Here is a 72089-nt window from a genome sequence, read left to right on the forward strand (position 1 = left end):
ATAGAGAAAACCCACAACGCAATTTTGTTGAGCCTTGGTGATAAGGTTCTTCGACAAGTATTAAAGGAGACAACGACATCAGGGTTATGGATGAAACTTGAAAGTTTGTACATGACCAAATCGCTGGTAAATCGACTCTACCTGAAGCAAGCTTTGTATTCATTCAAGATGATTGAAGAAAAAGTGTTGGCTGAGCAGTTGGATATGTTCAAGAAGTTGTTTCTATATCTTGAAAATATTAATATGAAGATCGATGATGAAGATCAAGCGTTGTTGCTGTTGTGCGTTTTTCTTAGAACACATGCTCACTCCAAAGAAACTCTCTTGTATGGAAGGGAGTCCATGACCTTTGAGGAAGTTCAATCAGCCTTGTACTATTAAGAACTTTAACGAGCAAAAGGAGTATAAACCTTCGACAGTTAGTGAAGGTTTAGCCGTTAAGGGAAAATTCTGCGAAAGGATAGTAAGTTTGACAAGAAGAAAGGCAAAAGTCAACAGAAGTCTTACAGTGGCGAAGCATCTGGTATTCGATGCTATCACTGTAAGAACGATGGTCATACAAGAAAAGTGTTCCATGAATGCCTGAAAGATCATTGAGGTAAGGATAATGGCAACGCATCCATTGTTCAATGTGATTTCGAATCATCTGATGTTCTTGTGGTTTCGAGCAGTGACTCTAGTAAGGAGTGGATTAAGGATTCAGGTTGCACTTGGCACATGACTCCAAACAAAGACTTGTTCGAGGAATTATGTGATCAAGATGGTGGATCTGTATTGCTAGAAAACAACAAAGCTTGCTAGATTGTAGGTGTTGGGTCTGTGAGATTCAAGATTCATGATGAGTCAATAAAGTTGTTGACTGAAGTCAGGTATGTACTTAATTTGAAGAGAAATCTGATTTCTCTATGTTAATTCGACAAGAAATGATATGTTTTCCAAGGAGAGAAAAGTATCCTAAGAGTCATGAAAGGGTCGAAGGAAGTCTTGAGAGGCGTGAAGAAACAAGGCTTGTATACCCTTGAGGCTGAAGTTGTAAGTGGTTCGACAAATGTTGCATCCATGAAATCTTTGTTGAAGAGAGAAATTTGGCACATGATGTTGGGCCATGTCAATGAAAGGAGTCTGATCAAATTGAGAAAAAAAATCTATTTGGTGGAGACAAAGTCGAAAAGCTGAAGTTTTGGGAACCATGTGTACTTGGAAAATCTTGTAGAATAAAGTTCAACAAAGGCAAACAAATAACACATGGATCCCTTGATTACATCCATGTTGATCTTTGGGGGCCTGCAAGGTGTCCATCACATTCAGGAGCAAAGTATTTTCTGTCCATAGTAGGTGATTATCCCAGAAAATTATGGATATTCATCCTGAAGACTAAGGATGAAACTTTTGAGAATTTCAAAAGTTGGAAGACTCTGGTCAAAAATCAGACTAGAAGAAAGGTCAAGAGGTTGAGAACCAATAATGGCCATGAATTTTGCAATAAGACGTTCAGAATCTTTTGTGCTGCCTCTGGTATTGTAAGGCACAAAACTATTGCATGTACTCTACAGCAAAATGGTTTGGCTGAAAGGTTTAATCGAACTATTCTGGAGAGAGTTAAAAGCATGTTGACTAGTGCTGGGTTAAAGAAGGTGTTTTGGACTGAGGCTGTTTCGACATCAACATATATGATAAACGAATGTCCTTTGATTGCGTTAGATATGAAGACACTTGAAGAATTTTGGTCCGGACATCCACCAGATCTCGACAAACTGAGAGTATTTGGCTGTGTAGCTTATGCTCACATTAGGTAAGTCTAGGTCAAACCTATAACTCTGAAATGCATGTTTATGAGATACCCTTAGGGAGTCAAAGCTTCTAGACTATGGTGCCTAGAGCCAGGTCACATGAGAAGTATCACCAGTCGAGATGTAGTTTTCAATGAAGCTAAAATGGATTTTAAGAAAATTGATGATGTTGGTCGAAGTGCATAAATATCTAACGAAGAGCTGGAAGGTAGAGATTCTTGTTAAGGTGGAGCATGTTGATACTGAATTACATATCCCAAATGAAGTCGAAGAAGAAGCAAAAGATGCTGAGGAAGTTGAGGAAACTGTCGATGACCACCTATTGTCAAAAGATAGGTCGAGAAGATTCATCAAGCCACCTCAGAGACTTGGGTATGTAGATCTTATAGCGTATGCCTATCTCTAATAGTGAGTTGCTAGACGAAGACCTAGAGGCTATAAGGAATTTATGAGGAGTCGAAATAAGACAGAATGGATGAAGGCCATGAATGATGAGATGAAATCTCTTCATGATAATCACACTTGGGAACTAATGAGAAACCTGCTGGAGCAAGGTTAGTCAGTTGTAAATGGATTTTCAAATTTAAGGAGGGAATCAAAGGAGTGGCGTCGAAAAGATACAAGGCAAGGTTGGTCGCAAGGGGTTTCACTCATAAAGAAGATGTCGACTTCAATGATTTGTTTTCTCCTGTTGCAAAGCATAGGTCCATTTGAATGTTTCTTTCCATGGTGGCACAATTTGATCTTGAACTGGAACAAATGGATGTGAAGACTCCGTTCTTGTATGGTGATCTAGATGAAACAATCCTGATGAGGAAACCTGAAGGGTATGTCGAAAAGGGAAAGGGAGATTAAGTGTGCAAGATTAAAAGATCTTTATATGGACTGAAACAATCTTCTTAGCAGTGGGATAGGGGATTTGACAAGTTCATGGCACGCATAAGTTTCGTTAGAAGTCAGTTCGACCACTTTGTTTACTTCCGATTTTGACTTGGTAATTCATTTGTTATTTTGTTGCTTCATGTGGATGATATTATCATAGCAAGCAACAATGTCTAAGATGTGATGAGGGTAAAGGCTGAACTCAATAAGGAGTTTGATATGAAGGATCTGGGAGCTGCATACAAGATTCTTGGGATTAACATTCGAATATATAGAAAGCAGTCGAAATTATGCTTATCTCAAGAGGCATACCTATGAAATATTCTTGACAAGTTCGGTATGTCGAATTCAAAGCATGTTGTGACTCTAACAAATCCTTAATTCAAGCTGAGTATAGATTAGTGTCCCAGTACTAATGTCAAAAGAGCTTATATGAATAGCATTCCATATTGTAATATAGTAGGTTCTTTGATGTATGTTATGGTATGTACTAGACCTGGCATAGCATATGCAGTAAGTCTTGTAAGCAGGTACATGGTGAATCCTATAAAGGCTTACTGGAAAGCATTTAAGTGGGTTCTAAGGTACATAAATGGGTCTCGAAATAGAGTTCTAATTTATGGTGGAGCCTTGGGTGAAGATAGTAAAGCAGTAATCGAAGGATATATCGACTCTAACTATAAAGGTTGTATGGATTCTAGAAAATCTATTTTTGGATATGTTTTCACTATGTTTGACACAACAATTAGTTGGAAAGCAACACTTCAGGAGGTTGTTGCTTTGTCAACCACTGAAGTTGTGAAATAAGCATTGTGGCTTGAAGGTTTTGCTAAGGAGCTAAAACTTCAAGGTCAAGGTATCATTGTTAAATGTGATAGTCAAAGTGTTATACATCTGTCGAAGAACTCAGTATATCATGAGCGAACCAAGCAAATCGATGTGAGGTTGTATTTTATCAGAGGAGTAATCGAGCATGGAGAAGTCCAAGTGCTGAAGGTTTCGACAAATCACAATGTTGTTGATATGATAACCAAGATATTGTCGAGTTTCAAGTTTTTCCACTGTATGCAGTTGATAAAGTTGTATGAAAAAAGCTAGATTGTTCTTCGATGTTATAGAGTCTGTTCCAAGGTGGAGATTTGTGAGAACTGGATCGAACTCTACTGGGTTGAAGAGTAACTTCTAGTTCGACATGATTTATGCATGTCGTTGAAGTATGTTCACATGCTGGTGTTAAAGACCGACATGTTGTAGTCCAAGTGTGTTCTATTATGTGGGGGTCGAAATGCTAGGGTTGTTAGTATTTCGAACTGGGCTTGTTTGTTATGTCCGATTGTTTAAGTTAGCTTGTACCCTAAGTTAGCTTGTAATGGGTATTTGTGAAAATGCCCATTAGTTTAGTATGTTAGGTTTATTATAAATAGCATACTAGTCACTCATCATTCCATATTGTAAATCCTAATTTAAGGTGAGAGGATTATTTATTATTCTTGTAACACTTGTAATCATGATGGAAAGAGAAAGTAAAGAATAGTAGTTATAATCAATTCCTTTGTGTTCTTCTTGCTTCCCATTGTATTCCCTATTATACTGTATTCTTAGCAATGGTTTTGATAACAAAAGTGTATAAATATAACTTCTTCAATAGCTTTCTTAAGGGCCGAAGCTTCTGCTTTAAGAATTGAGAGAGTACCAATACCCCAAATTAGTCTATAATAAAAAGTATATTCTTATATATATTCTCTAGTAAAATTATTGACTAATTATAAAATCAATAGTGGAAGAAAGTTAAGTCCACCATAAAGAAAACTTTGGCATATCTTTGTTGGGCATGCCCTATCTGTCACCATATAAATTGTCAAACTCTATTAATTTTGTTATTCAAGATTCCAAAGTCGTCATACATTTCATCATCATATTTATCTATATTAATTAACTCTTCATTATTAACTTATTATATTTCGAATATACTCTTTATATGTGCTTTATGTTAGAACTAGTAGCCACCAAACTCAACTAATTATATTACATCATATGTATTTGTTCATCTTTGTTGGTTTTTCAAAATGAGTTCAATAAGCAAATCTCCTTCGGATAACAACATGATAAATTTTGAGTCCTCAGAAGAGAGTAGTTGGACTAAATACTTTGAGGATTTCTTTAACAATGATCATAACAATATTGATGGTGATGAAAAACAATTAAGTGATCACAGTGCACAAGGTGGCATGAAGTATGTTAAAAGCTTGAGTTTGAAGAAGAGGAAGAAAATCAAAACTAGTTTGGTTGATCATGATTTGGAAGATACTGCAAGTTCTCCTATCAATAGCCCCAAGGTATGAATTTTTGTTTATGGTGAAGGTGTATATGAATTAAATTAAATTTTAATGGGTTAAAGTTTAGTTATATTTATTGTAGTTCATTTAATTCGATTTTATAATAAACATTTTAGGCTTTATATATGAATCAGATATTCAAGGCAAAAGAGAAGGAAGAAATAGACCAATTTTATGAGGTTAGTTTGATCGATTCAATTAGCACTGATGATTTATTTTTTAGTAGTTTTATTGTTTGGCTGGTTGATCTATTGGGGTGAGATGATGATTGGTGTCCTACTTTTCTCACTTGGTGTTAGTTCCTTCTTAAACTTTTAAGGCCATACCTAGGAATTTAAATTTAATTACTACTCAATTCATTTGTTGCTAGGGTTTCTATTTAATCACCATGTATATAATTATCCATCTAATACTCTTTAATAATCAAGATAAAAAACTGGATCGAGAGTGTGTTCCTCTAAAAATGACAGTGGAATTGGTCTCTTTGGATTAGTGGTCGCAAGATCAAATATCAAAATAAATAAATAAACACGTTAATTACTAATATTGATTGGTGTCTATGCTATGAGTATTGTATTTTTATTGATTTTGTTGACGGTGAGATTGGTTCCCTTGAATTAGTCTTTTGTAAGGCCGAATACCAAAATTAAAAAAAAAAAAAAAAAAAAAAAAACTCTTTAATAACCAATATTGATTGGTGTTTATGTTAAGAGTATTATATATTTGTTAATTTTGTAAAATTGATTCAATTTAAAAATGAGATGGTTGTAAACTCTACATTTAAATATATTTATGTAAATGTATCAAAGTAGTAAGTCATTCGCTACATTGAACGAGAGTACAAGTCAAGTTCTAAGAGCATAATTATCGGTTATCTTTCAAGGTTCCTACATAGTTTTTTAGAGAACTTTGTCAGAGTTTAATGGATAATTGAATGGGAAAGCCGTTCTTGAGTTTGCAAACGTTATTGCAGTAAACCACGGTTCTCCAACTATTTGCTTCCTTTTCTTTAAATTTTTGTATTAAAAATATTCAAATTAATACAAATGAGTGGTATATTGTGGGGTTTAGTGAGACCCATTTTAAAACTTTTGAAGAGTTATTTGGATATTTGAGAAATGTAGTTGAGTTATTTAAATAATTAGAAGAATGAAATAATATAAAATATTGAGTAGGACCCATTTAAAGAACTCAAAAGGGTATTATGGATGATGATGCTCTAAGTGGTCATGTTCATAGGTAGAAAAATCGTCATCCTTCGAGGAAGGACATAGGCCTTATATTCTCGTCCAAAGAGCTATGTATGAGGATTAGATTTTCACATATCACCAACCCTTAAAGACATCTAGCTTCACATATTGCATGCATGGTCTCTACTATTATACTCTCTATAAGTACAATTGATGCCCACTGTGGGGCTTTAGTAAAAATGACTTAGGGCATTCTCTCTTAAGAAATTTTGATAGTTTGATTATCATTTTACAATGGTGAGGGCTACCTAAAGTAATGGTGATCCAGATGGCATAACAAAAATGCAGGTCGTTATGGAACAAATCTTTCGGAAGGTGTACTATATTGAGGCCAACCCTTATCCCCTAGTCCCAAAGTGGAAGGTGATATAGAGAAAGATCCTAATAAATTGTGTAAATATCATAAGATCAATGGTTAACACACAAACAAATTTCGTCAACAAAAAAAGAGATATAAGGTGCATCGTCTGGCTATGGATGATGATCTCAACCTTCAAGGCACTACAGGCCCATAAGTCTTCGGCCAAGTGGATAGAAAGAAGCATGAGAGACACGTGGATGAACCAACACGCCACATTCTCAACACCAACGTCAGAGGTTTCGCCGAAGGAGGTAATTCAAGTTCATCTCGTATGCATGTGGTAGGTCTTCTCCGAATCCCAAATCTACATCAATGTCAAAGGTTAACTTTTTACACAAAGGATGTTGCTGGGATATTGGTCCAAGAAGATGATTGCATGGTCGTCAATGTGACATTTTTTGGGTTATCGTAGATCATGGAAGCTTTGTTGTTGTCCTATATACGGATGCCTTTGAAATATTATAGCTCGACTCAAAACATTTACAACAATTTAAGGGTTCCATGGTAGATTTCTCAGGAAAATAGGTACAAGTCCAAGGACATATCTTCATTAGAATTATTTTTTGGACTGGGTGAGAGGGACCAAATCCATAAGGATCAGATATTTAGTTGTAGATGCCTCATCATCCTACAACATCATCATTGGTCATCCAACCATCAACAAATTAGAAGCCTCTGTGTCAAACTTATAACTAACCTTGAAGTATCCCATGGACGATAGGTGTATAGGCGTCATAAAAGGAGACAATGAATTGGCTAGGAGGTGTTACCAAGACAACCTTAGAATAAAAAAAGGTGGTGGTGATCGCATGCAAAACACTAAAGTCATACCCTTAAAGCGTGAATTTCATGTATTTGAACACCATATAAGAGTATTCGAAAGACACATTAGTCCATACTAAAGATCTGAAAGAAGTCTAGAGCGACAATGAGATGAAATTAAGGTATGGTTCCAAGAAAAATGAAAAATGTGATGTAAAACTTAAGAAATTAGTGGCTCTGATCAGAGTCGGGAGACTATTTATTGACTAGGAAGGTTCATATAATATGTGTGCGAAGCTGTCACATGGTGCTTGCGAATTGGAAGAGCTCAACGGTGAGGCCATCCATAGGTTTTGAAACTGAACGAGTTTGAAACACTATTATAGCTAATATTTTTTTATTTTAAGTTAGTAATGCAATGATGTAAATCACCATGACTCCATTTATTGTTCTTATGGTTTAAAAAATCAATAAAGTAGTAGGGTGTTACTCTTTCCCCTGCAAAAGCAGAGGCTTTTAATAATGCACCTTATTTTCTAAGCTTGTCATCTCCTACAATTCAATAGAAGGCTACACATGAATATCATTGCATTCTCTAGGGGATTATTGCATCCTCTTGGGTATTATTGCACCCTCCAAGGTATCATTGTGCCCTCCGGGGTATCATTGCATCCTCTGGAGTATTGTTTCGACCTTTGGGCTAACATTATGCCTCTGGAGTATCATTGCATCCTTTAGTGTATTCACTGCATCCTCTGAGGTATCATTTGTCCTTTCAGAATATCATCTCACCTTTCAAGATACTGTATCACCCTCAGTGAGCCTTAACTTCACGCGAGAAGTTATTGGCCCAAAAACTCACCCAAGTTAAATCTTACCTTCAACGTACATTGAATTTTCAAAATAATTTATATGAGCAGACATTCGCCATCGCCAAAAGTAATACCTCTAAAAAAGGAAAAACAAGGAAACATTTAACACAAGATAAAAAGATCAAATTCCATAAACATTAAAGCCCTAAGAAGGGCAAGATTACCAAATTCAATATCTAAGAATGGCCAGATAACAAAAGTCATTTAAAATAATCAAAAAACATCAATTACAAACTAACAATAGTGATTAGTTCTCTGGCACAAGGGAGGCATTATCCTCACCCTTACTGGGCCTAGTCTTGACTTAAACAAGCCTCGACTCTTTTTTTAGATTGGGGCTAATATGAAGTAGGCACGATTTCCTTCCAGAAGATGGGGGAACCTATCCCATAATGATATCCTCCTCTTCATTTTCCTATACAAGTTTTTCATATTTGATAACCTTCAAAAGCTATGGCTCGCTTTAATTGAGATCTATATGCAAAAAATAAAACTTGCGCCTTCGCCTTCTCAAAGTCCAATAATGTCTTCTTATGAAAAAAACTCTCATTCGTCTTACTCAGAAAGGTCTTCCATTTTTCCCACATTCTTCTCCTTCAGACCATACTCTTCAAATATAGCTATTCATAAAAGAGCTTTCATCAACATATAAGTTCCTATAGTTTGAAAAATATTCCTTGAGCTAATTTTCCTTTCCCTGTGTAGGTCATTTGACGCATCAATGTGATTGTATATGAACCTGGTGTTGTCAAAGCCTTCATCCCATAAAGAGGACATCTTTTGAATTTTAGGAGAAGTCGTAGAAGTCGCTCCTTGGGAGGATTCTGCTATACTATTATCAAAGGAAACTCCTTTTTCCAAGTCTATAGGAGCGCCCGCCTCCAAATGGATATGAGTCTTCCTTGAGTTGATTTTGTTCCTTATCTCTAGGAGAAGTAACGTTGTTTGTGGGAGGAGGTCTCACAACTGAGAAAGGTGTAGCCTGAATGATTTTTCTTTTGTTCAAGGGTTTCCTCTTCTTCAGAATACGATTCAGCAAACCAAATGAGACATTTTCTTTTCTAACAATGACATGTGAGCCATCTTCTTTGCACAAAAAATCAAAGGTTAACAGGAAAATAAATAAGTAGAATCAAAGGCAATACAAACAAAACACTCTTACGTAAATAAGCACCAATCACTAGTTTAAAAGTCAACAATCTCCTTCTTCACTTCACTGAGTTTAACTTAGTCTAAACCTAGTACCGACATAGGTTATCACGAATAATAAAGAGGAAATTGACGTGGCTCGTCCTCCTATAATATAACATCAGAATAATTGATGTTACCTGCACTGGAACAAACTTACCCTTCAAATCCTTGTAATTCAAAGATTAGAGGGTGAGTTGCCCTATCTAAAAAGGATCTTAGAGAAACTCAACTAACCTTATCAACCTTATCTGTCCCATAAAAACAAAAAAGAAAATGCCCACAATAGGCGCGATCTCGAGGGCGTCATAGAGGATCTTGAAAATCCTCATGAAGGCCCGACTCTTAGGATGGAGTTACGAGGAGGCGATGTTGATCGCCTTCAAGATGTCAGCCTTAAAGATGGAGAATTGAATTTTTACTCCCAAGTCGGTTAAAACACCCATATACAGACAGATATACTAACCCTTAACCCATTGAGGATATCAAATTTAATCATTTATAATTATTATTTGTATCATAATATTTTTATTGAAATAAAAACTATTATAACATAAATCATGTTTTATAAAATTTGTTATTAATCTAAAATAGTTTAATATAATATATCGATATGGTACTGCAAAAGTAACGTTTTATAAATTTTAATCAAATAGGTTAATTTTAATGAATCACATTAACATATCAAATGATTTTAAATTAATTTAAATTTTAAATTAATTTAAATTTTAAATTAATTTAAATTTTATTTGACATTAAAAAAACAATTTTCTTTAATTTTTTTTTTTTTTTTTTACTTATAGACTGAAATAGAGCAAAGCTCCTTTATTGCAGCGGCCATATAGATTGTGAAGAGATTTAATGTTGGTAAATATTTTTCAACTAACAAGTTGTCATTTTAATGTGTTTTATTTTTGCAGGAGAAAAGAAATAACCAAGGGGAAAAAGATGAGAGGAAAGAAGTTGAATTTAATGAAAGGGATACTAATAATAACCATTCAGAACTGAATAAAAAAGGCTTATGTTTAGTTCCTATGTCTATGGTAATCAACTATATATCTTGATTATATAAGCTTCATCACACCTGTGTTGCGCTTTGTATTTGTATTTGTATTGTATATACATAACAATAAGAATGAGTTGAAAAAGTAAAATAACACTAGAATTTGCGCATCCAGGGAATCGAACCCTGGTCAGTACCGTGGGAGGGTACTATGATACCACTACACCAGATGCGCTTGTTGGAAAGCTGCGATATTTTCTTATAAATCTATTAAGCATCTAATAAAAGTGAACAATGACTTGGGCGTGTTATATAAATCTATTATAATAATGTTTTGTTTATTGATAAAGAAAAGCATGATAAAACTTGCAATTTCGATTACTGGATCCATTCTTAACTATAAAATTCAACTTTTTATTTTAATATATGGTGCTTTTAAAAAATTATGTATTAATATTTTATTTTTAAAATACATTTATTTTATTTAGAGATGGAAAACATAATTTATTTATCTCTTAAATATCACTAGTTGTATGGACTAATTATAAAATGTAATGCATTTTATACAAATTTATTAGTATTATTATTACTTTTTAATATTTGTAAATTTTGTAAGTGAATCTTATAATAAGAGAAGATAAATGAATATATTGGACGATGAATGTTTAACCGGAAAATGTAAACTCAATGTTGTAAATAGAGGTATGAAAACTAGATTCATTATGTGAAATGAATGCACCATGGGCCAGATTTTACATGGTTGAACTTAGTTAATGAATGGATCAAGTTATATATATTGGAAAAAATTTATGAGAATTTCTTTATTGACTCCCTATGGGGTGACCCCAGCGAAAACTCCAATTTGCCCTTGCTTCGGAGATATATCTCCGAAGTATTTTTTTTCTAAATTTTTTCAGACTGCGATCTCCAAAAAATTGGTGTTTTCGGAGATGCATTTCCGAAATGGATGAAATTTCAAAAAAAATACGTTGTTTTTAACAGTCAGCTATTATTTCCGAAGTACATTTTCGAAATAATGTGTTCATATACCATTTTCTCTCCTTCACTATTTCATCATTTTTCTCCAAAACAAACTCAAACCCTCTCCAAAACTTCCATCAATATCAATCCATTTTTCGTCTCAAAATCAAGTTTCAAACCGTTGATCACGTTAAAGGGAGCATAGAAAGCTACAATTTGAGATAAACATCTCTCATTTCATCCCCTATTTCACTACATTGTTGCTGATTTTTGTGATGAAAACTGCGATTGTTCGGAAGTTCATTTCCGAAATAAGTTACCTAACAAATTTCGGAAATGTACTTCTGAAATAATGCCTGGCAGTAAAAAAACTGTTTTGGTCATTTTTGCTAATTTTTGCATATGTTAGGTATGGTGCATCCGGACAACATTGTCGCCGATGACGTAGTAGTTCCGGAAGATGTCAACGTTAATAACGATCTGGTTAACGGTGTTAAATCCATGATCGATGCGGTGGATGTACGACAATAATTTACAAATGATGGGAGCTTCGCTTGTCGTGAACAATTGCTTGATTGGGTTCGTAGTGAAGCTAATAAACTTGGATTTGGAATTGTTATTTTAAGGTCCGACAATGGAAATAGTAGACAGAAAGCTTTTTTCGTTTTGGATTGCGAGAGGGGTGGGAGGTATGTACCAACAAACCAATTATTAAAACACGAAGGCACGGGATCAAGAAAGTGTGGGTGTCCGTTTAAGTTGCGCGTGACTAGGAGGGTTGATGATTTGTGGCGTTTAAGCGTCATTTGTGGAATTCATAATCATGCCTTGGATGCCAAGCTACACGGGCATCCAACGGCGTGTCGGTTGTCCCGCGAAGAGAAGAATGTTATTTCGGATTTATCGATTATCAAAGTGGCGCCGAGAAACATACTTGCCGATTTGAAGCGAAAAAAACCGGATAACGTTTCAAATATCAAGCAAGTATACAATGAACGAAACAATCTTAAAGTCTTGAAAATGGGCCATCGGTCGGAAATGCAACAACTTTTGAAACTATTAGGCGATAACCAATACGTGTCAAGCTTTCGAACGTGCGAGGACAAAGTTACGGTGCGTGACATTTTTTGGACTCATCCCGAAAGTATCAAATTGTTCAACACATTTCCAACCGTTCTTGTGAAGGATTCGACGTACAAGACCAACAAGTATAGGCTTCCGCTTCTAGAGATTGTCGGTTTGACCTCGATGGATAAGACATTTTCGGTCGGATTTGCTTTTATGGAATGTGAAAAAGAAGATAAATTTACATTGGCTTTGGAAATATGAAAGTCTTTGTTGGTTGATCAAAAGAATATGCCAAGTGTCTTTGTTACCGACCGAGACAATGCTTTGATGAATGCGGTCGATACCGTCTTCCCAACATTGACCGCATTATTTTGCCGGTATCACATAACGTGCTATGTGAGAAGTAAGCTCAAACCCGCGGTTGGCACGAACGATAGGTCGGATGAAAACGGTAAAGTCATCAAAGCCGGTGTTGTGGTGGATAGGATTATGGCCGCATGGAGAGAGGTTTTAGATGCATATTCCGAAGAGATGTATACCGAGAAATTGGTACACTTTAGGTCTTTGTGCGTTTCTATTAAGACTTTTTTTCATTATGTCGAATCCACTATCCTTGACAAAGTAAAGGAAAAAGTTGTTTGTGCTTGGACGGATCGAGTAAGACATCTTGGTTGCACTACAACTAACCGAGTTGAATCCGCACATGCGGCGTTGAAGAGATGGTTGGGTGATAGCAATGGGGATTTGTGTCGGGGATGGGACACCGTGAACCAAATGCTCGAAAATCAACACAATGAAATTCAATCATCTTTCGGTCGGAGCAAGACGGTTATGGAACACCAGTTTAAGGGCCAAAATCTATTCTCACAATTGATTTACAACATATCCCGTGCGGGATTGAATTTTATGTTTCATGAAGCGAAGCGGGCGGAGACAACGGGTCCGGATAGTTCTAAATGTGGGTGCACAATTAGAAAAACATACGGGCTTCCATGTGCTTGTATACTTTCTAAAAAGATGAAGTTGAATACACCGATATGCATGGATGAGGTAATCGACCATTGGAAGAAGCTCCGTTTTGATGATTTCGAGCCGCCGAAAGAAAATGATTCCAAAATCACCATCTCCGACGAGTTGGAAGCGATAATAGATAAGTTTGCTAAAGTGGATGACACAATGAAAATGCATATAAAAGAACAATTGCGAAAAATTGCATTTCCGGAGACCACAGATTTGAAACCGCCATCTCAACCGGTTAAAACGAAAGGTGTGCCGAAAAAACCGAAAAATACCCAAGAAGACACATCAACCAAACGATCTCCTTCCTACTTTGAACATGTTATGCATTGATCCCGGATTCACCAACACCAAAGTCCAAGTGTAGTGGTAATAAAGGAGCGCGTATTTCGAAGCCGCCTTGCACACCTCCGATCAAAAAATTTCCCATGATCTACATTGATGAGATGCCGCTTTTTATGCACAAATATATTGATAACATATTTGATGTTGGAGGCGACGAAAATTGTGGATATCGGGCCGTTGCGGGTTTGCTCAGAAAAGGAGAAGAAAATCACACTCTTATTCGACTGGCACTTATTTCGGAGTTGACTTCGCATAGGGACATCTACGCCCGACTCTATGAAAATCAAGAAAACTTTGAGAAACTTCATGATTCACTTGTTCCATCACTAAGCGGTATTGCCCCGGTTTCGAAGTGGATGTCATTCCCCGATATGGGCCATCTCATAGCAAGTGCGTACGATCGAGTATGTGTCGATTTGATGAGATTTGGATTATGTGAGACATTCTTTCCACTTCATAGCCGACGCCTTTAGACGCTTCGAGCCGCATCATATGTATCGGGTATCTAAGATCGCGCCACTTCGTGCAAGTTTTTTTGAGACCGGGGTGTCATATACCGGCTACTTCTTGTCAGTGGACGGCACATCATACAAATGAGGCAGAGACTTGGCCAGATCCTTTCGTTGAAAGAATGGCGGAGTTTGAAGAAATGATGAAGCAAAAGCGTGAGGAAAATAGAGATGCGATCGAAGAACATACTGATTTTAGATCTAAGCGCCACCGATTGGTTCAGCGAATTTTAGTTTTAACCGGACCGTTTTTTTTTGTAATGACCGGTGCGTGTCATTTTTTGTATGTATTGTCGTTTACCATGTAAAATCAAACTGATTCAATACATATATAATATAAGTATGTTTAATGTTGTCATTGTTTATGTTGTGTCTATTTTGTATGTAATTGTTATTGTTATCTCAAAACAGAATCCAATGCACAAAATATGATTTTTCACCTCTGTTTCTGCATAATTCGGAAGTTCATTTCCGAAATATACATGTTTTTGGACTTATTTCGGAAGTTCATTTCCGAAACATCCATTGAATGTAAGATAAGGTATGTTGGGCCATTATTACTCCAATAAGTCTATAAATACAACACAATCTTTTTCATCCTCATCACACCACAAAACACCAATGACACAAACCTACCCCCACCTAGCATTTGTCTACTTCACTAGTGGCTACTCAATGTCGTTCCAATTCCGCTTCTCGCGCGACACGCCGTTCGCGGAATTGATAATGTCGCTCAACACGCTATTGTAATATCCGGAAAATCGGAAGGTTGTCAAGCTTGAGTATCGCTCGCCATTGCTTAACGACGACGGAGACGTTGAATTCACCCCATTCAAGGTCAAGAACGACGAAGATTTAGCGGTTTTGTGGATAACTTTCGACCGATTTTCTTCGAAGGGTCCGATCGAGTTGGATGCGAAACTTCAAAGATCGGGGGCCGACGTTATCAAAATGTCGACTCATCCTCACCTACCCGTGTTTAACAATATGTAACTTTAATTTTATGTAATGTGATCGATGTAATCTTCATCCTTTAAATAAACCGAATCGTTGTTGTTTGTTATTTTTCTTCTGTATCAGACCTTATTTCGGAAGTATATTTCTGAATTCTTCTAAGGGGTGGGGGTGAATTCGGAGATGCACTTCCGAATTCACCTATTTTCTAGAAAAAAAAAATATTTCAGATTTACATTTCCGAAATCAGTTTTTTTCATCAAAAAAAACATATTTTTGGAAGTGCATTTCCGAAACCACCTTTTTTCTCATAAAAAAAGTGACTTCAGAAATGTATTTCCGAAGTAAGGGGAATTTTGGGGTTTTCGCCAGGGGTGACCAAGAAGATAGGGAGGTAGATAAAGAAATTCTCATTTTTATTCCACCCTATGGTCTTAAGAAAGATCCTCTACAACTTCGTTTTTGCCTCTCTAAAAACCGGAAGTAAGTATATTTTCGGTCCGCACCACATATGTCACAAATAGGTCAAATGTGGTCTAGACCCTCAAAATGTAAAAAATCATATCGGAGATATATCCACGGCTTGGAACCGGAAATATAGCCCCGGTTAGTAGATCGGGAATTTCTGCCACCTCGTCAATTTATATATAACCGGGAGTATACTTCTGATATCATGACAACTATATATAGCTTAAAATAGTAACCAACATGGTCACCTTTTGATCACTCTATTTCTTCACTTTCCATTGAACCTCTCAAAAATCCTTCCATACTCAATCCATTTTTTTACTATAAATATTCATTTTTGTGGTTCATCATATCAAAAGGAGCTCAAGGAAGTGAAATTTAAGATAAAGTTTATTCTATTCAATTCTCATTCCATACATTATGCTGTTTTTGAAATTTAAAAACAGGTCCCACGAAAATCAGGGGAATATTTCTGGTTTACAGTTGAACTAAGTCGGAGGTACATTTCCGGTTTTTGCCTGTGTTTATTTTCCCAATAGAACTGATAATTATGTTGTCTATTACATTAGGTATGGTGCATCCCGATAACATTCCCAAACCTAATGTATGTCAAGTTGTTTCACCACTCTTATCATCTATCATAACAAAGGTGGTAGATATTCGCAAGCATTTTAAAAATGGAGAAGAGTTTGAATTACGTGACGACACGTTGCATTGGATTAGTACAGAGGCTACGAAACTAGGATTTGGTATTGTGATTGGAAGGTTCAATAATGGTACGGTTAGAAGAAATACATTTGTGACTTTGACATGCGAAAGAAGTGGGAAATATATTCTTCGTATCCAAAAATTGAAACGCGACGACACCGGTTCAAGAAAATGTGGATGCCAATTTAGGTTACGTGGTTATCTTTTGGCAAATGGCAAATGGAGATTCAATGTGATATGTTGTTTACACAACCATGATCCAAGTTAAAAGTTGGTCGGTCATCCAATTGCATGTCGGCTTCTTTTGGATGAGAAGACATGTGTTTCTGACATGACTTTGAAATTAGTACCGCCCAAAAACATACTTGCAACCTTGAAGCGCAAAAGACCCGTAAATATATCAAATATCAAGTAAGTTTACAATAGGCGCTATCGATCCAAATTAGCGCTTAGGGGGGATCGAACCGAGATGCAACACCTCATGAAACTTCTAGATGAAAACAATTATGTTTGTAGGCACCGATGAGGTGATGATGGGGTTACATTAAGATATATTTATTGGATTCATCCCGACTCTATTAAATTGTTCAATACGTTTCCCATCGTGCTCATATTTGATTCAACGTATAAGACCAATAAGTACAAACTTCCATTGTTGGAAATTGTTGGTGTCACTTTGACTGAGAAAGCGTATTTTGTTTGTTTTGCATTTCTAGAGTGCGAAAAAGAGGACAACTTTGCATGGGCTTTGGAGGTTTGTAGGTCAATGATGAAGGATCAAGAAGATATGTCGTAAGTCATTGTTACAGATCGAGATACAACATTAATGAATTCGGTTGCAACTGTATTTCCTACTTCTTACGCTTTACTTTGTAAGTATCATACTACTAAAAATGTGAGAAGTAGGGTTAAACCCACGGTGGGGACAAAATAGATTGCAGGTGAAGATGGAAAAATCATCAAGGCGGGCGTTATTGTGGAGAAAATTATGGTTGCATGAAATGTGATAGTAAATGCATCTGCAAAAGAACTATACACTGATGTTGTTTTACAATTCATGAATGTTTGCGTGAAATATCCTGATCTAGTGAAATATGTCGAAAGCACAATCCTTGATCAAGTAAAGGAGAAGTCTGTTTGTGCTTGGACCGATGAGGTTATGCATCTCAAAAATACAACAACAAATCGAGTTGAGTCTGCTCATGCTTTCCAGAAGAATTGGTTGGGAAATAGCAAGGGTGGTTTGATTACGGGTTGGGATAATGTGAACTAGATGATACTAAACCAACATAGCGAGATACAAACATCATTGGTTGTAGTATCACAGTGTTGGAACATAGGTTCAAAGACATCACCTTATATTCTGAGTTGGTGGGTAATTTGTTTCGGGCAGCTCTAAATTATATTTTTCACATAGTCAAATGTGCTTCTAATGTTGGTTCCGACGGCTCAAAGTGTGATTGTACAATTGTGAAAACATATGGTCTCCCTTGTGCTTGTGTCATATCTGAGAAGATGAAAGTTGATTGTCCGATATGTATGGATGAGATCTCTAGTCATTGGAAGAGAGTCACTGTAATACGGTGAACTGACTTTTTATCGATCGAAATGTCGCGGTAAGCAAGAGTCGCCACCGACTTTTATTTTATCCAACAAATTCAGAAAGGCAAAAAGAAACAGAAAAAAAAAACCTTTTAAAGAAATCTAAGTTCGGGGGGTAATTTATGCAAAGGGAAGGTGTAAGGCACCCTTTGCATCCATGGTTTTCCATGGGCTCTTAATTGCTTTGCTTGCTCGTTTGTTTAGAAAATGTAGATGAAAGAGATAGGGACTTTAGCTCGTAAATGAGCGTAGCCCTTTTGAAAAATTATGAGAAAGAATATAATGAAAGTTTGAGCATTGCAAGGCAATTAGGGGCAATTACCTTAAACTCAGATGATAGGTCTCTTTTTAGCCTTTCAGAATGAAAGGGTCTATCCTTGCCATAAGAGGGCAGGAAGCCTTTCGTTTGGAGGTTGATGGGTCGTCGAAGCATCCTTTGCCATAAGACTGTCCCATGCCATAGAAGGGCAGGTAGTCTAAGGCAAGGATCAGAATAAGCCATTTTTCGTTAGGCAACCAGAAGATACCTCAGCCTTTTTCCGTAGGCAACTTCCGAGGGTCGAGGTCATATTGTGTATCGAAGGCAGCATCATTTAGGGTCGTATGACCTTTAATTATCGAGGCAGCATGGCTGAGGTATCCTCAAATTCGAGGGACATAGCTTATTCTGCAAAAACACAAAGGCAACAGGCAATAGGCAACAAGGCAACAGAGAGGTTACCCCAAAAGGGTGCGTGTGTGCAACAATCACGTGGTTAATTCAATATATTATCTTGTAAATTAGTGATTCTAGGTTAATTACAATCTTGCACTCCCTAAATTACTAACCACGCAAATATAACAAAATACGGGGGCGGGAAATTGTAACCAGCGGATCCCTTAATCAGGGTTTGACATAAGTAATAATAAAACAGGAAAACAAGGTTTAGGGTTACCAAACTTGTAGCTTTGGCGATCGACAAACCCTTTTTGCATTTGACCTGATATGGTTGGTGTCGGAGGTTGCCTCGGAGGTAAACCCTGAAAAAAAAAGGCAAAGGCAAAATAGAAAGAAAATTGAGTGTATGCGGAGTTCATTATATTTAGAGGCAAACCCTAAAAAATGGATAAAATAACAAATATTTAAATAAGTGTGAAATCGGAACTTAGCTTCATAATGGGCGTGGCACGTAGCCGGAAGGCACTTGGAAAGTAATCCTGAAAGGCAAGGCACAGAAAGAAAATATTCAGTGTAGGGCATGATCTTCGTAAACCCTGATTAGGTACGAATTTAAATAAGAAAATACCAACAATTTAATTAATTATTGGTCTCGCGACCTAATTAATTAAATCGGGATAAGAGAATAAAATCAGGTAATAAAATATTTTTATGAAATTTTTGGAACTTAAATACAATAAATATGAGTTTTTAAATATTTTAATAGTTAGATATAATTTAAACAAGAAAAATAAAGCAATATATAATTAAAAATAAATATTAAATATATAAATAAAATATTAAGAAAATAAAATATAAATAATATAATAAATAAAACAAATATAATAAAGGAAAAGATACATAAAAATAAAATAAATAAAATAAATATTAATCATATATAAAAAGTTTTTATAAAATAAATATAATTTTTGTAAGTAAAAGAGAAAAAAACAAATAAATAAAAACATATATTCATATATAAATATAAATAATTTAAAAAAGGAATTTGTATAATTAAATATAAAAAAAATTGAGGGACTTAGCGTATAATCGTGTGTGGCGCGGCAGCGAGGGCGTACGGTGGACTGGCAGGTTGCGTGCGTTGGATTGAGAAAGCCAGAGATCTGATGGTTGTGATGGCTAGGGTGCACGATACGCGAGTGGACTGAGAAGCAGCAACTCTGCTTCTTTAAAAAAACAAAACGCGCGCGCAGGAGGTCCATTAGGACGCCGCCACCTCATCGTCTCTTCCACAAAATTTCTGCAATATGGCTTTTACACCGCTTGTTGCAGACGAGCTGTAGAAAGCTTCATCTTTTACACCTGCAAAACTCACAAACCCCCCAAAGCGACGCAAAAATTTGTCGCGACTACATTATTTGCATCGTCCAGTGTCCCTGAACGTAGTATTGGCCTTAGTTTTGGCTAATTTTGGCTTAAACGAAAAGCCCTAAATTGGAACTCGAAAACCTAACAATGGCGAAACTCTCATAACAGCATATAAACACGATTAGCTTTCCAGATTCAATCAATACATCATAACCAATAAATATATGCAATCAAAACATGCGAATGATGCGTAAAACGTTGTAATCGAAGAAAAATAAAATCGGCCAAACCGTGAGAGATTGGAGAAGATCTTGAACGTGTGATTCGATGTGAATGATCTGGATAGCTTCAGAATTATCCAGGGAACGTATTGGGATGCTTGAAACTCTTTGAAACGCCTCCAATTCCTAAAACCAATTTGAGTTTTTTCTTGAACTTGGGAGCTCGGGTATGGCCTTTCACTTGCAAAAAATTCCTCCCTTAGGGTTTGTCAAGCTTGTATATATATAGTAGAATGATTAGGGTTGATAATTATGAAGAAAATCTTTATGAATCAATTTTTGATTTGGAGCTTGATTGAAATATTTCTAACTACGGCCAAACTCAATCTTTTTTCACCATTTAGCTCTTGCATGAATTTTGTAGTGATTAATGAATATTTTGATGATTAATAATGATTGAAATTAGGAGAAAAATCAAATCTTTGATTTTTCCTTGAATTTTTTGATTTATGTTAATTTTAAATGAATAAAAAATTCATATAAAATTAAATAAATGTTAAAAATTCGTGGTAATTGAACTTGGGGCCTTGGGTGACTTGTGGATCAAGCTTGGATCATAATAACTTGGGCCTCTTTGTAAAAATCTTCAAACTCTTTCACATTTTTCCCTCCAAAATAGCTCAACTTTGACAAGGCCTATCTCTCTCAATTTTTGAGGTATGGAAGTGTTCTAGAACCTTTTAGAAACCTTAGAGAGTCCTCTATCCAATGTCTTTGGTCTCATATCAAAATTATTTTCCATGCTCATTTTATGTCCTTTTGAAAAAAGTGTCATCTTGTTGATTTTTGAAAAGGACCTATAATGTATGAAGCCATATCTCTTAGATTATTGACCTATGAGCTTTGATTCTTGGACCATTGGATAGAGGAATGAATTCCCTTCAAAATGAGCTTTGGTGGGAATTTTTCTGATGAAGTATGAATATTTGGTGAATTTTCAAAGTTTGGTTGACTTTTTTTTAGTTTATGCCCAAAATAGTAACTTTTGACTTTTGACTTTTCTGATCTTTCCTTGCATCATCATGATCAACCCTTGATCAAATGATGATTTTAGGGTTAAGAGGATGTTGCTGACCAAATATCTTGAATTTTGACTGTGTATTGACTTGAAATGACCATTTTGCCCTTGAGAGTCGATTGTTGCCCTAATCAAGATTTGAGGGACTCAACTTTCTCTGATTGGCTTGGAACTTTACATGGAGATTCTTTGGGATGTTTGTGACCCTATGGATCCACCTTGAGCCATTGATTCAGTGATTTTCCTTTGAAAGAACCAAACCCTAGTTCAGAACTTTGTATAGGAGAATTTGTATAGGAGCTTTGCATATGGATTTGAAACTTGAATAGGAGAAATAGTGTGGGCAAATTTTGGGGTATGACAGTCACTTTTGAAGATGACGGTAAAATGAAATACGAATGATCAAGTATTTCCATCTTGACTGAACGGGAAGCGATACAAGAAAGATTTTTGAAAGTCGATGATGCCACCAAACTCCACATCAAAGAGCAATTAAGGAAGATTTTGTTCCCGGAGACCATAGACTTGAACCATTTCAACCGGTAAAAACTAAAGGGGCACCTAAGAAGGTGAAACCTACACCGGGCGACAATTCAACTACGAGGAGTCCATCATATTTTAAACATGTTGACAAAGTTTTATCGATTCACCTACTCTGAAATATCATAAAAGTGCTTTCAGAGGCCCCCGTATTTACAAACCACCTACAACACCGACTCCACCAAAAATATCATTCATCGATCATATGCCAGTTTTTATGCATAGATACATTAAACGGATCGTCAATATGGGGGTGACAGTAACTGTGGTTTTCGAGCTGTTTCCCGTTTTCTCAAGAAAGGGGAAGAGAATTACATTATTGTCCGACACACCCTGATTAAAAAATTGAGGGGCAATAGAGATTTTTACACACATGTGTTCGGGAGTAAAGAGAAAGTTTACGAAATATATAACTCTCTTGTACCAAGCATGAGTGGATTCGCACCGGAGGATAAGTGGATGCGCTTCCCTAATATGGGTCATCTAATAGCAAATGCGTATGAGAGGGTGCGTATTAATCTTACGAGATACAGTTTCTCAAAGAATTGTTTCCCTCTGCGCACTTCTCCAACACCAAACCCTAACGATCGAATCATATGTGTTGGGTGGGTTTCGAATCCGCGGCATTTTGTTCAAGTGTATTTGAAATTGGGATGCCCTATACCACCTACATCACCGAATTGGGCGATTCATGTCACAATCCCATCCGAGACTTGGCTAGACCAATTCATTGAAAGGATGCAAGACTACAACAAGTTGAACAAAATTGAAATAGAAAGAAATAGAGAAAAGCCAAAAGGGGTGCCTCCGGTGGATTTGGCCGACGATAACTTTTTCGGCTCATTTACGTAGTTAGGTCTCATTTTATTGTAAATTTCATCTTGTTCATGTATTATGCTGTGGAAATATATCCATTTTGTAGTTTGGCCAACATACAATATTTCAATACATGAATTTTATTTCCTAATGTTGTTGTTTTTGTTCTGTTTCTGTTTTATCAGCTTCAGGGAACTAATCGGAAATATATTTTTGGTTTAAAACTGTAGTTGCACCCCATTTGTAGAGTTTGAGAGTTTTGGAAGAAAATATTCAGGACGTGAAGTTTGGCGAAAGAGGCAAGAGAAAAGAAAGAAAACCTAAGAGAGAAAGCTTGAAGAGGAGAACCATTGGAGCTTTGTGAGAGTTGCTTTTGATGCTCAATTTGAGGTAGGGATTGGTTCACTTATGAGTGTTTTATTTACATAGAGGACGTAAAGGGGTCCTTACCTTTTTATTCTTCCCTTTCCTTGCTCTACTGGTGGAGCTTGAGGTTCGAGATGGGTGTGCAAACCTCTATAACCAGGTGTATTTGATTGATGTTATTTAATATGTTATGATACTGAATTTGTTGTTATGTTGTAGCATGTTGAATTTGTTTATAGGATTGTGCATCTTATTGATTAAATCTGAGTCTAATCGATGATAATGGATATGTTGTGATGAGGATGAATTGATAATAATAATAATATGCAGGAAATTAGTCATGAATTATGAGAAATCTTGTGAGTTTGATGAGAAATTTGGTGATGTGTAGAATCTGTCATAATTTTTATTTTGATGTTGAATCATTAGTGTGAAAATGTTTGGCCATGTTAGAATAGGTTGGGGGTAGGATTTAGAAGGGTGAGAGGTTGGAGAAGGTGGGATAAAACGTGTGATTTCTGAAAAACATTCTAGACAACAATCGATTGGCCCCCCTGGAATAATAAATTGGTTCACTTAATTGAGGGAAAAATATTTTACAGCAAGCTCTGACCAATTGATTGGTCCACCAGCACCAAATGATAGCATCAATTAATTGGTCCACCAGCAACAATCGATTGTTTCAATACAACATTTATTAGTTTTCTCATTTTCGCCACAACTTGAGTTTCATAACTCCGATTGAGACATACTTTGAAGCGTTGGAAAGCCAACACTTAGTACTACCTCATGGTGGTTCCGTAAGAGCTTAAATGTGTAATTATGGTTAATTATGATGAAAAAGATTATTTTTTATGATGATATTCTAATGATTGATGTGCTTATATGTTTAATTTGGAAATGTAATTGATGTGTGATGTGGCCTTATGGTTTGCAATATTATGCTGGTGTATTTGGATCAGAGATGGAACCAGTATTAAGTTTATGCTGGAGAAGATTGAGATGAACCTAATATGATGTTTAATTGACATTCATGCAGCATATACATTGGTGTTATGTGAGTCATGGTCTATTGTTGTGATCATGATGTGTCCAATCTAGAGATGTGATCTAGATGTGATGTGTCTAGATATGTGACCAGTGAGTAGTGGGGTCTAGAGGTATAACCTGATGAGTGGACGACCTCAATAACATAACTCTGAAATTCTAAAGTTTTAGTACCACATGCATTGAAGTTGAGTCGAGAAGTGCATTACATGCATACTCCACATTGCATGATTGATTGTCGTGCGATTGAGTGACTTGTTTATTGAGAATACATGTGATATCTATCCTTACTATATTATGCACCGCTGCCATATTTTAAATTGTATTCTCACCCCCTGTTTGTTGTTGTGTGGCTAATTATGTTGTTGTTGCAGATACCCAGGTACATGAACCTTAGTGTTATGCATGTTATAGGATGGATGGCTATCTTTGCTTCTTTATTTCTGCGTTTATATAGTTATGCAAATAATGCTTTAACAGTGTAACAATGAGACGAAATTTGTTATGTCTATCTTTGCAAATTGTTTTATATATACTTTTCAATTTTGTTAAAGTTGAACTCCTTTTGAAACCATGAGATGTGTTAATTGTGCTGCAATATTTAGTAAGTTGAAAATGATATTTTATTGAAGAAGTATGTGTGACCTTAACAATGATATTTTAATGCATGATAATTCGTTTATTTCTTTAAAATTATAAGTCGGGGATTTAGGGTGTTACACAATACTTTTAAATATTGTTATAAAAATCGGACCGAACCAGCCAGTCGAACTAGGAACGAGAGGGGTCTCTAGTCTGGTTTGATTGTTGGGCCGAGTATGTTATTGAACCAATGAAAACCTGCTAGAACCGGCCAAAACCGATAAAAATCGACGAGTTAAATGCTTTTTTTTTCTCTGACAAAATGACACAGTTTTGATTATTTTTGAAAATAAAATAAAATATAAATAGACTTTGTTCGAAACTTATTTGAAACAACTTTCCTTTTTTTGCAATTAGATCTTGTTCAAAATTTGTCTAAATTTGTATTTTGTATTATTTTGTTGTTTGTAAGGATTAAGTTTAAAATTTAAATTTAAAGAATGAACATGTGAAATTATGAAATTTTAAAATTTTGTAGGTGTCGTGATATTTTTAAGAGACCAAGTTATCCGATTTAATTCAATTTAATCATATAATTCACTTATTGACTCAGTAATTTGACTAATAAATCAATAACTCAGTACCCTCATTTTATTAGCAGGTTTTTAAAACATTGCTTCTAAAAACATGAAAAATTTAAAAAAAATTAGATAGTTAATAGTACTACTACATAAGAAAACGTGTAAATCTAAATTATTAAACAGACCCAATCTAATAAATAAATACTCCATAATTAATAAGAAATAGATTATATATAAATAAATTAAATACTATGTTTATGCATAAATGGAAAGAGAAAACATGAGTGCGTATCTGTCTGCATCCTCACGCAAAAGCTAACTAACACTTGAACAAAAAGCTCATTCTTCTCTTCTCCTCCGATCCATCAAAAACATTCACATTCACCACTCAAATCTCAATCCCTGAGATTTGAGTTTTCTTCCTCTCTCTCACATTCTTCATCTTCATTTTCATTTCCTCGTCAAAATCTCACTCTCTCGCAACCATGATTACTGCAGGCAGAATCAAATCCGTCGATTTCTACAGGTCACAATCGAATCTCATTCTCCTCACCATCATCATTGTTATTTTCCCCTTTTTCTTTTGCATTTGTGCATTTCGTGTTTTCTGGATCTTTTTGTGTTTGCATGCGAATCTTCAGTTGCAATGCCGTTATTTCCGTTATTTTGATCAGAAAAACGATGTTTCCAATTTCGTTACGTTGATTTGGATCATGATTTGGCGTAAGGGTTTTTGTATTTATGGTTAAGCCCTATGATATAATGATTCGCATTGAAGGAAAATTAGCGATTTGGTTTTTGATACTACTGATTCTACACTGTCATGAACCTTATCTGTGCTGCTATTTTTATTTAAGAAAATGCTTGTTATATTGTGATGTGATAGCTCATTTTATATTGAGTGTCCAAAGTGTTATACTCACAGCTGGTTAAATTTAGAACTGCTCAAGTAAATGTGGTATGAATAATGTTAACAAGTACTTTTCAACATATTGTATTTATTGGTTAAAACTTATATGGGTCCCACTAGATTCATATAAATTCATATGGAACCTGTATGATTTGGTGGGAGGGACCCAATGAATATCCTATCATTTGTACTTTTTTCCTATTTCTAAATTCAGCTGAATCTGGGAAAATATAGATTAAAAAAGAGAACATGTTTGAGACTGAAACGCAAGATATGCTTGGTTAGATTGAAAGATACATTTAATTTGTAAAAGGAAAGGTTGTGAACTTTGTAGCACCGACACATCTGAAAAAAAAGTGTTAGTGTCGGTGTCCGAAACCAACACGACTCTTGTGGTTACTTTTAATTTTTTATTCAAATTATTACTCGTAACGACATGTCAGTGTCTGTGTCGTATTGTTTCATAGATTGTAAATGCATAAATATAATTTAAAAGTCTTTAACATTTGTCTTCTGTCAACAGAAAAATCCCAAGAGATTTAACTGAGGCATCATTATCTGGAGCAGGGTTATCAATAGTAGCAGCTCTCACCATGGTGTTTTTATTTGGAATGGTCAGTAGCTTTTACAACTTCTGTTTTAACATATGCATGATTTGCCTTGGATTGATATATACTCTATGCCTGAATTTAGTTTTGCCAAGTATCATATTGATATATATCATGCAAACTTGTTGCAGGAACTTAGTGAGTATTTATCTGTCAGCACCTCTACATCCGTGATCATTGACAAGAGTTCTGATGGGGACTTTTTACGTATTGATTTCAATTTCAGGTAGAAGATTTTGATCTTTATTTGAATATGATTTTTCTTTAAGGGTATGTTTGGGAGAGAGGGATTTTGAGAAAAATGAAAGAATGGATAACATGCTAAGTATTTTATTTCAAGTAAATACTGTATTGTATAACTTTTGAGTTTTTTAGAACGAAACCTAATATCTTAAGTCCATATTCATTTTTATAAATACTTTGTATTCCTCTTGGTTCAAAAATAAAAATCTTACCCTTCCTTTCTTTTCCCTCCAAGACACAACCTAAGGCATCTGCATTTTGTTGTATATATACAATTTATTCTTCATGTTTTCTTAAAATGAGCTTGGCAGAATGCAAAGAACTTGGGCTAGATAATATTGTAAGCTGTGATTATTATTGTAAAGAATGCATAACTCTAATAGAGAATTTATAATGGGCACCTGCTTAGGTGTTTGGTAAGTTGTTCACGAAAATCTTGGTTAATATGTTGAATAAAATGGTTATAAGACTTCTTTTTTGACAGAAATTATTATCATCAAGGAAGTGGTTAAAACTTAACTGTTTAGTATTAATGATGTTAATATGGATATCGTCTTTCTTCCTTTCAAGATTATTTTAACTGAGGGTGGATGGGATGTTAAAACACTAAAAACCCTGATTTTTGTTTTCTCTATTGTGATGATTCATGAAGCGGCATGCAGCCCAGGATTGACAGGGCGATAATTTTGTTTCTCATATTTCAATATTTGATGATTATTTTCTAAGAGTTTCAATTCCTTGATCAATTCATGTAGCTACTGTAGATAGCTGTAGTATTTCTTTGAGTACGTGCGATCAATTTTGGGTATTGTAAGCTCTCATTTTTTGTCAGTTGTTTCTTGCTGATGGCTTCAGTTTATCTTGTTTGCAGTTTTCCTGCACTTTCATGTGAGTTTGCATCGGTCGATGTGAGTGATGTACTGGGAACAGTAAGTATCTATTATTCCATTTGTTTGTAGTTTTTCTGATTTAAGAATTTTGCTCACTTAGGATTTTTAAATAGTTGAATGAGTTATTTTCCTCCTTGCATTCGTTGCAATGCAGATAACCTCTTGAAAATACTGTATATTTGTTCTTCTGGAAAAAAAAGTTATTGTTTTATTCAGCTACCTACTTCTAACCTTTGGAGCAATTATTCATTAATGGACTTTAAAAGTTCTATATGCACATTCGCGATTCTTGCGATAACTTTCCTGTAAAGCTTGAGGCCATAGCATAGAATTATTCAAAGTGCTTGATATGGATACCGTGCTTCAATCATGTACTATTCTTTATATCAAAAAATGACAAAATCTCCCTCTTCTCATGTATTTTATGATTTCCTAGCCTACGCTATAATATCTTCTTATCTTTGATTCTTTGATATTCTATTATTTTGCTACTTGTCCCTTAATTTGTGACTTCTTGATTTCAGAGCAGGCTGAATCTGACAAAAACAGTTCGCAAATTTTCTATTGATTCAAATTTAACACCCACCACTGGGTCTGAATTTCATTCTAGCCCAGCTGCTAATGTCATTAAGCATGATGAAAAAGTGGATGAAGAATCTGTTGAAGGTGCTTTTGTATTCACATCAGAAAATTTTGATAAATATGCTCATCAGTAAGTGGGTCAATCATGTAGTTCATTTCATTCATTTAATTTTTAGAATTTAGTTATGTGAGAGTTGAAGAGTTCTTTTCCTCTCGTCTCTCCACTTGTATAGTAGTTGCACATTGTTTACACTTTTTTTGTACACTGGCAGATTTCCAATTACAGCTGTAAATTTTTATGCTCCTTGGTGTTACTGGAGTCAACGCCTGGTAAGTATTTCATCTCCATATCTCTCTTCCTCCTCAATTTAACAAATATGATGGTTCCTAATATCTTTGTTGTTGTCCAATTACATTTACTTCTATTTTTCTACAATCAATAATTTCTTATTCCTTTTGGGAATTTGATGAGATTATGTATGATTTTAATGACTTGTAGCAAATAGTTGTCTTGGATGCCTAAAGTATGATTTAGACAATACTAGCTAATTTTATTGTATAGTTTTAATAGAAGAAAAAGTAAATTTGAAAGATAAGAGAAACAAAAAGTATATGATGAATTATTAGATCCTATGATTAGAACTTCTGTAATTTTTTTAAAAGATATGAGGACCCTACAATGACTTAATGAAAACTTTTGCAAATTTATGATTTGAACTAACAGAGTTTGTGGTAGTATCTCCAAATATGATGTTTTCTCTAATATCATGGCATTTAACTTCATAATTTGCTTCTGCACTTGACCTAGCAACATTATTTTACTCCTTTTTTATGGAAATAAGGTTTCTTCTAATGAATATACAATGCTCGAAGGTGGATTTCATATGTAATGGTTTAAGGTGTTTGTGCATACATTACTCTTTTATCTGTTTCCTTTCACTCTCTTCTGTATAATAGTTGAAGGTGGTTGTTTATATATCATTCTTTTATCTCCTTCCTTTCAGAAACCTTCATGGGAGAAGGCAGCTAAAATATTAAGAGAGAGGTACTCTACATTTTTTTTGTGTTTTTCTTTTTTCCAAGGAACCGCAATTGGAAATTCTACCTTTTTATCTCTTTCGTAAACTTAGTAACTAACTTGGCATCACTTTACTAACTCAGTGTATTGTTTGTACAATTGCATTTTTATTTAGATATGATCCGGAAATGGATGGTCGAATACTTTTGGGGAAGGTAGATTGCACTCAAGAAGGAGACTTGTGCCGGAGGTGCCTTTTTCTTATGTTTTTTGAATAATTCACTTTTTTGCTTGCAAAATTTGCGACAATAGCCAGAAATTTATGATCATTCTTCATTGCAACACTTGAAAAATTTGTAATTCTAGTATATGCCAAATTCTCAGTTGTTAAATCTTTCTCTATTAGCTTTTTAATCCACTTGCAGAGGGATTTTGATTTCGCAGAAATTTAGTTTATTCTAATTACTCCTATATTTCTTTTTTATTTTCAAACAAGGTAATATGATTTTAACCTCGAAATCACTCCTTCCTCCTTCACCTCTTACAAACAAAGTATTGGTCTTAGTAATTTTTCTTTCATACACCAAATACTTCATAAGAAAGACATCAATTGAAACAGCTGAAATTACTTATTTGAATTTTACCAGAAATTGGATATACTAGAAATGCATGTTGTTTTATCCTTTAGCTTTGGAAGATACCCATTCTTTTGACCATACTATGTGATGCATTATTTCATTGCATATATGAGTTACTTCCGGGAAGTTTCAACCATTTCTAAATTATGTGTTGTCACAAATAGATGTCATGATTTGATATATGTTTAGCTTACTGTAAAGATGGAGATTAGCTTTAATAGTTAGTTGAGCATTATTGGAAGTGCATCTTCTTCATTGTAACTTGATATTTTCTGTCATCACTGGCTAACTTTGTTATTTTTCTCTTATCATTTCCCATCCGTGCCTCTTATTTCACTAATATTTTCTTGTGTCTTGTTGTCGATATCCAGGCATCACATACAAGGGTATCCATCCATTCGTATCTTTCGTAAAGGAAGTGATGTCAGGTAACAATGGAAAATCTTTTTTATATAGGAAAGAATCACTACAGACTCATCTGCTTTTCCTTTTTGGATACTGTGTGCTTTCTTATTTTCTTAAATATATTACATTTTCCCATGAAAATGATATAAGTTCCTTTTTATATTCAAAAAATTATTGAAATGATCAATTTTTCAAAATCGTGTTTAGAATGGGAGTGATGATCAAATGCCAATAGTAGTGACAGAGACAGTGGGATGATGTCAGGACGCAAGTACTATAGCTAGATCAGCTTAATATTGAACGAAAGACGTGGGATGTAAATTACTCTAATCTATGTAATGTAATAGTAATGAAAGGTGACTTTGGGTTATTTTGTTACGATTCCTCCATGGACTTGCCAGTGAATCAATTTGATAGGCAACGACAATTCTATTTCAATATGTAGTTCACCTTTGTATTTATTTGTATAAATTCTATATGATTAATATCTTTAGAGTTGCATCCTGAATATTTTATCACTTCGGTCTTAAATTTGGTTTCTAAAGTTCTGGATCTCTGAATATATCTAGTTTTTATTTTTCAGAAGTGACCATGGACATCATGAACATGAGTCATATTATGGAGATCGCGATACAGATACCCTTGTTAAGGTACAAGTCATGTTTAATTTACATTAGCCTGTTTTGAATCAACTTTGCTTTGAAGTGTGTATACTTTGTGTAATTGAACATCACTATTTATCATTAGAGTGCAACCTTCCTTATATGAAGTGTCTCTACTGCAGACAATGGAGACTGTAGTGGCATCTCTCCCTTCACAGAAGCTTGCTTTGGAGGATAAATTAAATGTTACAGAGAATGCAAAAAGACCAGCACCATCGGCTGGGGGATGTAGAATTGAAGGATATGTACGTGTCAAGAAGGTAAAACTCCTTTGTGCTTCCTAGTTTTTGAATGTGAGCATGAACCAAAATTCTTTACACTGATCTTGTTTTAAATTTCTCTTTTGCCTTTTAATAGAGGTTTTAGTTTTTTTAATATTATAACAGTAGAAATAAATGATATAAGGCATATGACATCCTATTTTTTCCTCTGTATTTTGAATATTGTGCTAAATAGTAAGCTGTTTTATACTCTGCAGGTTCCAGGAAGCTTGTTCGTATCAGCAAGATCTGATAGCCATTCCTTTGATGCTTCTCAAATGAACATGTCACATGTCATACACCATTTATCTTTTGGAAGGAAATTGTCACCTAGGGTTATGAATGATGTCAAGCGCTTGATACCTTATGTTGGTAACAGCCATGACAGACTGAATGGTCTGTCATTCATCAATACACATGATTTAGGAGCAAATGTTACTGTAAGTTAATATTTTGCATAAAAGTCTCATAATTTAGTAATTTTCTTTGATTGAGCATGTCACTTTTTACGGTTGGCATCAGGAATATTTTTTGTTAATGGCAGGTTTTATTGACCTGCATCTACAAGAGTGAGATGTAATAGATAGCATCAATGTACAGGGCCAGTTGATGTTTTATTTATTTTTGGAGGCTATAATAGACCTCAAAATCCTTCTTCCAAATGGATACCGCATTCCAGTGTTAATTAATTTGGAAATAATTGTGATACATTAGAGTCCCTTCTACAGTAACCAGAGCTTAGAAATCAAAAGCTTTGCTCCCTATGCATGTGGAAGTTAGATCACTAAAAGACCTCCCTTAACCTTCAGACTTCAATCTTGAAACTTTTCAACCTATAGTTGCACTATTTAAAATATGCAAGCTTTTTGGATCTAAATATGTTTTGGTTGGCACTATTTAGGTGTTAGTATTCTCTGAGATAACTTAACTTATCACTTCTACGAATTCAGATTGGGCCCAACTCAACCTTACAAAATCGGTTTCTAAGGTGAGAGTTACCAAAACTTTATAAACACTACAGAGGCCATATCTCTAGGCAATGTAGGACTAAATCTACCCTTTCACATCCAACACAAGGAAGGTGTTGGAACTTGCAATAAATACAACCCAAATGCCACAGTTAGGCTACCCAATTGCCCCCAATAAGTCAGCCAGGGGCAGACTGCAAAAAACGCAGAATTTCCAACATCACAAATACAATATCTGTTATCATTTAATGGCTTTGACCATAGTTATGCTTTTCTGTATCAATGCCGATAATTAGAGAAAGATTAGCATGCTTGGAGTTTCATTTCTGTCAAAGTACTGCATATTAATTTGACTTCTATGCGTGCAGATGGAGCATTACCTTCAGATAGTCAAAACAGAGGTCATTACTAAAAAAGACTATCAATTAGTTGAGGAGTACGAGTACACAGCGCACAGCAGTGTGGCACACAGTTTACATATTCCTGTTGCGAGGTTCCATCTTGAACTTTCCCCCATGCAGGTCTGCATATGGAGATTATCGATTTCAATGACTTTCTGCTCTCTTTTAAATTTCTTGTTGATTTACTGGTTTTTTGGGAGCAGGTCTTGATAACTGAACATCAGAAGTCTTTTTCACATTTTATTACAAACGTCTGTGCTATTATTGGGGGTGTTTTCACGGTTTGTATCTCAGATACTGTGGCTCTATACTTTTATCTTCTATCCAGTTGTGGTCCTATAATTATATTATTCACTATTTGTTTTGTTGACTAGTATTCCTTATGGTTTCAGGTAGCTGGAATTGTGGAATCAATTTTTCACAACACTGTTAGGATAATGAGAAAAATTGAGCTGGGCAAGAATTTTTGATAGATAGTTGGAGATTTTATCTAGGTTAGGGCTTTTGATTCACTAAAGCACTTCAATGAGCAGGTCATTCGGCAGGTTGTTATCTATAGATACTCTATATATAAATCATAAAAATGTAGCATTTTCTATTCATTTGGTAAAATGATCATGCCATGGATTGCGATCACCACCACATTTTTATACTTGGTAGCATTTTAGTGAATTGAATAATTGAGAACTTATACCAGTGCTTTTAAACGGCAACGTCATGGTGGCGTGGCGGATTTTCTGACAGTCGCCATAGGCCATTTGTGAAGGAATGGCCATCATGGTGGTGCCATATAGTCTGCAATGGAATGTTTATATGGCAGATTTTGGCCATATATCATATGTCATCGCCCATCGACAACTGACTTATACAATAATAACATATTATGGGAGATCCTATATCATAAATACTTCTATTCAACAATAGGCTGTTTGTGTTTGTATATGCACATTGAAAATCAACATTTGGTGGTTTCACATATGAACATAGATTTTTGGGCGTATTTGAAAGGAAGAGGTCTAAAAGTTGTCATAAGAAATTTACAAAAAGTTGAAAAACAATCTATAGATTTTTTGGTGTATTTTTAAAGGAGTATTATGTATAAATTAATAAAACATAGTATATAGTTGAACTATATAAACATTTACTTTAAAATATGAAATCACAGAAGACAATTATATGATTAGTATATAACATGATAAGTTATCCCTCAGTGGCTTAAGATCCTGTATTCCTACTGCTATTAGTTATATCAGCTTTGGTTGACATCTAAGTTGATTATTATTGTTATATTACTTATACCAATAATTTTTTTAAAGATAAAGAAGGAAAAGAAACAAATAACTGACGTATTAAGTGACTCTATGACTCTCCATAAAATGGGCATAGTTATTTCAAGTTCAACTTATTGAATATTTTTACAATCCATTATGTAAGAAGCACACAAAAGGGTACACAACCAACAATTATCAAACGGTTCCATAAAAAGAAAAAATAAATTACAGACATCATACTCAATAACTCATACTTTTTACTTAGAATAGACGAGAAGTGAAACCATGAGTGCTCCAACAGACCAACCAAAGCTAAGCAAGATTGAAGAAGCAGCATTAGGAGGAGGAGGAGGTTCAGAAACCGGAGATGTAGTCGGAGTAGCAGGATTCGTCACATCAGTCCCTAGCGGTGGAGCTGAACCTACTTGCTGAAGAGGTGGTGGAGGAAACGAACCATTTAGCTGAGAAGGTGGTGGAGGAAACGAACCATTTAGCTGAGAAGGTGGTAGGGAAGGAGTCAATGCATCTGACGTGTGCGAGGATAATGGAGAAGGAGAAGGAGAAACAGGAACAGAAGGAGAAGGAGAAGGAGTTGTTGCTGTTTGGTTTGAGTTTCTGTTGGTTCTGTCAGCAAGAACAATCACCAATAGTTTCTCATTCTTAAGACAGTTATCTTTGATTCCACTTATGAAATAGTGAGGACCTGATTTGTCGAGTTTGATTACCGTGTGGCCATCAGAGGATTTTCCAGATGCATCAGTGTTGCAGTTCTCATAGTCTTGTTGGCTGTTTACTTCAATGACTGAGTCTTTGCCAGATTGGTAATTGAACACTGCAATTGAAATGTGTATAAAAGTTAAAACATTAGTGCACAACTTCTTTAATAAAAATAGAAATAAACGAAAACGATTATGAGAACACGGAAATCTAATATAGATTTGTTTATGTGCGGTAGTCTGTCTTGCACGATCTCAAAGACGGCCCTGAGAATAACTCACCTAGGGAGTCTCCTACTTGAAACCTGCTCTTTTCTGCCCATTGATTGAAAGGATTAGCATTAGGGTCACTTGGAATACTCCAACCCTGTTGGCCTCCTACTACAAACTCATAGGAGTCACCCTTATGCATCAAAGCCAAGAAACAAAACATAGCCAGTGCATGAATTAAGGTAGCCATTTGAAATTAGGATCAATATGAGAAAATGACTATAGCAACAAAAATGATGGAAATGTTGAAACTTGAGGGATGCAATAAGATGGACCATTATCAAGGGTTTTTGTAGGTATCAGATGCATGAAAATTTACAAATTGTGGTAATGAAGCTTTTGAAACTTTTTCTTATTCTCTCATCTCTTGTAAGTTTACTTTGATTCTGGTGCAAAGCATAAGTTCTCTTTTATTTGTGAAGAGTTTGAGTCTCTGAGAATTTTTGTGCATGAGTTTATGCTTTGCTTATAGAACACATCTGTTACAAATAAAAAATAAAATGGAGAGATTAGATTATCTCTTCATTAATTTCAATTTCAATTTCAAATTATGCTACAAACAAGATGAAATTATAATAAATATATCATCATTTTCTATTTTAATTATCATTTTAAAATTATTTGTACATGCTAAAAAAACAATAGATTTTGCTATTATTGATTAAAAATTATAATATATGCAATTATTTGTTACTATATAATTTAATTCATTTATCTCTCGATAATAAATAATTAAAAAATAATTTTGACAGAAATGGTAACTAATATTATTTTGAACTTTTAAAACAATAAATTTTAAAAAAATTACAAAATCTCAAAAGAACATATAAAAAGAAACAAATAGAATATATTAGCCAGCAAAGTTTTTTACAATTTACTGTAGGAATATAACCTGATGCCTTTCTCTTTGCAAGCAATGATGACTCATGTAATGATAAATGATGGGTCCCCAAATTAATTTTTTGTGTGACAGACCTATGCAAGCATTTTTATATTCCTTTGTTCGAACTCTTTTTAGAGTTTTAATTAACTTTAGCCTTCTCTTCTTTTTGACATTTCTTAGTAATCTTCATTAACTTTTGTCAATGTGTGATTAGTTAAAAATCTTCTGTTTGTGCCAGTTCTGAATGAAATGACACTTTGTACCAAATTTGTAAAGTATTAATCACATTCTGTTTAAGCTTAAAGTTTATTTACCAGATTGTAGAAGTTCTAACAACATTTTTAATCATATTTATGCACCATTTCTTAAATTATATGTTATTGGATGGTTTGACTTGGATCTTCTCCTTTGTTTTTTTCTCCTCCACTCTCCTAATTCTTTATCTCTCTCTTAATTTCACCCATTCATCAATAAAAAACAAAAATATAATAGAAAGAAAGAAAAAAAAAATTAAGAAAGAGAGAGAAAAGAAAGAGAAGGAGAAGAAATAAATGAGAGGATCCAAAGTTATATTTTTTTATTTGCAAAAGGTGCATTTTGTATATTATCATTAGTGTGTATATGATTTGTTTATCATCCCCTTTGTTATTCTTATACACGTTTATATATAATTCGGAGTAGTGTGCATGACTTTGATAAAGGTCATTAATGATCATCTCTCCCGGATGGAGTCTCAGTATTTTAAGACCTCTTAATGGGGTCGTTATCCAAGATAGCGTTGAGTTAGAAGAGTCGAGCTAATCTCCTAGCTTAAGGTGGTGATGACCTTGAATATAAGGGAGCTCACCCTTATCTCTCCATGACGAGATCCTCCCCGACTGATTTGAGATCTTTGAGTCCACTCGTCTTTTATGGAGTACTCTCTATAATCATGGAGAGACTCCTAGTTTTGGAGGGCCGCGGTCTTACAATGTCTAAATGATTCTAAATGATAATAGATATATCGGTCGAAAACCCAGCAAGCACGAGACATGTAGGGGCAATATTACCATGTTCTAACAATATTTTGAATAGTTTTTATGCACCACTTATTAAACTATATATGTCTTTGGACAGTTATATTTTTGTAATTGCAAAAATACATTGTGTGTATCCTCACTAGAATTAATAGGGATGACAAACGGACATGTTTGTCTCGTTTAGGGGCAGACATATTGAGGATGTGAGGTTAAAATTTTGGTTTTCTCTACAAAAGAAATGAGTGTGGGATGGGTTTGTTTGCATTGCACTTTTAAATTCTAAAATTACAACAACAAAAAAACTATATTAATGTCAACGTCCACAAAAGCCCCAAAAAAATGGGACGGGCAGAACAAACATTTTGCCACCCTTGGAAACCAATGAAACTCATCTGTATATGATTGATTTGTCTATCATCCCCTTTGTTCTTCCTATATGCGTCTATATATATATAAGTCAGAATAGCCAACATGATTATGGTCGCATAATGATCATTAATGATCGTATTTCATTGTCCAAGTCTGATCATTGCGGATAATTTAAGAGGTATATTAAATCACTATCAAGTAATAACATTAAAGTTTGTACCCATAGAAATTTCTCAATTTTTAACTAAAGAATACTTTCCTGCTAAAAATACTACATTTATGTCTTTAAAATATAAACTTACATAAATAATTTTTTAAATATAAAACTGTATTCATATTTAGTATTAATTTATTATAGAAAATAAATTTTTTTAATCATTTATAGGTATTAAAATTATATAAAAAAATTTAAATATAATGGTTTAAAAATACTACATTTATGTCTTTAAAATATAAACTTACATAAATAATTTTTTAAATATAAAACTGTATTCATATTTAGTATTAATTTATTATAGAAAATAAATTTTTTTAATCATTTATAGGTATTAAAATTATATAAAAAAATTTAAATATAATGGTTTAGTGATAAACGTTAAAATTATAATGTTAAAGATATTGAGTTTAATTTTATTTTGTTCAATTAGTAAAAGAGACATTTTTCAATTTTTTTAAATAAATAAAAGTAAAAAAAAATTAAGATGGTTTTATATTATTCAATCAATTTTAAATATCATATCATATTTTATTTTAATAGTGCTATCAACTGATATTTTATTCACATATGATTGAATATTTTTAAATCATTTATATTTATTTTTTGTTATATATGATTTATAAATAACAACTCATTTATATTATTTTAAGTGTCACTCTCTGGACTATTGTGGGTAAATAAATTATTTTAAATTTTTAATTGTCTCTATTCAAATGCATTATTTTGTCTACAATGAGTGTTGAACACAAGACACAATACTTACAAGAGTCACAATCTACCACTAGGCCAATTGCTCATATTGTTTAATTTCTTGCATTAAAAATATTAAAATAACATATAGTTTAAGCCAAAATAAATATAGTTTGAGACTAATATGCCTATTTAGACTCACTAGTCCCAAACCTATCCACCTCAATAATGGTTTACATGTTGTTCTTCTTTTGCCTAACTTTTTTCACCAAGTTTGATGAGTTTGAATTTGAGCCATATAATGGTAGGTGACATAAAAATCTTAATATTTCTCATGGACCATATAATGGTAGGTGACATAAAAATCTTTTCAATTCAAATACTACGATATTAAAAATCTTGTATATATTATGTCTTGTGTTCAGTACTCATTGTAGACAAAATATTTTAGTTTTGATATTTAACCTTTTAACAACCAATCAATAAAGTTTAAAAAATATATATATAAAATAAAATATATATAAATTATTTGTTTACTGCTTTTTTTACATATACATTATTTGATAAATTATTTATTTGTTTACTGCTATTTTATAAAATACTTATTTGTTTACTGCTACTTCATAAATTATTTATTTTATAAATTTATTTGAATATGAAATAATACTTATAGTTTATAAAAAAATTCATTTAATATTAATTTTATATATTAACGATATTTTTTTAATTATATAAAGTGCAATTAATATATTAACGCTATTTTTTTAATTATATATTAACGTTATTAAATTATTTTTTATTTTAAATTTATTTAAATAATTATAAAATAGCTAGTTATATGTAACTATGTATAGTATATATTGTAACTAATTATATTGTAACTATGTATCTAATTATAACTATGTATAATATAATGTATAATTAAATTGTAACTAATTATTAATATATAATGTATAATTATATTGTAACTATTTAAGATTTGAAAATAATTATATTGTAACTAATTATATTGTAACTATTTAAGATTTGAAAATAATTATATTGTAACTAATTATATTGTAACTATTTAAGATTTGAAAATAATTATATTGTTCAGTTTTAAAATGGTGCATCTATATTGTTCAACCCAAAACTTGGTGAGAGTATCCCATTTTAACCTAAGTACCAAGTTAAAAAAAAATATCAAAAAAAAAGTTTTTTTAAATTTTTTTTTAGAAAAAAAAACGAATTTCCACGTGGAAAATAAAAAAAATGTCACGTGTGCAGCAAATACAAAGTCAGCACATTATTTTTGTACACGTTGGCAAGATTCTAAGAATCTTGGCAAAAAATGAAACAGGGGCTTTAATGATGGAATTTTTATTTGTTAAGGTCTGCTTTAAATTTTTTTTAAGGGAGTAAACCAAAACACGCCTATATTATAGGAGGTAAAAGTCATTTAACCCATAAAAAATTGAGGATACTTCAAGGTTAAGATTTTTTTATATATTAGTTGAATGTTTATTTTAGAAAAAGATAAATATTTTATTTAAGTTTATTTTATTTACTATGATTTGATTTATGCTCAATAAAAAAATAAAAACATATCCAACTTATTTTATTCTTTGATAGATAATATTATTTAGTAATATTTAAATATTACTTCTCATTTTTAGCTATAAGCAATTCATTTTAAATATTCTAATCGTTCAAATCACTTGTAAGATGTAATTAAAATGATGAATGAAAAGAAAGACAATAAAAAAATTCTTAAATTTTCATACCTTTTTTATTTTTTCGGTTAATTATAGTTAAGATAAAGTAAACAAAAAATAATATAGTAATTGTTCAAATCACATATATGATATAATAAGAATGGAGAATGAAAAAGATAGAAAAAAAACTTCAAAATTACATTCCTTTCTTATTCTTCCGAAATAAACTCAAATAATATATGAGAAATTTTCAAATATATTTCTTTGATTAAAAAAAATCTTATATATATATATATATATATATATATATATATATATATATATATATGATATTTTAATAAAACGAATAAATATATTAAAGATATTGAAAATAAAACGATAAAAAAATAAACATATTAAAAAATATATAATTATTATCAACATATGAGTATAATTTAACTTTACAATTTAAAATTAAATTTATTTAATTCTATATAGTATCATCTCCTATATTTAAAAATCTTAAGTCAAATTTTATAATTTTATATTTAGTTAATGCAATTAAAATGGTTAGAGACAAACTTAGAGAGTCATTTGTCATAGATTTCTTGAACACTAAAGACGCAATTGAAATAACAATATGAAGATAAGATCAAGTTACTTGAGTTAGTATCATACAACATTAACTAATGAATAGTCAAGATAATATGAAGATTAAGAAAGATAAACAAAAATTACAATACAAAATTAAAATTCTGCTACAATTACTACTAAAAAGTGATTACAAATCCAAATCAAATATTAACTAATGAATATTCAAGATAATATAAAGATTAAGAGAAAATACAATACAAAATTAAAAACCTGCTAAAAAATTGCAGCTTTTATAAAGTTATTACAAATCATCATCAAAACCAACATGTATATTCAACATTTAGTATATGTACATGATTGAATATAAATTTCTTGAAAGAGCAATCTAGAGAACAAATTTAAAAAGAGAAATAAAAAAATTGAGATTGAAGGTCATTATTTGAGGTATTTATAATGAATACATAGAATTGAAAGAGAGGGTAATTATTTATACAAAATATTTATTTACACGCATTAATATTTATTTTGTTTATTTTGTTTAATATTTATTTATTTCTTCTTAATTAATGTATATTAAAATTGTACTCAGATTTTTTTATATTTTCTACAATTGCAAAATAGATAAGTAATTATAATTTTTATAAATAATATAATTTTTAATCATAGTAGTTGAATATTACATTATATTATATATCTTTTTATTATTATAATGATAATTATTTTATTATTTATTATTAGAAGAATATTATATTTTAATTTATTATTAATATTATTATTATTATTATTTAATTATTATTATTATTGTTATTAATATTATTATTTTAATTATAATTATGGAAAAAAAATGAAATGCACTGACAGTCTCAAGTATTTTTACACTGTCAATCAATGAGAGACACGCATCAGAATAAATCTCATTTTTAATTTTAAAAACTTAAATTATATAGTAAATTAAAGCATTTTGATTGGTTGTATGTGTAAAACCGTTTTACACTAACAGCACTATCTTTAAACTCTATAATTATTATGTTTATTATTATTATCATTATTATTATTATGTTTATTATTATTGTTAATATTTATTTCTTCTTGATTTAAATTATTTATGCAAAATATTTAATTATATACATTAATATTTTTTTGTTTATTTTTTTTTAATAAGAGTGAAGACCCATTTTGGTCCCTCACAAATATTACACAAGTCAAATTAGTCCTTCACAATAAAATAGACCCAATTTAATCCCTTATAAAATTTAACCGGGTCATATAAATCCTTCTGTTAATATTTTTTTCAAACCGTTTTTTTTAATTTTAAATCGTGACTGGATTGTCACGTTGATTTTTATTTTTAATTTCATTTTTAAACAATTATAAATTAATAATATAAAAAAGTCAAAATTGTTTCTTATAAGGAGTTGAACCCATGCCAATGTGGTTAATCTTAACAATTCTAAATTTAAAATAACAAATACAAAATTTGTATCAATATGGTCTAGAACCTAATCTCTTTAGATTAAATGACAGTCAATTTAATACAATAAAAATGGATTTGTCTATTTGTAAATGATAGTCACTTTACTAACAATAGAAATTGATTTGTCTAGTTGTTATTGATAGTCACTTTACTAACCGTAGAAATTGATTTGTCTAGTTGTAAATGATAATCACTTTGTTAACAATAGAAATTGATTTATCTAGTGGTAAATGATAGTCACTTTACTAACAATAGAAATTGATTTGTCTTGTTGTAAATAATAGTCACTTTACTAGCAATAGAAATTGATTTTTCTAATTGTAAATGATAGTCACTTTATTAACGATAGAAATTGATTTGTTTAGTTGTAAAGTGAAAATCATTTAACATGAAGGGACTTGGATTTGAGACCTGTAAAAAATTTAATTATAGAATTTGTTAATATTAGTAGAAATCATGGAAATTACTTGTTTAAAAATTACTTTATAAGAAATAATTTTGGCTTTTTTGATATTATTCATCGATAACTGTTTAAAAATGAAATTAAAAATAAAAATTAATTTAGTATTTAAAAAATAAAAATAATGTCAGTCTAGTCACGGTTTAAAAGTATGAAAAGAATCAGTTTAGAAGTAGTAAAAAACCGATTTGAGAAAAATATTAGCAGAAGGACTATTATGATCCGGTTAACTTTTGTAAGGGATTAAATTGAGTCAATTTTTTCGTGAGGGACTAATTTGACTCGTGTAATATTTGTGAAGGACTAAAATGTGTCCTCACTCTTTTAATAATTATTAATTTCCTCTTAATTAACATATCTTAAAATTGTATTCAGATTTTTTTATATTTTCTACTATGCAAAATAGATAAGTAATTATAATTTTATTATAAATAAGATAATTTTTAATCATAGTAGTAGTTGAATATTATATTATATTATATGATTTTTATTATTAAAATTATAATTATTTTACTATTTATTATTAGATGAATATTATATCAACTTTTTTATTATAAATATAATTATTTTATTATTTATTATTAGATGAATATTATATCAAAATTTATTATTAATATTATTATTTTTTATTATTATTGTTATTATTATTATATTAATTATTTTAATTATAGTTATTATGTTTATTATTATTATCATCATTATTATTTTTTATTATTTATTATTATTATTATTTATCTTTAGTGTAGGGACAAATAAATAAAAAATCAATTATTATTCTTAATCATAACTTCTTAAAATAATGGAAGATTTTTTTTGTAAAATAAAGAAATTCCTAAATAATACTTAAAGAGTTGTTTCTAAATTTTAAAAACTCCACAAATTCAAATCAATTAATTTTATTTTTTTTACAAAAAATAAACTGATTACATTTTCAAACACTCCTTTTCAAAATTAATATGCTCCACCTCTTAGAATTATAGATTATCTGGTCATGAATTTTGAGGAATTTAGTTAACTTTTTTCTTGATAATATGACCTTATAATTCTTAATATTTATTGCTTTTGTGAGTTGGAAAACATTCAATATTTTCACTTCTTGTAGGGATGGCAATGGATCGGGTCGTGTGTCGGTTTCGTACTACCCAAATTCGTACTCGAATCCGAACTCAAGGCTGTTCGGGTGGCAAAATAACACACGCTCACATCCGTTAGATTCGGGTTTTTTCACCCAAATCTGCAACAAAATACATTTTTCTACAATTTTCCTACAATTTCCCAATGTATATATATATATATATATATCTATAGAGAGAGGGCATATCATATGAGAATGTCATATTTATATGAGAATGTGAGAATGAATCTGAACCATTGGATTTTAAAATAAATAGTGGAGATTATGGGTGAATCTTTTTTCTCTCTCCTGCATCTTGAAATAAATGAAGTAGGAGAGAGAGAAAAAAGATACACTCATAATCTCCACCATTTATTTTAAAATCCAATGGTTCATATTCATTCTCATGTTCTCATATAAAAATGTCATTCTCATATGATACGTCTTATATATATATATATATATATATATATATATATATATATATATATATATATATATATATATATATATATATATATATATATATATATATATATATATATATATATATATATATATATATATATAGCATATCATATGAGAATGACATATTTATATGAGAATATGAGAATGAATCTGAACCATTGGATTTTAAAATAAATGGTAGAGATTATGTGTCAATCTTTTTTTCTCTCTCCCCAATCTTTTATTTTAATGATGGAGGAGAGAGAAAAAAAGATTGACAAATAATCTCTACCATTGATTTTAAAATATAATGGTTCAGATTCATTCTTATGTTCTCATATAAAAATGTCATTCTCATATGATGCTGTTTACGGTGATTTCCGGTAAACAACCGCTAGTCTTCCAAACTATAATAAATATGATTTGGTTACTCGCAGGATCGACTAGATTGATCCTAGGACACATAGTCAAGAAGATTGTCATCAACGTTCATTCGAACCATATTCATTATTTGTCTTCTTCAATAAGCGTTGTTCGATTAAAGAACAAATAGTCTTGACAATCACTTTGTTACATATAAATGTGACTTCAGCGAAAAGATAAGTAACATAACATAGAAAATTAAAAGGACTATTGAAACGTAAAGAATCTTAAACTGCAGAAATGTAAAAGACTTTGAAAGTAAATAACATGAAAGTAATTCGAAAGTAAATGACATTAAAGTAAAGATACATAAATGTAAATGGCAAGAAGTAAACGAAATGCAGTAATTCTGGAAGATATTTAAAAACAAAGGATAATACACATGTATTAAAATAGTGGTGTCATACGTACATTTTCTCAGCGAACTCTTTCTCTTAACGCTTGATACTTGAGTAAATATGTGAGTGATTTGTACAAAATGAACACACAGAATCCTAACATTAAGACTCCTATTTATACTAGTTTCGACCTTAACGGTCCTATACTAATCTGCTGCCACGTTTCTCATAAGAACTTCTAGCGATGCCATCTGTTACTTGGACAGTTACGAAACCGTCTTCGAATTTCAAATCTTCCCGCCTGAGTCTGTCTTCGACGCGTGGCAGTGTATTAAACAAACACTACAAAAAAACACGCTAAGTAGTAATACTTGAATATATTGATAAATTTGTCTAAGTCCCCGAAGACACATACTTTTCACTAGCTTTCAGTATTCATTATCTTCATAGTGAACTTAGAAATCTTTACTCTCGAAGCATGACCATCAGTAGCCATTCTTTTATTTTTAAGGGATGGCCATCAGTAACCATCTTTCCTTCGATTTTCTACTTCTTCGAAGGATAAATAATATAAAACGAAATCTTCAGCTAACAAATTTCCCCCAATAAATGCCTGTTTCGAGAGTCAACAGAAATAGGCGTTTCTTGTCATTATAAGATTTCGTTCTTTATTGATCTTTGAGAGTCCCAAGACTGCTGACTAACGTCATAATCATTGATGACCCTGTTTCCGAAACGTCTTGTCATTTTCAAAGATGTCTTCTCATAACTTACATTCCCACGTTTTAACCTTACTCCTTGATCATTACTCCTACATACTAGGAGTGAAGCTAACTTTATTCGACCGCCGTTGGATTAAATCACCAGCCGCCACGTGTTCTTTGGATTTTACCCAAAAGATTTAAAAAGGGTTTCCGTTAAACCTTTAAATACTTGGTCTTGCACTTCTACACAACCTTTCATCCCTATTTCTTCATCTTCTTCAAAAAACCAAACATCTTCAATCTCTTCAAAATCTCGTTCTCTTAATCAGAAATTTCTCTATGGCTTCATCTTCAAATGTTCTTCAACCTGCTCTGAAGCTCCAATCAACAACGCGGTCTGGGGAACAAGAGCACGTTCAAAACCCTAACACCGAAGAAATACACGCTATTTACGCTTCCCAGGTAATCATTCCCTTTGAACTTTCTGGAAAATCTCTCGCTTTTATGGGTCCATTACCAGGTGAAAATATCCCATCTCTGAATAAATTCTTCCCTGCTTATTACAAGACTAGACCATTAGTTAGCAAAATTAAGATAGATGAAGATGGTTGTTCTCCCTCAGGAAAATCTGCTAACATGGAAGAAACTCCAACTGTAACTCCTTTAGCTTTAGCGAAAATTAGGGTAAACTATATGACCAACTCTGTAAAAGTGTTTAGGTCAATTCCTTTGGCCAAGGATCCTGATTTGTACTATGCCTGGTTAGAAAAAGTAGAGAAACAGAAAGAATCCTTCTGGAAATCGTTAGGAATATACGATTTGATTCAACTGTCAAAGACAGGTTTAGAATACAACCAACCCATGTTAGTAGCAGCGGTTCACTTTTGGGATACTTCTCACAACACTTTCCATCTCCCCTGTGGAATGGTTACCCCTACACTTTTTGATGTGGCTGCGATTACAGGACTTCGACCAACTGGCGAATCCTTCGATCCTAACGAAATGGATAATGATACTATTGGTTTTAATGACTCACAAGTCACTTATACTGCATTCATCCAAAAGCATCATATTACCACCGAAACGGCAGTATCCGATGAAGAACATATTGCTTTTCTAGCGCTATGGCTTTCACGATGTGCCTTCTGCTCAAGATCTATTCAAGTTGCAAAGAGATACCTTTGCATGGCTAATCAGTTGCATGCTGGAAAAAAGCTCAACCTCAGCCAACTGCTTTTAGGGTCTCTTTATGAAAACCTCAGCGAAGCTGCAACCCTCACCAAGAATTTCAAATCTGGTAGTTTACTTTATGCTGGCCCTTTCTGGCTATTACAACTGTGGCTTAATGCTACATTCGAAACTCATCTTCCCTTTCGAGGAAACGTCAATGAGGAGGATAGCAAAATCAAGAATCGAACTATAGAAGGGACCAGGTTAGCTTACCTAACTCCAAAACAAGAAATTGGAAAGCTTCGCGAACACTTCTTGGCGTATTCAGCGATGTTTGCTCGGCGTAACCAGTTCGATCCTTCTATGGCCCCCTTTGTACACAGAACAATAGGTCCTGAATGGTTTACTCGAAAATTTCCATCAACATCTCAGGATCAACAAACTGAGTCTATGGAAATTTGGGAAGCCTTTCTGACTCCAAGGTTATTTTCCCATCGTCTTCGACCATCAAAAGGTCAATGTATTCTCATGTGCTACCAACCAAATTTGGTCTCGAGACAGTTTGGGTTGGTTCAAATAAAACCCAAGTGTTTATATGAGAAAAGAAACCATATGTGTTTCCATACCTTGTACTTGACTGAAGAAGAATGTAAAACAAAAATCAACAAATACGTTGGCACCACCAAACTTCCTCCTGTCTCTTTCGAACCTGCTTTTTATTCTACACCAGACTTTCATCAATGGTGGACGGATTATTATAGCTCCCAAATCTTTGATGCTGATAGCCTTGCTCAAGAACTAACTGCAGCTTTTACTGATGTGCAGGAGAATTTTCAAAAAGGTACTTCAATTCATATTAAAGAAATCCAAGCTTTTCAAAAATTCTTTGAAACTATCTACAGGCCTGATGATCTTAGTCGGACCGTTCGTGAGGCTGCAGCCATTTTGCGCGAAAAGTTTTCCGCCAAACTGGATAAGTTGAAGTTGCCCTCGTATGTTCGACCAGAACTACGTTATGAAGTGGCTTTCAAACTTAATCCTCCAAAATTCCCTCCACTACCAAGTGCTGATTTTGGTGTGGCTCTAAGTCCTCCTTTCCCAGACTGGTTCGTATGTGGGAATGCTCTCAAAATTCTTCGAGAGAGTACCAAAAAACACGTTGAACGAGTGGTTCCGACTAAGCATACCTTGGATACTTTCAAAGGACATCTTCATATAGATCTTAAACATGTTCGTGTCCTGACCCCAATACCTGAAGGTTTGGATTAAGACAATCTTTTCGACTGACTTTTCTTTTCTTTGCTGATATACTGATTTCAGTTTCAACTACAGCTGTTGCACGAAGGAGGAAGATCAAGGAAGCTTCTGCCCAAAAAGATTCTGGGACATCTAAGAGCAACAAACCAAGTGAAAGTGATTCCATCGTTACCGGCAAGAAGCCCACGGTATATACTCATCTCATATTCTTGATTTTGCACAATCTGTGAGTAGTATCCATCTTACTTATCGTCTATTTGCCAGAGCTCGAAACCCCCAACAGGTTCGAAGCGGAAAGCTTCCTCGACAGCTGCCTCAGATGGCGAAGATAAATCCCCTCCCCAAACTAGACAAGGACACAAGAAGAGACAAAAAGCTGTTACCCCTTCAAGAAAAGGGAAAAGGATAAGCCCCTCTAAAACTGTTTCTCCTGGCGATAAGGCGTCCTCTGAAGAGTCTCCTTTGAAAACTGCTAGTAATGCTTTCGTTGTGGAAAGTCATAATTCAAGTCCAGACAATATCCCAACCAAGGTATTTGGGTTCCACCCCACATATTATCTTATGATCTTAACCAAATAATTAAACTGACATTTACCTTGTTATTGCAGGAAGACGCTGGCACTGCCACTTCAGGTTTCAAGGACCATGGCTTTACCATTAATGTTGACAAACTTTACGGTAATTGTCAAACTTTAACTTTCGTTAACTAAACCCCTCAAAGGCTTATCTTTATGACTAACTTTGCTCTGTTTAACATAGGCACCTCTCAAAATCAAACTCATGTTCTCTCGCCAGTCTTTGAAGACGTTAGGCCAATTGCTACCATATTGCCTAATGAACCAGTCGAAGAAAGTCACTCCACTGACGAATCCCCACCTACTCATCAAGACAAAAATTTGGAAGAAGATCACCCATTCTCAGGCAGCGACAATGTGAACCCCCAAACACATGACAGTGAAGATACTGCGTCGGAGCAAGATGCTATGGAAGAAATTTCTCAACCAGAAAAACAAGATCCTCAAGAGGCTTCGACTCTTGATACGAAAACCATTCCTGAGACAACTCCGTCGCTTGCCCCCGTGAAGCCTACTCCTTTGGAGCTGGAACAACTTAAGCAAACTGATCCTCTTAGTTTCTTAAAGGCCATCATGGATGCGAATACTTCTTCGCCTTCGGAACTTAATGTCTCTCCAGCTGCAACTGTAGAATCTAGTGATAAAGAAGATATTCCTAGCCTCCTCCGACAAATAAAAGAGAGATTCTTTGGGGTCAATCTTGTAGACGTCCTCAACCGGGAACCTATTAAGAGTCACAACTTAAATCAACTTCTAAAGAAGGTAGATTTGCTTCAAGTTTCCACAGAAGTTTCAGAGGTAATTGTTCTGTTAGGCTCTCTACTCGAGCAACTCCAGGCCAACATTCTTCGAAAGCAAAATGTCGAAAAAGAGCTATCTGAGACAAAGGCCTCTCATGACTCTTCATGGAATTCTGCTGTGGACGCAACGAAACAAGGTGAGGCCCTCAAGCTTAAACATTCAGAAAATCAGAAGGCCTTTGATGATTATGAGAAGAACATCAACTCCTGGAAACAAGAGATAAAGGCACTCGAGGACAAGATAAAAGAAGCTGAACGTTGTCAGGCAGCCATACAAAAATCTAACCAACAAGATTTGCTCGAAGTGGTGCAGTCGGGAATTAGACATTTCGAGACTGCACAGAAATTAGTGCCAAAAATCGAAAGATTGAAGAAACAACGGGCACTAATCGAGCTTCGTATGTCTTCGTGGGAGACTCAATACTTGAAGATCAAAACGGATCTCCCTAAGGATTTTAACTAGATGTTTTCAGTCCTGTTACTTGTTGCACCTTTGTTTTGTAATCGAAACTACTGTAGACTCATAATATTTGTATGCTTGACTCCCATTTATATCTATAATGTTTGCCAGCATTACTTTTAGCGAATCTAAACATTTCTGCCAAAATATATCTTTAGATTCTCTACAGTGCTTTTTATTTAATGCAACGTGTAGAATCCTGAACATCTTTCGCAGCATCCTTGCCTCTAGACTTGACGTTTCCCCTTCTCTAGCCATAATCATTATTAAACAGTGACGTCACTTTCTCCAAAACGTCGGTTTAAGACGTGCGTGCATCAGTTTCATGATTACTTCTCAACTTCCAAGGGCGGGAAACGGCGGAAGCCATAACTTCTTTCTTTGGAAAACCAACCGCAGTCCAATCACTCATTAACAATTAAAAACCACCCTTCAGTATTCCCAGTCTATATAAAGGGTCAAATATTGTTTTGTTTGCTGCTTCAACCTGTCCATTTGCTTGGGCGTAATAAGGTGTAGAAGTAAATAACTTGAAACCTATTTCTCTGGCAAAGTCTTGCATTTTTCGTCCAGTAAAGACTGATCCCTGATCAGTTGTTATACTTTCTGGGATTCCAAACCTATATATAATGTGTTTCTGAATAAACTCAATCACAGCCTCTTGATCAACATTTGCCAGTGGTATTGCTTCGACCCATTTTGTGAAATAGTCTATTCCTACCAAAATGTACCTTTGACCTTTAGATGACTTGGGGTGAATTTCTCCAATCAAATCTAATGCCCATCCCCTGAAAGGCCATGGTTTTACTATCGTACTTAATTCGTTTGCTGGAGCGTGTTGGATACCTGCATGTTCTTGGCACTCTTGGCACCCTTTCGCAAACTCTATGCAATCCTTTAACATCGAAGGCCAATACATCCCATAACGAAACAAGAGCCATTTCATTTTGTGCCCTGCTTGATGTGCACCACATGCCCCACTATGTACGTTCGACAGAGCCAAATATGCTTCTGCTTCACCCAAGCATTTCAACAATACCCCTTCAGGAGTTTTCTTGAATAATTCATTTCCCATCAAAAATATGACAATGCTCTATACTTGATTCTCCTGTCTGTATCCGTCGAAGGGTTTTTTAGGTAGCTAATAATTGGACTCCTCCAATCTGTGTCTGCCAACGAGTCTATATTTAGTACTTCGAATTGTTCTTTGTTGGCATAACCCAATTGTGAGTTCTCCAGATCATTTGGCGAAAGTTTAGTAAACATTGCTCTTCCTCTTACTTCAATCAATTCCTCCAACTTTTCTTTTGATACTTTATATCCTGAAGCTAATTGTGCCAAGTCGTTTGCTTCCTGGTTATTCACCCTTGATACGTGTTTTAATTCCACATATTCGAATTTCTTGAGTAGCCTATTTGCGATGACAAAATACATGATCAAATTCTCTTTGATACACTTGTACTCCTTTGTCAATTGTTTGATGACCAATTCGGAGTCTCCTTTAATTTCGACTCTGGTTGCCCCCAATTCTAACAAAGCCTCAAGTCCAGCAATTAATGCTTCGTATTCAGCTTCATTGTTGGAGCATAATGGACCTTCGATTTTAAACTTGAGCTTTGTTGGAATTCCATCAGGAGAAATTATCAATATTCCAACCCCAGTACCCTCTCTATGTGTTGAACCATCGAAGTATAACTTCCAAGGTTTTAAGTCCACATAATGCTGATGATTCTCAACCACCGCATGGTCGACAATGAAGTCTGACACAATCTGACCTTTCATTGCCTTGAGAGGCTAAAATATTAATGAATATTCAGTAAGGGCCAAAGCCCATTTGCCAATTCGACTATGTAGTATTGGCTTAGATAACATATGTTTAATAACATCACAATGAGATGAAACGTAAACATCAACTGGCTTTATATAATACTTAAGTTTGATACAGGAGAAATACAAACAAAGGCAGAGTTTTTCTATATCAGTATATCTAGTCTCTGCATCATTGAGTACTCTACTTAAGTAATAAATGGCTCTCTCGATGCCATTCTCATCCTCCTGGGCAAGCATGCTGCCTATTGTTTTATCTGATGCTGAAATGTATAGGCGCATGTGCTTCTTCCCATTTGGGGGAGATAGAATTGGTGGACAAGTCAAGTATTGCTTTATCTGATCGAAAGCTTCTTGATGTTCAGCACGCCATTCAAATTTTCCTTGCTTAAGCCGAAGTAGAGGTGAGAAAGCTTGCGTGCGTCCACTCAAGTTAGAGATAAATCTCCTTAAGAAATTTATCTTGCCCAATAATGATTGTAGTTCTTTCTTCGTGGATGGGGACTTGGTTTCCCTAATGGCTTTCGTCTTGTTCTGGTTAATTTCTATGCCTTTTTTGTGGACTACGAACCCCAAGAAATCACCTGCCTGCACAAAGAAAGCACATTTAAGGGGGTTCATCTTCAAGCCATATTTCCTAGGGGTGATCAAAACCAAACCAACCCAATAGAAAACCGCAAACCAAACCAAACCAAACCGAAACCGCAAAAAACCGCATTTGTTTCGGATTAGTTTGGGTCATCTTTTAACAAAACCGCATGGTTCGGTTTGGTTTGCGGTTTGTATTTTATAAACCGAACCAAACCGAATCAAACCGCATTATGTTACAACCTAACTTTTACTTAACTCACATCCAACCCAAACTTAAATCTATAATACTTTAACCTTATGATTACGAATAATTTTCTCATCTTTACACATGATTTTAGTCTCGATCTTCTCAAATCTCTAATAGCATTATCGCGTCTTCTTTGCCACATACATATTCCCTCTTTTTCTATACTCTCTACTCTCTTATATTCTTTCTTTTTCACCTTCTCATTTTTAGGCAAATGTTCCCTATTTCAGTTTCGTTTTTATCGCACATCTTCTTCTCTAATCTCTCAACTCTTTTGTTTTTTCTTTTTCACTTTCACTAATCTCTCGTATCTTCTATTTTTTTGTTTCATTCTAATAATTTTTATATTCTTTTATACTATTATTTTATGTTTATTATTCCATTTTATCTAATTTAATTTTTACATATTAAATAGAAAGTTATTGTCAAAATATGACGGGTTTTGTTGTTATTTAATAGTGTATGAATGTCTAAATACAAAGTTATGTTATCATCTATATGTATATGAATGGTTCAATAAAATATTTCTAAAAACCGAACCAACCGCACCGAACCAAACCGCATTAGGTTGGTTTGGTTTGGTTCGGATTTTTTTTAAAAGCCAACCGAACCAAACCAAACCGCACGATTTTTTCTCTTGCGGTTCGGTTGATTTTTTTCGTCAAAACCGCCCAAACCGCACCGCGATCACCCCTAAATTATTTCCTCATTCTTTCGAATGATTGGCTCAGATGATCGAGATGACTCATACCCGAGGTAGATTTTACCACAATGTCATCTATATACACTTGCATGAATGTTTCTATAAAGTCATGAAATATAGAATTCATTGCTCTTTGATAAGTTGCCCCAGCGTTTTTCAAACCAAAAGGCATCACAACCCATTCGTAAGTGCCTATTGCCCCTGGGCAACGAAATGCTGTCTTGGATACATCATCTTCTGCTATAAAAATTTGATTGTATCCCGAATATCCATCCAACATGCTCAAATACTCAAAACCTGCGGCTGAGTCTACTAGCATTTCTGCTATAGGCATGGGATACTCGTCTTTAGGAGTAGCTGCATTAAGGTCACGAAAGTCTATGCATACTCTTAATGAGCCATTCTTTTTAATTACAGGTACTATATTAGCAATCCACTCAACATACCTTGTAGTTTGGATAAATTTGCACCGTAAGAGTCTTTCGACCTCTGCTTTAATCTTCGAGTGAATCTCTGGCGCGAATCTTCTGGGAGTTTGCTTTATGGGCTTCTTCCCTTCTTTTATTGGTAATTTTAGTTCAACTAAATCCCTTCCTAGACCAGGCATCTCATCATAGTCCCAAGCAAAACAATCTCTGTTTTCTTTCAGCATTTTGATGACCGTTGCTTTCAATTCTGGTTCTAGTTTTGCGCTGATATATGTTATCCTTTTTTGATTATTGTCTCCAAGATTTACTTCTTCAAGTGGATCTTGGGCCAACATCTTTATATTCGGCGCCATTGGGTCTTTTTCGAACCCCAAAGGTTCCTTGTCGTATATTGCATCCAACCTTTGGTTTGGTTCTTCTCTTATGATCTCTTGGTCTGGAGCCGTGTGTTCAGGGAGTTCGAAACTCGCACGTATCTCCAATTCTGTTATTCCTTCTTTGGTTAAAACTGCATCTATCTTTGTATCTGATAGTTCGGCTTCGAGAGCCGCCTTTCTTTTGTTCTCGGCCACATAGGCCGAAATCTTTTCGAAGAACGAAGACTCAGACATGATTAATGTCATCGTCCCAGCCTGTTGGCCGTACTGTCGGATAATTCTCCAATGGTGTTGTATCTGGTGGACCATCCATGATCTCTCTATCCCATTGGAATCCATTTGGGTGTAAAGTTAAATAGTATAATGCATTTTTATTTGGGGTATACATCTCTTCTGCAGCATGACAAGGGCCTATGTTTGCCAGGTTCCTGTCGAAGTTGGTTTTGTTCACCTGGTTGACCTCAGCCATGTAGTAATGTAATACGGTGAACTGACTTTTTATCGATCAAAATGTCACGGTTAAGCATGAGTCGCCACCGACTTTTATTTTATCCAAACAAATTCAGAAAGGCTAAAAGAAACAGAAAAAAACCTTTTAAAGAAATCTAAGTTCGGGGGGTAATTTATGCAAAGGGAAGGTGTAAGGCACCCTTTGCATCCATGGTTTGCCATGGGCTCTTAATTGCTTTGCTCGCTTTTGTTTTTAGAAAATGTAGATGAAAGAGATAGGGACTTTAGCTCGTAAATGAGCGTTGCCCTTTTGAAGAATTATGAGAAAGAATATAATAAAGGTTTAGAGCAAGGCAAAGCAATTAGGGGCAATTACCTTAAACTTAGATGATAGGTCTCTTTTTAGCCTTTCAGAATGAAAGGGTCTATCCTTGCCATAAGAGGGCAGGGAAGCCTTTCGTTTGGAGGTTGAAGGGTCGTCGAGATATCATTCGCCCAAAGACTGACCCCTGCCATAGAGAGGCAGGTAGTCTAAGGGGAATGATCAGAATAGCCTTTTTCGTAGGCAACCAGAAGATACCTCAGCCTTATTCGTGGGCAACTTCCGAGGGTCGAGGTCATGTTAGTGTATCGAAGGCAGCATCATTTTAGGGTCTCATGACCTTTTATCGAGGCAACATGGCTGAGGTATCCTCGTATTCGAGGGACTGGCTATTCTGCAAAAAACACAAGGCAACAAGGCAACAGGCCACAAGGCAACAGAGAGGGTCACCCAAAAGCGTGCGTGTGTGCACCAATCACGTGATTATATTCAATTATATTATCTTGTAAATTAGTGAGGCTAATTCAATTTAATGGTTGTCACTCCCTATTTTACTAACCACGCATTTAAATAACATAACCAAAACAGATATGGGGGAGGGAAATTGTAACCAGCGGATCCCTTAATAGGGTTTGACATAAGTAATAATAAAAGCCATCAAATAAAATAAGGTTTAGGGTTACCAATGACATAGCTTTGGCATTCGACAAACCCTGAAAAGGAAAAAATGGCAAACAAAAGAGGGTGAGTGCATTACCAGATTCGAAGGCGAATTCTATTAACCATAAAACAAAAAATAAAGAAGTTAAAAGTAAATGAGTGAAGAATACTTAGCTTGGCATTTGCCTGATAGGGTTGGGGCAAGGGTTTGCCTGAAGCGTCGACTCTGACCATTAAAAATAAAGGAAATAAACAAGGCGTGAGTGTATAGGCAATTCATTTTAATAACAAACCCTAATTATATATAAAAAATAGGGAAGATAAACAAAGAGAATAAGGGTTGAATCGAGACTTAGCTTTTGAATTCGACGTGGCGCGTAGTCGGAAGGCGCTTGAAGAGCAAACCTGAAAAGACAAGGCACGGAAAAAGAAAATATTTCAGTGTATGGAATGAACTTTCGTAAACCCTGATTAGGGCACAAGTTAACCCTAGTTAATAGAATAAACAAATAAAATCGAATTAATTGATTATCGGGCGAAATAAAATTTGATCAAGTATCCTAACCCTATTTCGTATTATAATTAGTTTATGAAAAATTAAATTATTAAACAATTTAAATTAATTTTAAAACCTTTAAATCAAATATGATTATTATCAATAATTGATATTAAATAAATTATTTTTTACTTTTGATGTTTTTTTTCTTTAAAAGAAATTTAACAATTTTGTTAAAGAAGTACCTTTAAAAGTATTTTGAAAAAAAATAAATAAATATAATTTAAAAAATAAAATAAAGAAAGAAAACTATATTATGTATTTAAAACAAAAATAGAATTTAAATACTTAGCTGGTAATCAGGTGTAATAAACTTGTGAGTGTCCATGGCGTAGATCTGAGTTTGAGGATGATCATAGGGCTTCAGTAGGAGGGTGCACCGTGAGCTTGTCTTGGGTGTGCGTATATGATCCCATGGAAATAAGTAAGCAAAATAACATTGTCTTGCCTGGGAGTCGAACCCAGGTTCCCTTGCTCGCGCGCCTGTTGCATTTGCCAATCGTACTGGCTTCGTGAATTGTTAACATGACACACCAATAACATAATTAATAAAACAAAGTTTGGTAAAAATTTGAACGGAATTTGCGCGCCTAGGGAACAGTCATCCCCTTCCTTTGATCTCTGGGTTTTTGCTACGATTCATCCACCTATTTGCTGCGACTTTCACCATGGCTAAACCTGCAAGCTTCATGTTCGCTATATGGACCACATAAATCGCAAAAAGAAAACCAGATCAAACAAATACTAGCCCCTAAGCATGAAAACAATATCAGTTTCACTTAATTTGGTCTCTAATCACGATTCCCAAATCTGAAGCTATGGAACCCTAACCATGGTAAATCCTTCAAACGGCCACCAAAACTTAATTAAAAGTGCAGAAAGCTTGTAATCATCAATAGAAGAACAAAGATACAATCAAAACTCATTTATGATTCATGAATAATTGTAATCGATACTGAAAAGGATTAGGCAAACCGTGAACGTATGAACACGACTCCAGGCCCCTTTATGCGTTGAAAACGGCTGGAAGAGCTTCCTAAGACTTCAGTGATTGTCTCTGAACCTTCAAAAACCTCTGAATCCTCCTCAATCTCCAAAACCGGTTTTCAATTTGTTGAAGCTTGGATCACGTTTTTGTTGAGTTGCAATATTGATGATTTGTAAGATTGATTATTTGATTTGGTCATAATATGCAAAGTTTCCAAATTTGCTTCAATCTTCTTCCAATCATGCCAATATTAGTTATCACGAAAATTGTACCAAATATATGTCATTTGATGATTGATTCTGATTGGAAATAAAAGAATAAATCAAATCCTCCATATTTCTTTTGATTATTTGATTTAAATTCCATTTTAAATGAATAAAAATTCAATAAAAATAGAATAAAACTCATATAATTATGGGATTGGGCTTGGACACTCTTAGTGACTTGGGGAACAAGCTTGGATCATAAAAGTTTGGGCCTTTTTGCAATAAAATTCATTTTGAACCTCATTTGCCTCATGCACCTCACCCAAAATTGTCCGACTTTGACAAGGCGCATCTCCCTCAATTTTTGAGGTATGGAAGTGTTCTAGGACTTTTTAGAAACCTTAGAGAGTCCTCTAACCAGTGCCTTTAGTCTCATATTAAAATGATTTTCCATTCTCCTTGTGTGTCCTTTTGAAAAAAGTCGCTTTTTGTTGACTTTTGAAAAGGACCTATGATGTTTTGGTCCATACCTCTCCAATGAAGCATTTTTAGACTTGGCATGTGAGACACAAATTTGTAGAGAATCAAATTTCCTTCAAAATGAGCTTTGGATGGAAAATTTCTGATGTTCCATGTGGGAGTTATGGCTGGTCAAAGTTTAGTTGACTTTTCCTATACAAAACCCTAATTTAGAAACTTTTTGATTTGTTGATTTTTGATCTTTCCTTGATGAACCATGATCAATTCTTGATCAAATGGTGAATGATACTTCAATATGAGGATCTTGACAAAAAATCAGGAGTTTTGACTTTACTTTGACCACAGTTGACTTTATAGGTCATCTAGTCGACTGTTGACCTTCTGAACTTTTGAATGACCAGAACTTTGAAATAAGCCTTGATACTTGTCATAGAGGTAGTGTGAAGTGTATTTAGCCATATGAGGTGTCTTGAAGCCATTGATTAACTGATTTCCTTTTGAATTAATCAAACCCTAGTTTAGAGCCTTTGTGTAGGAGGGTGTGTCTAGGAACCTTGTGCATTGATTTGAACTTGCACATGAGAAATAGTATGGGCAAATTTTGGGGTATGACAGCTGCCCCTGTTCAATTATCTTAAACCTGAAGATGTAGAGTGGTTTGTATGTCAGTCGGTATCTGAAGGTGAAAGATGATTGAACACTAGAATACCAAGAAATTTGCCCTAGCTGAAGTAGGGACTTTTGTCGGAGATGGGCTTCAAGATGCCATCCGGCTTGATAGACCTGAGAATTAGAATACGTCGTAGTTAGACCGTATCTGAAGAATATACTTAGGATGAGTCGTACGTTAGACTGAATCCACTGGGAAGTATTTGTTGGAGATTGATCGTGTCAGTACCGTTCGTAGTAACTGAATTAGATCTTGGATTGTTTCTGAATTGTGTCTTGAATGAGTGTCAAAAGATGGGAGTTATAAGAATGTTTCAGAAGTCTGGGGGTCACGCTTCCAGAATGTTCATCTGATTGGAATTTTCAGAATGTGCGGGGTTCGAGCTTCCGGAATGTATATCTGATAAGAATGTTTCAGAAGTCTGGGGGTCATGCTTCCAGAATGTGCATCTGATTGGAATTTTCAGAATGTCCGGGGTTCGAGCTTCCGGAATGTATATTTGATAAGAATGTTTCAAGAGTCTGGGGGTCACGCTTCCAGAATGTGCATCTGATTGGAATTTTCAGAATGTCCGGGGTTCGAGCTTCCGGAATGTATATCTGATAAGAATGTTTCAGAAGTCTGGGGGTCATGCTTCCAGAATGTGCATCTGGTTGGAATTTTCAGAATGTCCGGGGTTCGAGCTTCCGGAATGTATATCTGATAAGAATGTTTCAGAAGTCTGGGGGTCATGCTTCCAGAATGTGCATCTGATTGGAATTTTCAGAATGTCCGGGGTTCGAGCTTCCGGAATGTATATCTGATAAGAATGTTTCAGAAGTCTGGGGGTCACGCTTCCAGAATGTGCATCTGATTGGAATTTTCAGAATGTCCGGGGTTCGAGCTTCCGGAATGTATATCTGATAAGAATGTTTCAGAAGTCTGGGGGTCACGCTTCCAGAATGTGCATCTGATTGGAATTTTCAGAATGTCCGGGGTTCGAGCTTCCGGAATGTATATCTGATTGGAATGATTTGTTGATGATACTCGTCTGCTTGGGAACTTACCTGAAAGACAAAGTTAGCAGCATGCAATGCCATGATGCATGTATTTATGTGACGAGTCTCTCAAAATAAATGAGAAACTTGTATGTTATGTATGAATTTATTATGAGGTAATGTATGCAATGTATGACTATGTTTATGACATATGATATGTGAACATGATTTATGTTGTCTTGATTGGGAAAATAAATCTCTATGTCTTTGTGATTTTGATGTCTAATCTTGCTTTGGAGATGCTCAGCTGGGAATTTATAATTTCTGCTTGGGGATGACCAGTAACTTGATGGACCCTGATTGGTGACAAAAGTATTTGGAAGAGAGCAAAGTGTTAGAGAACCAGCAGTGTTGAAGATGTAAACTCTGTTGGGGAGTCATGTCTTTGTCGGGACGAAAGTATTTGAAGATGATTACTCTGTGGGGGTGTGAAAGTTGCCCCAGTATTATAGTAACTACCATTCCTGGATTTGATTAGGACATGCCACTAAATATTTGATAAAGATGTCAAACTGGATTTGCGTAGGTTTGCCCCAGTTAGTAGGAACTTTGGAAAGATTCGCCTCGCGAGGACTTTATGAGATGTGCACTATGGGCGACATGCCCCTAGTAATCCTACACTTAGGATGATGCCCCTGATTGCTTTGGCATCCTTGAGAGATTCTCAGAACCTTGACTTGATTGCCCCAGATTGATCGGGAAAACGTCTCATGCCCCTTGTATACGCAGGAGACATTGCTTCCTGGAGTAATCTTTGTTGGTTGGGATAACTTTGAGTCATTAGTCATACCCTGTGCAAGTTCTTTCTGTTGCTAACATTTGAAATTATGTAGCAGAATATGTTTAATAATACATTCATGAGATGCAACGCATACAATGTCTTGAGTTTTGAATAAACATTAAAACAAGGGATGTAAAAACGTGATATTTGTAAAAACATGATATTTGTGACGTTTTGTAAAAATGAAATATCAACTCAGCATTTTTGGTAAACCTTAAGGAGTCAGGATACCTTTTTGGTGGCAGTATGCTTTCGAGCTAACCATGCTTCAATTAGGACTTTCAAGGGTTGTAACGTGGCTTGGTTCACGGTTTGAGAAACAAAGGATAAAGGCTCAAAGTTTATTTGTACCCACCCCTCTTCGTGATGATCTTCTGTCCTAAGCTCAGTTAATTCATCTTATGCATTCAGGTTCCAAGTGACTTTTGGATTTGCACCTTTGATAATGACGATGGTTCACAAGCAAAGAGAAATTTTGAGATGGCAGTCACTTCTTCCTTTTGGTAGTCACAACATTGTGTCGTTCAGGAATTTATTGACTTCTCTTTTTTGATATCCCTAACTTTTGCCTGAACTGTCTTTTTTGAGCTTACAGTCAGCGGGATGCCTTGATTTTTTTCCTAAGTCATCTTTTTGACTTTTGACTTAGCAGGCTTTTCTTTGTATATGTGTTTTTTTCATTTTTTCCTTTTTGAAAGATATTGATTGCCTTGTTTGATGATTGATGAACCATCGTTGTCTTTGGATGGACGTCTCCAACACATCTTTGGTATGTGCGGTTGAAGGTTTATGATTGAAACCTTTGTTGAAAGGTGTACTGAATGATTCTCTTACAATAGAATGCACAACCAAATTAACTGAGAACTACCCTGCCCCAGGTTATGACCAAGGGTTTTAATTAGTACAAGAAAGAAACTTCTACTTCTTAGGCTCAAAGGGGTTGACGAGGGATTATCATCCTTATATCTCCACTGTTTAGGAATTGAAACAATGCATGTACATCGTCAGCATGGTCCGCTCAAAAGCATACTGTATGAGATTGCGGTATCATTTTCGTCATCCTTCCTCAAAAGGCTTACAGCTTTTAGCAGGAATTGAGTATCATAAAACATATGCAAAGTAAATACATAATTTAAAATGAGTGATAGCGAAATAAATTACTCAAGACAAACATATGCAATGCACTGATGATGATTATTAAAACATATAATGTCTATCATAAGTCGAATGTTTAAACAAACAAAAAAAAGAAATTGCAACTGAAAGTAAAACTAATGATCTTAAAGTCCATCCTTCTAGCCATCCACAGTATTAGCACTCTTGTTGTGATTAGGCATGGGAGCAGTGATCACGTTAGGAGTTGCAGGAGGATCAAACTTGATTTCTCCGGCATCGATCATGTCTTGGATCTTATTCTTCAATGTCCAGCAATTGTCAGTGTCATGTCCAGGACTATTGGAGTGATATGCACATCTCGCGTTGGGATTATAGCGAGGGGAGGAAGTGTTGGGATTTGGATGAGGAGCTATCTGTATAAGTAGCTCTGCTTTCAACAAGTGTTGCAGCGCTTGAGTCAAAGACATGTTGATCTTTGTGAATTGTCTCTTGGATGCGCTTTGTTTACGTTGGTTGCCTTGTTGTTGTATCGATGCTTGATTAGAGACCAAAATTGCCCCAACAGCGTCGGACTCATTCCTCCTATTGTATGACTTTTTTATAGTACCGGAAGAAGTAGCCACCTGAATTTTTCCGCTTCGGATACCACTTTCAACACGCTCTCCAGTCAGTATAAGCTCAGTGAATCCAGATGATGAACTTCCCAGCAAATGACTATAGAAAGGGGCAGTCAGTGTATTCATGAACATATCTACCATCTCTCTGTCAGCCAAGGAAGGTTTGACTCTTCCAGCTAGATCTCTCCATTTTTGAGCATATTCCTTGAAACTTTCCTTGGGTCCCATAGACATGCTTTGCAGTTGCATGCGAGTCGGTGCGAGGTCAAAATTATATTGATATTGCTTATAGAAATCAACAACCAAATCTTCCCAGGTACGGATGTGGGTACTCTCCAGTTGATAGTACCATTCGAGTTGAGTTCCAGATAAGCTTTCTTGGAAAAAGTGGATCCATAGCTTCTTATCAGCAGTATGAGGTTGAATCTTCCTTACATAAGACCTCAAGTGTAGTTTAGGACAAGAGACTCCATCATACTTAGCAAAGGCGGGAGTTTTGAATTTTGGAGGAATAACGACCCCAGGCACAAGTCCAAGCTCTTCAAAATCCAGCCCAGGTACCTTCTGAATTTCCACACTTCTCAGACGCTCTTCTAACATCTTGTATTTGTCATCGGGATGTTCGCCCTCATGGTAATAGTCCTCTTCTTCTTCAGAGAGTTTGGCAGAATCGTGGTTACTTTTTGCATCGGTTTTGATACTAGCATAGTCATCTTGCTCATCCTCATCACTGTCTTCAGAGGTTTCAGCATCCCTGAGTTGCAAGATTGGTCTAAGCTTTTTCACTCGAGTCTTCTTACCCTCTTTGGGAGCTTCAACTACTTCAACCTTTTTGAGAGGGCCTTTGAACCTTCTTCCCAGATTGAGAACACCTTTAGGTTTCTTGGTCTTCTTTTCCTTCTTAGTCAGAAGGGATTTCAGCTCATCTTGCCCCTTGGACAAATTCAGAATCAAGGCTTGGAACTCAGTGTTTTGAGTTTGGAGATCCTTAACTGATTGTTCGAGATTCATGATGCTGAAATAAACAGCGAGGAAGGATGAGAGACCTATTGTAAGAAACCTGTTATGCGATGTTATGAATGTAAATGCAATGCTTTCGAGGATCTATAGGAAATTTAGTTTGCAACGTTTAGACATTGAATCAAACACAGCTATGTCTAGAGAATTCTGGCTTTCATCTTTGGACGCCCTTCTTTGAGAATCAAGCTTACCATATCGAGTGGGTCATCGCCTCTGATTCGGGATACTTCTGAATTTGAAGGTACATGGCCAGAGGAAAGTAAATCCTCTTGCCCCTTGATAGGAATTCAGTCCTTGATAAGAGCACCTGAAATTGCGCGCCCTAAATTCCTAAGATCCTTGAAAGGGTTAGTTAAATCATGTTATGCTTATGATGTCATGATGTCATGTGAATGCAGTGCATTAGGCGTAGTGTGAGATAGTAAGTACAGACAAGTCATTTTAACAAAACCTGCAAGGAAACGAAGGTTAGTAGCAAACATAGGTAAGTCACGCAAGTCACACAAGTCATACAATTTTTGGCTTAAGGCTTGCATGGGGTCTGATCAGGTGTCCTTCCCAAGGGTATTTCTATGGATAAGGAGATTTCAGCAACGGGTTCTACAAGTTATCCAGAATTGTCAGCCCTTCTAAAGCACCCTCGGACATGATGCATTTGCACCATGCAATGATACTTTGAGAAAGGACCTATCTGAATTGTAGCATCGGGTAGCGACTAGTTCTCAACATTTGTCAAGAGTAGTCCCCCCACTACGTTCCTAAAGGCCAAGATGGGTTAAGGGTAACTAAAGGTCCTTGAGCTCCGGCGCACCCACAGACACATACATAGACCCCCCTCATTTGAGAAAGGTGTGCATATGCTATGGAGTCCTAACTCAAGTGTGAACTTCATATTGACTCATCTCCCACATATATGAAAGAGGTCGCCATGACTATGCCACTCCTAATCTTAAGTGTACTTGAATCTGGGTGTAGGATTCGTCCTTCAGTTAATTCCCAAAACAACCCTGAAAAATAAAACAAACAAAGCAAACAATAGAAAACATTTAAGTGAATCCTAAACTTTTAAGGTAACCCCTCTTTTATCGAAAAATCCCCAGCTGAGTCGCCAGTTCTGTAATACGGTGAACTGACTTTTTATCGATCAAAATGTCGCGGTTAAGCATGAGTCGCCACCGACTTTTATTTTATCCAAACAAATTCAGAAAGGCTAAAAGAAACAGAAAAAAACCTTTTAAAGAAATCTAAGTTCGGGGGGTAATTTATGCAAAGGGAAGGTGTAAGGCACCCTTTGCATCCATGGTTTGCCATGGGCTCTTAATTGCTTTGCTCGCTTTTGTTTTTAGAAAATGTAGATGAAAGAGATAGGGACTTTAGCTCGTAAATGAGCGTTGCCCTTTTGAAGAATTATGAGAAAGAATATAATAAAGGTTTAGAGCAAGGCAAAGCAATTAGGGGCAATTACCTTAAACTTAGATGAAAGGTCTCTTTTTAGCCTTTTAGAATGAAAGGGTCTATCCTTGCCATAAGAGGGCAGGGAAGCCTTTCGTTTGGAGGTTGAAGGGTCGTCGAGATATCATTCGCCCAAAGACTGACCCCTGCCATAGAGAGGCAGGTAGTCTAAGGGGAATGATCAGAATAGCCTTTTTCGTAGGCAACCAGAAGATACCTCAGCCTTATTCGTGGGCAACTTCCGAGGGTCGAGGTCATGTTAGTGTATCGAAGGCAGCATCATTTTAGGGTCTCATGACCTTTTATCGAGGCAACATGGCTGAGGTATCCTCGTATTCGAGGGACTGGCTATTCTGCAAAAAACACAAGGCAACAAGGCAACAGGCCACAAGGCAACAGAGAGGGTTACCCAAAAGCGTGCGTGTGTGCACCAATCACGTGATTATATTCAATTATATTATCTTGTAAATTAGTGAGGCTAATTCAATTTAATGGTTGTCACTCCCTATTTTACTAACCACGCATTTAAATAACATAACCAAAACAGATATGGGGGAGGGAAATTGTAACCAGCGGATCCCTTAATAGGGTTTGACATAAGTAATAATAAAAGCCATCAAATAAAATAAGGTTTAGGGTTACCAATGACATAGCTTTGGCATTCGACAAACCCTGAAAAGGAAAAAATGGCAAACAAAAGAGGGTGAGTGCATTACCAGATTCGAAGGCGAATTCTATTAACCATAAAACAAAAAATAAAGAAGTTAAAAGTAAATGAGTGAAGAATACTTAGCTTGGCATTTGCCTGATAGGGTTGGGGCAAGGGTTTGCCTGAAGCGTCGACTCTGACCATTAAAAATAAAGGAAATAAACAAGGCGTGAGTGTATAGGCAATTCATTTTAATAACAAACCCTAATTATATATAAAAAATAGGGAAGATAAACAAAGAGAATAAGGGTTGAATCGAGACTTAGCTTTTGAATTCGACGTGGCGCGTAGTCGGAAGGCGCTTGAAGAGTAAACCTGAAAAGGCAAGGCACGGAAAAAGAAAATATTTCAGTGTATGGAATGAACTTTCGTAAACCCTGATTAGGGCACAAGTTAACCCTAGTTAATAGAATAAACAAATAAAATCGAATTAATTGATTATCGGGCGAAATAAAATTTGATCAAGTATCCTAACCCTATTTCGTATTATAATTAGTTTATGAAAAATTAAATTATTAAACAATTTAAATTAATTTTAAAACCTTTAAATCAAATATGATTATTATCAATAATTGATATTAAATAAATTATTTTTTACTTTTGATGTTTTTTTTCTTTAAAAGAAATTTAACAATTTTGTTAAAGAAGTACCTTTAAAAGTATTTTGAAAAAAAATAAATAAATATAATTTAAAAAATAAAATAAAGAAAGAAAACTATATTATGTATTTAAAACAAAAATAGAATTTAAATACTTAGCTGGTAATCAGGTGTAATAAACTTGTGAGTGTCCATGGCGTAGATCTGAGTTTGAGGATGATCATAGGGCTTCAGTAGGAGGGTGCACCGTGAGCTTGTCTTGGGTGTGCGTATATGATCCCATGGAAATAAGTAAGCAAAATAACATTGTCTTGCCTGGGAGTCGAACCCAGGTTCCCTTGCTCGCGCGCCTGTTGCATTTGCCAATCGTACTGGCTTCGTGAATTGTTAACATGACACACCAATAACATAATTAATAAAACAAAGTTTGGTAAAAATTTGAACGGAATTTGCGCGCCTAGGGAACAGTCATCCCCTTCCTTTGATCTCTGGGTTTTTGCTACGATTCATCCACCTATTTGCTGCGACTTTCACCATGGCTAAACCTGCAAGCTTCATGTTCGCTATATGGACCACATAAATCGCAAAAAGAAAACCAGATCAAACAAATACTAGCCCCTAAGCATGAAAACAATATCAGTTTCACTTAATTTGGTCTCTAATCACGATTCCCAAATCTGAAGCTATGGAACCCTAACCATGGTAAATCCTTCAAACGGCCACCAAAACTTAATTAAAAGTGCAGAAAGCTTGTAATCATCAATAGAAGAACAAAGATACAATCAAAACTCATTTATGATTCATGAATAATTGTAATCGATACTGAAAAGGATTAGGCAAACCGTGAACGTATGAACACGACTCCAGGCCCCTTTATGCGTTGAAAACGGCTGGAAGAGCTTCCTAAGACTTCAGTGATTGTCTCTGAACCTTCAAAAACCTCTGAATCCTCCTCAATCTCCAAAACCGGTTTTCAATTTGTTGAAGCTTGGATCACGTTTTTGTTGAGTTGCAATATTGATGATTTGTAAGATTGATTATTTGATTTGGTCATAATATGCAAAGTTTCCAAATTTGCTTCAATCTTCTTCCAATCATGCCAATATTAGTTATCACGAAAATTGTACCAAATATATGTCATTTGATGATTGATTCTGATTGGAAATAAAAGAATAAATCAAATCCTCCATATTTCTTTTGATTATTTGATTTAAATTCCATTTTAAATGAATAAAAATTCAATAAAAATAGAATAAAACTCATATAATTATGGGATTGGGCTTGGACACTCTTAGTGACTTGGGGAACAAGCTTGGATCATAAAAGTTTGGGCCTTTTTGCAATAAAATTCATTTTGAACCTCATTTGCCTCATGCACCTCACCCAAAATTGTCCGACTTTGACAAGGCGCATCTCCCTCAATTTTTGAGGTATGGAAGTGTTCTAGGACTTTTTAGAAACCTTAGAGAGTCCTCTAACCAGTGCCTTTAGTCTCATATTAAAATGATTTTCCATTCTCCTTGTGTGTCCTTTTGAAAAAAGTGGCTTTTTGTTGACTTTTGAAAAGGACCTTTGATGTTTTGGTCCATACCTCTCCAATGAAGCATTTTTAGACTTGGCATGTGAGACACAAATTTGTAGAGAATCAAATTTCCTTCAAAATGAGCTTTGGATGGAAAATTTCTGATGTTCCATGTGGGAGTTATGGCTGGTCAAAGTTCAGTTGACTTTTCCTATACAAAACCCTAATTTAGAAACTTTTTGATTTGTTGATTTTTGATCTTTCCTTGATGAACCATGATCAATTCTTGATCAAATGGTGAATGATACTTCAATATGAGGATCTTGACAAAAAATCAGGAGTTTTGACTTTACTTTGACCACAGTTGACTTTATAGGTCATCTAGTCGACTGTTGACCTTCTGAACTTTTGAATGACCAGAACTTTGAAATAAGCCTTGATACTTGTCATAGAGGTAGTGTGAAGTGTATTTAGCCATATGAGGTGTCTTGAAGCCATTGATTAACTGATTTCCTTTTGAATTAATCAAACCCTAGTTTAGAGCCTTTGTGTAGGAGGGTGTGTCTAGGAACCTTGTGCATTGATTTGAACTTGCACATGAGAAATAGTATGGGCAAATTTTGGGGTATGACAAGTAACTCTGATCACCTTCGATATTCTCCACTATACCATCTTCTCTCCAAATTGTCACCCTCTGATGCATTGTTGAGGGCACAACTGCTACCCCATGAATCCATTCCCTACCAAGCAAAAGGTTGTAGTTTGCCTTTGCTGGTATAACCATAAACATGGTTGGCCTGGTAACTGAGCCTACTGTCAAATTGACTTGAACAACTCCCAGTGTTTGTCCTATTTTGCCTTCGTAGTTAGATAAAACCATGTTATGTGGCCTTATATCCGTATCGAACATACCAATTCTTTTTAGCATGTATTGAGGCATTAGGTTCACTGCTGCTCCCCCATCAACTAGGACTTTATTAATGCCCACGTTCTCAATCTTAGCCCTGATATAGAGTGGCTTCAAATGATTTCGCATACCCTCATCAGGCCTTTCGAAGAAAGCATTCTGTTCTTCTACTGCACCATTATTCAGCACATAGTAACACACAGGTTTGTGTTTTGTCATTTCTTCGATATCAGCCTCTTCACAGTCTTCTACTTCAGTTTCCTGATTAAACTCGTGAGGGAGTACGGAAACAACATTGCAATTCAAGTTTATAGATGACACTCCATCAGAATCAAAATCATTTGTCATTCTATCCTCTTCTTTCCAAGAATTTGAACGCATCTTTTCTTCTTCATCCAAGAGTTTTTCAGCTTCGAATAATCTGCGTTCTACCGGAGGTTTGTTTGACTTTGCCCCCTGGTATGGGACTTGGTTGCTACTAGATTCTCCAGCTTCTCTTGGCCTGTATTCCTTCTGAGCCTTTTTTATTCTCTGATGCCTTCTCCACTGGGACCGAGACATAGGATTTTTTCCTTTATAATTCTCCAATCGATACGCCTCTCGATTTGGTCTTTGAAATTGTTTCCTATATGCCATTGCAGTTCTACCACCTTGGTCCCAACTTCGCCATTTGTTGGTTCTTGCATCAGCTTGCACCCACCTATCCCTTGGCGCATCTGCAGGGATTCTGAAAGTTACCCTCCGAGTTCTGGGGTGTGGGCTATCAGGCCTCTTTGTTGGAGTCCGTATGTCGAAACCGTACAGGTTGGGACGCAACCCCTGAGTTTCTTGACTCATGTAGCAATACACACGTTCGAATGATCGTGCTAGCATTTCGTCATAGACTGCCCCACATCTTAGGCAGAGAGCAACTTCAGTGTTTTCTTTGTGGCATCTGACCAAAAATCCTACCAAGCTTTCCTCCATCTTTGGGTACAGTTGTAGTAGGGGATTTGGCTCTCTTCCTGGGTGTTCCCACCTTTCGCGTCGAACCCTTTCGAAGTTGGCTTCGACCCTTCGATTCAGCATGATCGAACACCTTGGACACATCCATTGCTTACCACCATTTCTCTCGTGGCAATTCCAGAGATATTCTTTGAGGCTTTCGGTTCTTGGAGGAACTTCGATGCCCCCATTTTGCCTCGTCAGCCATGTCTCTAGTTCGCCAAATTCAGACACTGGTCGCCTGGCGCTGACCATGTTAACCGCTGCTGGAGGAACTTCAGAGATCTGGATTTTCTGGAGTTTCATCCTGAGGTCTTCAGTGGCCTCACTGTTTTCTTCCTTCGATGCTTCAGTTATTTCTGTCTTGGAAGATTCTTCAACAACAGTGTTGAAGACTATTTCACCTTTTAGGCTTTCAGTAGCCTGCTTTCCATTGAACATTGCTTTAGTCTCCACAACTTCAACTTCAGAGGCCTCCACCATGTTGATATCTTCTACCTCGCAGAGGCTAGCGTCAGCAATGTTTAGGGGATTGGTATCGACCCTCATATGACTCTTGGTCTTGTCAGCAAACTTCAACCTTCCATCATTGAGAGCATTTTGAATTAGATCCCTGAAAAGAAAACATTGAGAAGTTTTATGGCCTAAAAACCCATGATATTTGCAAAAACCTCTTTTCTTCCGTTGTTCCAACGGAGGAATTTTTGAATTTGGAGGTAGTATCATTTGGCCATCTTTTACCAATAAATCAAATATTTCATCACACTTGGTAATGTCGAATGTATAAGTTTTCTTAGGGAACCTATCGTTCTTATCGTTTTCTACTGGGTTTTTTCCATTGGCAGGATTTAGCAATTTGTAGGCGTAAGGTGGCGCTTCTTTTAATTCAGCTAAGTCTATTTCGACTTCTTCAGGGCTATACGAGTCATTGAAAGACTCATCATCAGCGTCCTTGGCTTCGATGTACGCTACTCTCTCTTTCTTATAACTTTTATTCGCCCTAACTTTTTCTGCCTTCAGTCGTTCGACTTGTCGAACCCTGTCTGCTAATTGGGCCATGTCCCTAAGGTATTGGGTATCTAGTTTCTTTCTTATTGAATAATCTAGACCACCTGCAGCCATTTCAACAAGTTCATGCTCTGGGACTGTTGTAAAACACCTTGATTTCAACAAACGGAACCTATTTAAATAATCATCAATTGTTTCTGTGAATTTTCTTTTAACACTGGCCAATTCTTTCAAACTTATCTTAGTTTGACCCATGTAGAATTGCTCATGGAAAAGCCTTTCCAAGTATGCCCATGCATCTATCGAATTTGGTGGCAAAGTAGTAAACCAAACGAAGGCATTTTTTGTCAGCGAACTAGGGAAATACTTGATCCTTAAATCCTCGTTTCCCGCTAAGTCTCCTGCTTCTGTCAAATATCTAGCAATATGTTTCACCGTTGACTCATTAGTTTCGCTTGAAAATTTTGTAAATTTGGGTACCTTAGTGCCCCTAGGCAATTCTGTCTGCATGATATAATCTGATATAGGGGATGTATAGTTTGGACGTCTAAGTCCAGTACTAAGGCCATTATTGGCCATAACCCTTTCTATCATGGCAGTTAAGTTATTTTCTGTAGCCAGATTTTCTCTTCTGACTCTTTGAACAACCTCATCTGGGTGTTCGTTCCTACCCACAATCCTTAATCTGGGTCGCTCCTCCTCCGTTTCTTGTCGAACGAGGACGGTTCTTTGATTTGAAGCTTCTAAGTTAATTATTGGAGTTCCTTCGAACATCTCTGTTCTTCGTGAGGGGCCTACATCCCTAGTGGCTGTCCTAGATGACGGAACTATGTCTTGTACACGTTCTAAAATGGGCCTCTCTTCTTGATTCGAAGGCTGTTTGTCTTTCCTTTTAGGTGGTGTTATTCCCATGAATTCTGCCATTCGATTCATTTGAGATGATATCTTTTGGAAAGTCTCCATGTTTTCTCTATTTGTAGTAGTAACATTTGCCATTAGTGGGCTTAAAACTGAAGTCAATTCTCTGGCCAAAACCCCTACCATATCATGGTTGCTTGCATCCATTTCTTGTCGAAATGCTGCTTGGTTATTTGTGGTAAAGTGAGGCACCTGGGTAGAAAAACCAGTGTTATGTGCACTTCGACCCACTGAACTAACATTCGGTGAAAATGTCGCATTGTTAGTTGGGGCATATATAGATCCTGCCCCTCGTACGCCTGTTCCATATGGGTATGGCATTCCATATGAACTATTTGGTCTCCATTCGAAAGCAGAATTCGTGCCTTGACCAGGCAAATTATTTGCAGCATTTGTCGAGGCAAACAATACGTCCTCTGCGCTTGTGGATGAGGGTGCGGTTGTCGACACTGAAACTGGAATAGTCCCTGAAAGCCCTGTATTATTTTCAGGCAAAGCCTGGGAATTATCTGCAGGTCTCGATCCATTTGGACCCGTTGCATCTCGTGTTCCTTGAGTAGAAGTCGAATTTGCCGCTCCTGATCCTGAACCTTGTGGGGGATCTCGATCACCCCCTGCACTGGCCGTAACGACCATTTTCCTATTGTACCTTCGTTTGGGAATCGGTTGTGCACTGTTCTTTAATTTACCGTTCCTAAGGTTCATACAAGATCTTGATATTGTCTAGACAAAAATAAAGCAATTGATTAAAACAATCTGCTTGACACTGTCCCACTGGGCGTGCCAATTTGTTTACGGTGATTTCCGGTAAACAACCGCTAGTCTTCCAAACTATAATAAATATGATTTGGTTACTCGCAGGATCGACTAGATTGATCCTAGGACACATAGTCAAGAAGATTGTCATCAACGTTCATTCGAACCATATTCATTATTTGTCTTCTTCAATAAGCGTTGTTCGATTAAAGAACAAATAGTCTTGACAATCACTTTGTTACATATAAATGTGACTTCAGCGAAAAGATAAGTAACATAACATAGAAAATTAAAAG

At 35.0% G+C, this 72089-nt stretch overlaps 4 protein-coding genes and 1 non-coding gene across 9 annotated transcripts; 3 read left to right on the forward strand and 2 right to left on the reverse strand.

Annotated features, from left to right (window-relative positions):
* Positions 1-4660: 4660 nt before the first annotated feature.
* Positions 4661-10858, forward strand: LOC131647965 (vascular-related unknown protein 4-like). Of its 4 annotated transcripts, none has more exons than XM_058917775.1 (3): positions 4661-5008; positions 5125-5187; positions 10362-10858. In XM_058917775.1, exons 1-3 carry the CDS (start codon positions 4739-4741, stop codon positions 10503-10505), a joined length of 477 nt encoding a protein of 158 aa, XP_058773758.1. In that variant the 5' UTR covers positions 4661-4738; the 3' UTR covers positions 10506-10858. The 4 variants fall into 4 exon arrangements, with proteins under 4 accessions (XP_058773758.1, XP_058773759.1, XP_058773760.1 ...); XM_058917776.1 differs by having other exon boundaries at positions 5143-5187; positions 10362-10857; XM_058917777.1 differs by lacking the exon at positions 10362-10858 and adding an exon at positions 8959-9927.
* On the reverse strand, positions 10609-10679 carry TRNAG-CCC (transfer RNA glycine (anticodon CCC)). Its single transcript has one exon. It is a non-coding gene; the product is annotated as a tRNA-Gly (tRNA).
* Positions 10859-22390: 11532 nt separating the features above from the next.
* LOC131651091 (uncharacterized) lies at positions 22391-22813 on the forward strand. Its single transcript, XM_058920761.1, has one exon. It carries the CDS (start codon positions 22391-22393, stop codon positions 22811-22813), a length of 423 nt encoding a protein of 140 aa, XP_058776744.1.
* A 2825-nt stretch (positions 22814-25638) lies between these two features.
* LOC131653630 (protein disulfide-isomerase 5-4-like) lies at positions 25639-34174 on the forward strand. The gene is made up of 15 exons (XM_058923877.1): positions 25639-25879; positions 26787-26877; positions 27003-27097; positions 27986-28043; positions 28529-28716; positions 28859-28916; positions 29591-29631; positions 29780-29854; positions 30614-30670; positions 31231-31297; positions 31432-31569; positions 31788-32009; positions 32906-33058; positions 33142-33219; positions 33331-34174. Exons 1-15 carry the CDS (start codon positions 25839-25841, stop codon positions 33406-33408), a joined length of 1440 nt encoding a protein of 479 aa, XP_058779860.1. The 5' UTR covers positions 25639-25838; the 3' UTR covers positions 33409-34174.
* Positions 34175-34281: 107 nt separating this feature from the next.
* On the reverse strand, positions 34282-35468 carry LOC131653632 (early nodulin-like protein 9). 2 transcript variants are annotated; one of them, XM_058923879.1, is made up of 3 exons: positions 35208-35468; positions 34679-35041; positions 34282-34645 (listed from the first exon to the last, which is right to left on the reverse strand). In XM_058923879.1, the coding sequence occupies exons 1-3, from the start codon at positions 35383-35385 to the stop codon at positions 34467-34469; spliced, it is 720 nt and encodes a 239-aa protein (XP_058779862.1). In that variant the 5' UTR covers positions 35386-35468; the 3' UTR covers positions 34282-34466. The 2 variants fall into 2 exon arrangements, with proteins under 2 accessions (XP_058779862.1, XP_058779861.1); XM_058923878.1 differs by having other exon boundaries at positions 34285-35041.
* Positions 35469-72089: the final 36621 nt, after the last annotated feature.

The sequence above is a fragment of the Vicia villosa genome, linkage group LG2, assembly GCF_029867415.1.
Source record: "Vicia villosa cultivar HV-30 ecotype Madison, WI linkage group LG2, Vvil1.0, whole genome shotgun sequence".
NCBI classification, from domain to species: domain Eukaryota; kingdom Viridiplantae; phylum Streptophyta; class Magnoliopsida; order Fabales; family Fabaceae; genus Vicia; species Vicia villosa.

Coding starts and splice junctions, on each gene's coding strand:
- LOC131647965 (XM_058917775.1), top strand. CDS start 4,739: ATGAGTTCAATAAGCAAATCTCCTTCGGATAACAACATGATAAATTTT. Junction 5,009..5,124: donor CTCCTATCAATAGCCCCAAG/GTATGAATTTTT, acceptor TAAACATTTTAG/GCTTTATATATGAATCAGAT. Junction 5,188..10,361: donor AAATAGACCAATTTTATGAG/GTTAGTTTGATC, acceptor TTATTTTTGCAG/GAGAAAAGAAATAACCAAGG.
- LOC131651091 (XM_058920761.1), top strand. CDS start 22,391: ATGAGTGGATTCGCACCGGAGGATAAGTGGATGCGCTTCCCTAATATG.
- LOC131653630 (XM_058923877.1), top strand. CDS start 25,839: ATGATTACTGCAGGCAGAATCAAATCCGTCGATTTCTACAG. Junction 26,878..27,002: donor TGGTGTTTTTATTTGGAATG/GTCAGTAGCTTT, acceptor AACTTGTTGCAG/GAACTTAGTGAGTATTTATC. Junction 28,917..29,590: donor GTTACTGGAGTCAACGCCTG/GTAAGTATTTCA, acceptor CCTTCCTTTCAG/AAACCTTCATGGGAGAAGGC.
- LOC131653632 (XM_058923878.1), bottom strand. CDS start 35,385: ATGGCTACCTTAATTCATGCACTGGCTATGTTTTGTTTCTTGGCTTTG. Junction 35,042..35,207: donor TCAAGTAGGAGACTCCCTAG/GTGAGTTATTCT, acceptor TTTCAATTGCAG/TGTTCAATTACCAATCTGGC.